The sequence below is a fragment of the Mirounga leonina genome, unplaced genomic scaffold (genome assembly GCF_011800145.1).
Source record: "Mirounga leonina isolate KUSES-001 unplaced genomic scaffold, KU_Mleo_1.0 Mir_166, whole genome shotgun sequence".
Taxonomy (NCBI): domain Eukaryota; kingdom Metazoa; phylum Chordata; class Mammalia; order Carnivora; family Phocidae; genus Mirounga; species Mirounga leonina.
In genome coordinates, this window is record NW_023270418.1 from 13789957 (window position 1) to 13861708 (window position 71752).

Genomic DNA, 71752 nt, shown 5'->3' on the forward strand with positions numbered 1-71752 from the left:
CAAATGTCCTGGTTCCTTGATCCTAGCACAGCCATCTGTTTAGGACTGAAGACTCTGGGAAACTGACCCAAAGCCTGCCGCAGCCCGAGCTTCTTCCCAGTCCTAGGCTGCACACGCCATCGTGGTGTTGTGAGGACCCAGTGAGATCATGGGTGGGAGAAGACTTCCGGTGTGGTAAAGTCCTGTGCACGGGGGAAGGGCTGAGGTGATTATAAATGGCAAGGGAGATGGCTGATTGTGACCCTGATGACTTTGTGTCTCTAGAACCTGACTCTAGAACATTTTCTTTGCCCTCTTCTTAAGGAGAACCCACTTGCTTCCCTTTTCCTGGCATTGGGCCATCCTGTTAGCATCAGGGATATAGTCAGACCTCACATAGTTGAGACCATGTTGGTTCCATGTTCTACTGACTACGGGGAGGTTGTGACACCATCTTCCCTGTGAATGCTTATTTTTAGTGGAACCATTATTATACTGTTAATAATAATAATAATAATAATAATAATAATAATAATAAACAGACTCCTGTTAATAATATAAGGAGGCACCCATTTGTCTGTGATTGAACCAGTCTTGCCTGGAGGCAGGGGAATAGACTCTTGACCTCCTGAACCTGGTCACAGCCCTCTGGTTCTATTACCACCTTGTAAACCTGAGGGTGTTCTATTTTTACCCCCTAAGGAATTGTGGTTGGAACCTGCCAGAAATTTCTCACAACACACCTCCCAACAGTCATTGCCCTTCATAATATACCTTGTCATTCAAGGCTTAAGATCTCCCAGACGGGGCGCCTGGGTGGCTCAGTTGTTAAGCATCTGCCTTCGGCTCAGGTCATGATCCCAGGGTCCTGGGATCGAGCCCCGCATCGGGCTCCCTGCTCAGCGGGAAGCCTGCTTCTCCCTCTCCCACTCCCCTTGCTTGTGTTCCCTCTCTCGCTGTGTCTCTCTCTCAAATAAAGAAATAAAATCTTTAAAAAAAAAAAAAAAGATCTCCCAGACAATGGCAAAGAGGAGCTGGCCATATGGATCAAGGCAGCAGGATTTAGGTGACACCTGCCAGGGCTGCCAAGGCTAAGTTCCATTGCTAAAGTTAGATACCTATCATCTACCATGGGGTGACAACCATATCATGCCATTCTTCATTCATTAATTATATACTTAGGGATTCCTATAACACATCAGCCACATGGTGTTAGTCCAGCCAGGGAGAGAGACAAGCAAATGAGCCATTACAATGCAGTGTGGCAAGTGCTTGAGAGACAAAGACTCAGGAAGAATGGGGGCAACAACTCAGTGGGGGAGATGGTGGAAGGTGGAGCCTATCTGAAAGGGTCTCCAGAGGAAGCTATGTTTGGGCCGAAGTCTGAAGCATGTGGAGCAGTTAGCTAGTAGAAGGGGGGAGTAAATATGCTCTGGGCAGATGGTACAGCTTATAGAATAGACTGGGAGGGGGGGAAGACAGATAGGGGGAGAGAGGGGGAGGATGGCCTCCCTGTTGAGGGTACTGAGCAGAGTCAATGTGCAGAATGCCATGTGAGAATACCTGGAGATGCTGCTGAGAAAACAAGTGGATGGCAGATCACAAGAGGCCTTGTGAATTATTCTGGGTAGGCTGGACTTTACCCCAAAGGGCATGGGGCCGCTGAAGCATGTGAAATAAGCAGGTGCTCACTATAAAAAGGCCTCTGAGATCTCTTATCCTGCTGTCGCTCTGAGGACAGACCCCTGTGGGCCTCTTGAGCAGAAGTTCATGTGACATACCTAGGATGGGAGTGGTCCCACTGCCACACTGGGGTTTAGGCTCACCCCCCATTCAGCCTCGAGCAAGATGGGGACAAATGACTCATCCCCAAACAACGGAGCAGGAGCGGGAAGGAGGTACCTGTTAGGGTCATGCTTAGCTGGTTTGCTGATGGACTACACATGTAATTATTAAACAGGATGCCAAGCATCAAACCTTTTTAATCTCTCCCCTCTACCATGCCCTTCCCCTTCCCCGCTCTCTCTGTTCTTCCCCACCCCACACCCCTCAGCTTTGTTAGCAATGCCCAGGTACTCTGGTGTTTGCCTTGTGTCAGAGGAGATCTGAGGCCAGCATCTTCTGATTTGGGCCATGGAAGGAATATTGTAGGTATCAGCTGGGAGGGCTGGGAAGGTGCCTGCTATTGGAAGTGGACAACCTGGGCTTCTGGTCCTGGCTCTACCAACCACCAGCCCTTCGCCATGCGGCAGAGCCTCTTCTCCTCTAGGAGCCTTCTTTGGAAAAATGGGGATAATCAGATGGGGATGGTGTGAGAGTCAAAGGAGATTTTGTTTGTGAAAGTGCTTGGTAAACTGCAAAGCACTGAGTAAATGTTTATTTGGGGGTGATTACGCATTCTTTGCTAGAAGATTCAACCAGAGGGATGGCAGGGAGAAAAACTGAGATCCATTGTGTTGGGATACTCTCGTCATATAGGCATAAATACAGGTAAATATACACCTGTCACAAAATTAAAACAAAGAAGCATGTGAACTTCTCCCCAACCCCACCCCCTTGCAGCCACTGTTAACTGTGTTTGTCGCATATTCTCCCATGGGTAAAAATACATGTGTTTAAACAAAAAGAATGCCATCATATTATAAGTCCTATTCTTAAGCTTGCTTTTTCACTGCTTCATGTCATAGCATATAGCTCTGTCTTCCTAATATGACTTCATGGTGTAAATGGACTGTAGTTTAAGTATCCTCCTACCAATGAACACTAATGTTACCTTCCATTTTTCATCATATATTTCTGTGGCCTTTTGTACGTATCTCTAGGGGAGAAATTCTGAGTAATAGGATTGCTGAGTCAAAGGGTATAAGCATTAAAATTCTGATAGATACCCCCAAATTTCTCTCCATAAAGATTGCACAAAAATACCCTCCCACAGTGTTCCTGCCTCCCCATGCCCGAACCAACGATGGGTGTTACCAGTTCTGCTGGGGCTTTAAAGCTGTGAAACCTTCCTCCTCCCTGCACTGGTTGTGAGCCACCAGTCAGCAGTATTCCATTCCTTCTCTGCTGTAAGTTACCCAATAAAATGGTAGTCACCAGGCCTGAGGATATCTGGAAAGCCTGCTTTTAGGGCTAAATGGAGTATCTCTGTTTCCAAACATGAAGTCTAGAAGCAAAGGGTAATCTAAGCACATAGCAAATATTACTATGGCTTTTGTTATTATAGAAAGTTCTGACTCACGGATCTTCATTGTGCTTGGCGGGATGGTAGTTAGGAGAGGGCATATATCTGGGTTGTGAGATCGAGCCCTGTGTCAGGCTCCATGCTCAGCAGGGAGTCTGCTTCTCTCCCTCTCCCTCTCCCTCTGCCCCTCCCCACACTCTCGCATGCTCTCTCTCTCTTTCTGTCTCAAATAAATAAATAAATAAATAAATAAATAAATAAATAAATAAATAAATCTTTCAGAAAAAAACGCTGTCTGTTTCTAAGTCAGGAAACCTTTCCCCTATGATGGATGGTCTTTAGGAATGGGTCTGTATATTCGACTATTGAGGACTGAAAAACAACCTGTCCAATCTGGCTTTCATTGGCATGGGTTGGTTCTATGTTCTCTCCTCAGTCTGAAGCCAGGAACAACGTAATGAGATTTTGTAAATATTTATTCGGGGTTCTGGGAAGCCCAGCAGGGTTTAGGGTAAGCCATCCTTCAGCAAGCAAGGGCTCACCTACTAATTCCCCTTCCCTCCAAGGCTGATCAGATTGCTCAGAGGCCAGTTTCCTTCTATATGCCAAGGGAGAACAGCAGTCCGCTCCTGCAGGGCCGCAGGGAGAGGCTGCTTCCTACATCTGGGCAGATGGTGGCTAGGGATCTAGGTTCTGAGCTCAGGCAGGCTTGCTTTCTGTCTGTCCTTTCCAGCAGTGTGACCTTGGGCCAGTTACTAAATCTCTCTCAGCTTCAGCTTCCTCATCCTTAAAATAGGGGATTACAATGCTATCTTGAGGTGCTTTGTAAGGATTAAGTGAGAAATTGCATGGAAATAAAGTGCTTAGTATCTGGCACATAATAAGTGCTTAAGAGAAAGAATAAGGCAGAGCTGAGTAGATTGTGGGTTTAGTTTACAGTGCTTTGCTAGCAAGTCTCTTGTTTCCCGACCACTCAGGGATACTGGTGAGACTGTCTGTTTTGGCCACAAGGTCCTTGGCACATGGATCTCCAAAAGAGATCCAGTCAGTGGGCATCAGCCATCTCATAGGTCCTTTGATTCAACTGCAGCGATTTCTTTTTACACCTGCTTTCAGTCCACCTGCAAAGGTATTCACAGCAACCATTTACGGGGCACTGGTAGCCCCCTAGACTTCTTACATCACCTCTTTAATCCCTGCGGCAGCCCTGGGGGTAGTATCATCTCCACTTGCAGACGAGAAGGTAGGCACTCAGAGATGGTGGGTAACTGCCCAAGGACACACAGCCGTTAGAGAAGAGCAGATGGGAGCACAGTCCGTGTGACATTCAGCTACGTTGACCAGCCTCCCTGGTTTGCCTGCGATCACAGGGTTTCCCGCTAAACCCGGGGAAGTCTGGGATGAGCTGGTTACTCTACCTGCAGACTCCCTGCCGAGGCTTGACAGTGGTTCTGGAAAAGAGAACAGCAGGAGCAACTCTGCACTGTTTCTGGAAAGATGTCTGGGGGAGCTCAATAGCTTCCGTGGGTTCGATTTCCATCGGGAAGTAGCGTTGTGTGTGTCTGGAGGTGTCAATCTCTGAGGTTTGAGGAGAGCAGTCACAGTGGCGGGAGATGCTCTTGGGAGCTGTGTCCCTGACCTCGGGCCTCTGCCTGCCATGTACGAACTGCATGGCCTCTGGAAAGGTGCCGAGCCCGATAGGGTCATCAGTTCAACTATCTTGTGTGTATCATACGGCCCCGGGATGTTGGGAGGATCTAAGGAGATAAATGGAGGTAACAGTTTCTAAACCACCATAGATCTACAGGGTGTGTGGCTTATATCACTGCTTCTAGACAACTGAGCCCCAACTCTGGGGTTTCAACCTCTGGGAACGGCCAATTCAATGTCCCACTCCTTGAGAGGGAGTCAGGTCAGGCCTTTCTGGGGATAGGACAATGAAAACCCTGTCTGTCTGCGTTAGGTAGGCTGGCTGGGGGAGGGGAAAAGCAGTACCCCAAAGTGGCCCCACACGACAGACTAGGAATCATGTTGACATCTTTCTTCATTAGAATCTACATTCTGTGATGGCAGGAATTGTGCCTTTTTTTTCCTTCTATGGCTGCATCCCTATTTTGCTAGCTCAGAGCCGGGTACATGGGAGAAGCTCAATGAACATTTGTTCACTGTCGGCTATTGAGTGGTCCCAAGTACAGCTCTTCCTCGATGCACAGTGGGGTTACATCCTGATAAACCCATTGTCAATTGAAAATATTGTGAAGTTGATAATGCACTTCATAGGCCTAACCTACCAAACATCCTAACTTAGCCTAGCCCACCTTAAATGTGCGTAGAACACTTACATTAGCCCACATAGGACAAAATTGTCTAGCACAAAGCCCATTTTATAATAAAGTGTGGAATATTTCATGTAATTTCTTGAATACTGTACTGAGAGTGGAAGACAGAGTGGTTGCGTGTTCACAGAAGTGTTGTGGGTGTATGGGTTGTGAGCCCCTGTGATCGTGGGGCTAATGGGGAGCTGCGGCTGCCCTGCCCAGCATCACGAGGCAGGATTGGACCACGTATCACTAGCCAGGGAAAAGATCTGAATTCGGAATTTGAATGTGGATCACTTTTGCACCATCACGAAATTGAAAAATCGTTCAGTTGAACCATGGTAAGTTGGGGGCCATCTATACAAACGAACTGTTCTGGGAGATTTCAATCCTGATGAAGCAGTTGTAGGAGACCGAAGGGAGGAAATGGGATGTGTCCCACCGGGCAAAGATGGGGAGGGGAATGGTCCAAGTGGTGGGACACGCAGGAAGCTGGGGAGCACGTGATGCATGCGCAGGAATGATGTGGGTCCACTGTACTTGGGATGCACCCCGTGAGGTGCAGTTGGGGGCCAGCGGGCTTCAGGCATTGGTGGGGACCAAGTGGGGGAAGGCCGGTAAGTGGCGTGCCCTCAGGGAGTTAGGACTGTCCATCTTGAAGCTACTGTTTCTCCAATTTTGATCACTTACATTTTATGAACACTATTTTTGCCATGTCTGTGCACTTCCCTATTTATTCACTTAATAATTTTCACATTGACTTACACTGACTCCCTTTTATACTTTACTAGGTCTGTCTTCATGTCAGAAACATAAAAAATATAATTTGCACTGAAAGTCGTCTTGCTTACTACCCTCTGTAAGGTAGACTTCTCTCTGAGGAACACCTCCAGGGAGTGTGGAGAACTGGCAAAGCTTTCTGACTGAGGGAAGGATCTCGTGGTTTTCCGAGAAGGCTGCAACCATGAAGAATGGGAGCGTGTGTATAAAACTCTGGTACAGTTGTGACAAAAATGGTAAGAAGTATTACCAAGGTGAGTTTGTGGGGCATTTTCCAGTCTGTCCATGGGCATCAGGATAAAATATGCAGGGACTGCTGTCTCCTTCCTTACTGGTCTTGCTTCACACTTTTTCCTAGCAACTCAGCCCTACGGCCTAATGCTTGCTGCCAGGAGCTCTGGAGAATGGAGCCCTGCAGTTAGAGGAATGAATGGTGCATTCTGAGTGCGGCTGTGGGCCATTCAGTGACCCGTGGTGGGTCTGGATGCCTCTTGATTGTAGCCATGTTGGCATAGTGTTGTGGCTTCCTTAGACTTGTCTTACCTGGTTGTTCAAAGAACGTTACCCCCAGCCAAGGCTCACAGAGCGTTGACCCATCCCCTAACCAGCCTATTTTCCCTAGCTGTGCATTCAGCTTCCAAGTTAAGGTGACCTGCCAAGCTGGACAGAAAAGGGATCAGCAAAAATCAGACATTTGCTAAGGGTACCCCTCCTCCACCGCAACCACACACAATTGTGAGATCTAGGGTTGGACTCCCTGAGGCTTTCTGCTCTGGTGGCTCTGGCAACCTGGAGACCCACAAACTAGTCAATTTGAGGACTGTGAGCCTTGGGCAGACCTTGAAGTCTTTTGGAAAAAGTCCATCAACACCAAACTCTGCTGTTGATGGAGAACATCCCCAGCAAGATGACTGTGACTTTCTCACACCGTCACCTTGTCAGGGGTGGCTCCAGTCCCTCACCCTCCGTGTCCCCTTCTTTCTAGCATAACAGAACTCAATGGCTTCCACGTTTTCCACTGTAAGGAAGTGGGTAGACTGTGGCTGGTCCCTTTCAAAACAGGGCTGTTCCCCCCTGACAGAGAAGTTTTCAGATGAACCAACAGTGCAGATTTTGGGTTAAGTTTGCAGAGAAGGAGTTCCTTATTTCAGTTTTACTGTACACCCACCTACACAATATTTTTTGGTTCTCAGAATTTCAGAGCCATTAACCTCAAACCTTAAATCAGGATTCTCATAAAACTTTCCTGGGGCACTGTCTTAAAAGAAACTAGGTCTCAAAATATGACTGTGTGGTATACTGTCCTTGCCCAGGAAGACAGATTGACTAATTTCAAACCCTGGGCTCACATGTAGTTGCTAAGAATGAGGGTGGGGGAGAGAGAGGGGAGAAAAATCATAGACATGCCATGATACATGAGGGAAAATTTCATCTGGACTTCCCCAACTATGGGATAATTATTCAGAAATAATTCCGAGGGCTTCTTTCTTGACATTCCACCAGGGTGCAGGTGCACATGTTTTGAATGGACTGAATGGATAATTTATTTATACAAATGAGTTTTTTGCACAGTCCTAATGGTTGTGCTTGTCAACTCTCAGATACCGTTTCCAGGAGGTGTCTAGATGCATTCTTTCCGGAGGCAAGTAAGTGGTTGTCCTACTCAGGTGGAATGGTGAGTGAGTGGTACTAGAATTCCTAATTTCTATCTGGAATGCATTTAGGGGCAGAATCTGGTTGATTAGCATTTCATGTTACCTTGAGCCACTCTCAGCTGCTTATGAAGAACGGGGATGGAAGAAACTAGGAATTGATGGCAATTTGTACCCTCAACTAGATTCCATGCAACCTTCATATTTAATGCCTTCATGATCTCATCCACTCTTTGATCTACGCCTCTGCCATTTCTGGATCCAGATGCCTACGGGCTTCTCACTGTGGTATTTAGCCTGCCCAGTGCTATTAAGCCTGGTGGGTGGTAGAGTGACATTTGTGTCAAAAGAGTCTCATGATTTCCCAGGCAAGACCAAGTCACAGCTTTTCCAATGGGTTTCCCCTCAACTCTTATTCTGAGCATTTAGCTTTTTAAGTATTTGGTACTGAAGGGCAGAGGCTGAGGACTTCCATAATAGGATCCAGACCTGTTTGCTTATTTCATACTTCTCCCATTTCAACTTTACCATCTCCTTCTTCCAAGAAATATTCACATCTCCAACTACCTTCCAGAATGGAGCTTGGTTTTCCATGCCTCAGTAAGCTATTATAGTCCAGATTTCAACAAGCTGTTAAGCTTCTCTTTTTTCGTAGAGGGTTTGTGGTTAGGAGATCTCATTTTGGAATGACATTGACTTTGGTATTAGCTCCAGCTATTGGCTTTACTCTGTGACCTTGGTCAAATTACTTCTCAGGCTTATGAGGCTTAATTTCCTCATCTGTAAAGTAAAAATGGTAATAGCACCTTTCTGATGGAATTTTATGAGGATTAAATGAGCAGATGCAAATTAAATTCTTGGTCTAGTGACCAGGACATGGTTAAAACTTCATAAATGTGAGTAGTCATTATTACTCTCTGTTCTTCCTATGACTTTTCCAGCTTCACCCCCTTCTCCTCTTTTGTCTTTTGAAACATGGAGAGTTAGTTTTCTGACCACCGTACACAACCTCATGTGTCATTAAGGGGATCACTGAAGATTAAAGCTTCATACTTAGAGGAGACAGTAAACATTTCCTGAGAGCCCACTGAGTGCCAGGCACTCTGCTAATGCTTTATACAATTTCTCACTTAACTCCCTACAGCTCACTGAGAAATCAATATTCCCAAAGAACAGATGGGGAAACTGAGACCTAAAGTTTAAGTAGATGTGACAAGGTTGTCCTGGCTCCAAAATCCATTTCCTCTCTATCACACCAGGCTGCTCCTGAGAAAGCTAAGCCATCTTGTTTGTTTAGGGTGAGAGAATAGGTTCCGAGCACCCCTAGTCTTCCAAAACGACAGGTTCTCCCAAATAATTAGGCATCTAGATGGTGATTTTACACATTTTCTCCTTGGGTTTGAGAGTCTGCTGTCTGTCGTGGTCCCTGGGTAAAAGAGACCAGGCACGGAGACCTGCACCCGAGGTCAACTCCATTAAAATGTCCTTTTAGATGGTAGGAACCCAGTCTTCTGGTTTATCATTAGTGGAATAATATGGGAGCCCACAAAATATAAACAGATCGTGATGAACAAAAAATTGATTATTGTCTTTGCTATCACTCACCCCTGCAGGTGTCGCTTTGGTGGGCGTGGGGCGAGACTCCTGAGTTGTGAAGGTGGTTCTGATGTTCCATTGGCTTAGAGCAAGGAACAGAGTGAGAAGGACGATCTAGCAGAGAAAGCTGCGTGCTGCCGGGGGACGCCAGAAAAGACAATGGATTAGGGGGGACGCTAGCTGTGTCACCCCCAATCCACACACAGCAGCATCTCTTCATTCTGTTTTCTGTTTGGGGGCTCCATGAGAGTGGGAAACGGGTTCTTAAGCTAAAACAATATAAAAAATCTGCTATAATTATAAGAAACTTCCCCAGACCCCCCCCCCCAAAAAAAGAAAAGAAAATACTGGCTGCAAGCAGGTTGCCTGGAAATGGCCAACATTTGTCTGCTCTCCCCTCCTCCTCTGAGACTGAGAAATGTGCCTTCTCGAAGACCCTGATGGGCATACTGTTTCGACACTCAAAGCAGTTTGGTTCAAGAACCAAAGTGCTTATCTTGACAGTGAAGTTGGCTCTGAGTGTAGAGCTGTTTGTGAGGAAAGATAAGGTAAGAAAGAGCACGATAACATGCAGGTGAAGGAGCAGAGCAGGGTGATTTAAGTTAGGCAAGAATGAGTGTCTTGAGAATAATTAAATTTGAAGGGGGAGTTCTGAAAACTCTGGTCCGTGCATGGCTAAGACTGGTGACTTATTCAGATGCCTGAAGGGTATCTATGTGTGTGTGCGTGCACATACATGCATGTATGAAATGGGTCATTCTTTCCAGACACGGTAAGCCACCCTCCCCCATTCCAGCCCTGGCATTGTCCCCCACCTCAGCGGTTCAGTGGTATGTGCCATTGGTGGAGGACTTGCTCAGCGTGTAGGCACAGATGTGATGGCAAAAGGCATGATCAGAGGCGCCATGCAAATCTGTTAGGACAGCTGACAGTGTCAGACCTCCCAGATCGAACTCAAGAGCTACCTTCGGAGCCCATGAAGCTTCTCCTCAGGGCATTTGAAGATCCCCAGAAGTCTAATCTAAGTCAAAATGTAAGGATTTTGGAAACATGGCTTTTAGAGGGGAGTAGGGTAAGAGGCAAGATGATATTTATGAATCCTAGCTCCTTATTTGACTCTAGTCAGGGTAACTGATGATAATGTTCTGCTCTATGTAACCTCCCCTCCACCACCAGACAGAAGTTCTCATTCCTGTCAGTCCTGCAGTGATATTCTTGTGTGGCTCTCACTAAATAGTTGTCAGGTTCTGCCCTTGAGGTAACTGCATGTCGTGAGGAGGGGATGATAGACAGAAACATACACAAACACACACTTGCTTTCAAAAATAAATACAGGGCCTCCAGTTAAAAGGTGCTGTGTAAAGTAAGCAAGCATCCTCTTTCTTGCAATGCAAGCACGTAACTCTCATTAACCTTGTAACCACAGCCTGTGTTGGTATTAAGATTCAGACCCCTTAGGGCTTCATACTTGGCTTGGAGAGATTCTCTGTCTTGGCCTTGATTGAGGAAGCAAGGTCTCCTGGGGTTCTTTGGTTCTATGTCTACTAGAAAAGGTGAGTCTTTAGTAGACAACCCAACAGAACTCAGGGTCCCAATGCTATTGCACACCATGTGGTCTGGTTTGCTCTGCCTTCCTTTTCCTCTGTGGGAACCAGCATCAGGACTTGATTCAAGTGTCTTCGTGCAGATCTGGGACAGGGATAGGGCCTTGGCCTGCAGGGAAGACCAGGAAGAGTAACTGGGTTTGTAGAGCTGGTTCCTGATCCCAGTATTATCTTGATCTTGACCTGCGGGCAATCCGCACTGTCTTTCTCTCCCGTAAGTCCATCTGTATAACTCAGGCAGTCGGCTCTGTCTCACCAGTCCGTTCACATCCCTGTGTCTTCATCATGCCCGCCCCCCCAACCCCGAGTCCTGGGAGCACAGAATGGAAGGCATCTGTGCTAAGATTGGAGGTCCGACATGATAATGAGAACCTTGCCTGATTCCTCCTCAAGAAGGTTATGACTTTTAGGAAACAAATGATGTATCCATATAAAGGTTCTGGTGCACTTGATGTTTTTGTGGTTACACTTTTAAACTTCATATCCATGAGAGACATGCTTGATGTATTTGAGACTCTTGCAACAGAAGGTCTCAACATTAAATCCAACTTGTAGCATTCTCAGTTAAAAATCAGGACTTCCATCCATTTTTTTCTCTATCTATCTATCTATCTATCTATCTATCTATCTATCTATCTATTATCTTTCTATCTATCTATCTATCTATCTATCTATCTATCTATCTATCTATCATGTATCTACCTAGCTATCACCTACCAATCAATCATCTAATTTGATGCAAGTGCTGTCTTGTTGAAGTTGACCATGTAAGACCTTAAACGCTGAAGGAATTTCTCTATGGATTCAACATGCCAAAAAAAATCTAGCCTTTTTTTTTTTTTTTTTTGAGACGGGAGGTATTGTTTTTGTCTTTCTTCTAGAAGGTTCAACTAAGACCCAGGTAAAGAAAAGAACCAGTACTTAACAAGAACCCACTAAGTACTAGACACATTGTTAGGTACTTTATATACATGAAGACTCCACAAATAAAATAGCTTGTGAGTATGAGGTGACATCTTTCCATCTCCTTCCACCTGCACCATCCCCAAATGACTCTTGTTGGGAAAGCCTTAATGGAGCAGTCCTTTGATCTAAAATAGGCAGGAGAAGAGTGGATACAGGAATGGAGATGTCACTGGAACTCTTTAGCTAGAAATGGAATGGACTATAAATTATAAGTGGTTGGGACTGGACCAGTGAGCCACACCACTTTTGGGGTTGCTTTTAAAGTGTACCATCTCTTGACCACACAACCCCTAGCTGCCACCTGCCCCGCCTTGGTCTCAGGTTAATCTCAGGCAAAATTGTAATGGCCAAGTTTACTTCCTGGAGTCACACTGGCACAAATAACAGCCCACAGCACCCCACCCCCAACACACACACACACGCATGCGTGCGCCGTGCGCACGGGCATACTCTGTAGTGGGTGGAGGTGCTACTTCAGATTGCTCCTGATTCATCTCTCAAGCAAAACGTCACCAGTCTGTTCCCTCAGGGCTCTGCTCTCAGATCTGGAGCTGATAGACTAATTGGGGCTAATATGATAATGCGCAATAATGACATTTACTGTTTTTATCAGACATTTGCATTTTAACAGGGCCCTTGGGAAATATACAGGTGGACAACAGGGAAGGGTGGAGATACTTGGTGAAGGCTTGGAGGCAAAAGGATTTTCGGGGCTGCCTAAATCACACTCCCCGAACCTTCCAAACCTCCGAGACCTGCCTGAATTCCAAGACCCTCCCCAATGCACCCCTGCTCTCCCACCAAGGTTTTCACACATTCAAAAACCTCTGCCTTCATGTTACATTAACTAGGAACACAGGCAAGAAAGGAATGTTGCTACCACTCACTCACCATTCCACCTGAGTAGGACAACCACTTACTTTTTGTTCTATTCAGTCTTTGCCCACATACACACACTTTCTTTTTTATACAAGGAACTTCTTGGTTTTGATCATAAAGGCTTTTGGCAAAGCTATCTTTGCCAAAACCCAGTTTCCCTTTTCTTTCCCACAAAGGGGAGTTCTGATGAGTTAAAAAAGTCTGCTTGGATGCTTAGCTCATGCCAGGCCAGTGTCCAGGAAGACCCAAGAGAGAAAGTTAATGGTTAGGGGATTATTTTTTCCTTGCCAGGAGCCGTCACTCACCTACATGGTGGGAAAACATTTGTGACCCAGCAAAGCAGGCCCTCGGCCCAGGGGAATGGGGGTTGCAAGGGCACTTGAAATCCATGGATCCTCTCTGGGATTCTACCTTGTTCTTGTCCACACTGTGTTGTTTTATTTTCAGTTTCAGCATCTTGGTCTTTTTCTCTCTAGCTCCTTCCTATAGGGAGTGTTGACATAAAAAAAAGACCATGTAAGTCTCAAGAAGGAATAAAGAACCTGGATAAACCACCAACCGGATAGTCAGCCCTTGCAATTGTTGAGAGTTGACTGTTCCACCTGAACAACTCAGAGTGGACCCTCCCCAGGGTGGGGGGGTGGGGGGGGGAGAGTGACTTTTCAAAGTCCATTGACATCTCCAAAGGTCACTGTCAAAGAGGCAATCATGGTGCCTGGGGAGAACCCCTTCAGTATCTGGTACCTGCACGGCCAGGTCACAGGTCTTGATGCCAAAGCCGAGTCGACTAAATACAGATTAGTACACGAGACAGGTGTTTAGGAGGGCCCCCACTCCCCGATACCACCATTCCCTCCATGTTTGAACCTCTGCTTAGCTTGGTTTTACGCGTATTTGGGGAGATGGTGTCTCTGGGGAGCTAGCATGGCGCTTTTCACCTGAAACAGTCTCTAAGCTGAAAAGAACAGTCACCACCAAATCAATTCCTCATCCATTAACAGGTCGTCTCTCTCTGTTCTTGAGACACAGGCATAACCTGGTTAGACCTGTTTTGTTTGAACACTAACGTGTGAGTTGGCCAAATGCAAATGAGCCAATGTTTGTAATCCTTTATTTTATTTTTTTAAAGAGCCCGGCAGCCAATCAGAAGAGGGGGAAGTGACTTAGGGAATTCCCGGTTGGTGGCTTATTGCTTAACATCCTACAAAATGATTTAAAATTATTGTCATATGCATTTATCTTCACTCTGATGAGGGCTCAGACGTGATAACACCCCTGGTTCCCTATCCCCGCGGGAGCTGGCTTGCAGGCTGCGGGCTGCCTCCCCTCCATTAGCCACAGCTATTGGATTTCCCACTCAGAATCTTTAGGTAAATGAGGTAAGTCCTTATTTTTAAACCTTCTTTTGAATCTGGAATTCAAACACCTGAGTGGAAGAGCAGTCTGCCTTGAATCAGACAAACGAAAATAAAAGACTCCCGGAGGCAGGGGGCAGGCTCGCCTCACCTGTGCTTACCTCACTGGGTCCGATTAGAATTTTATTCTGGAAGGCAGCTGGGCTTCTTTGGGTATTATCTGTGAATTCGCTGCATTGAGTCTGGACTTTCAACCACTGTGGATTTAAAAGCCCCCTGGTTTCCCTCTCTCTGTGTGACAAAGCCACATTTCCCTGGGTTGAATTGTGAAACCAAAAGACATTTTGTTTCACAAAATGCTGAATTTTGTGAAACAAAAGACTGCCAAAAGACTCGGCAGTCAGGTGACTCCGAGATAGCTCAATGAAACCCGGGTTGGCAGAATTGAGGTGGGGCTCAGAGCACGTGTTCTCACTTTCTAGAGATGTCTTCTACTGGTAGTTTTTCTGACTCACTGGTTGGAGAGAAAGGCAGATTTGTCTTTGGTATAATCTGTTGTTGGAAAATGGCTGGAAACAGGTGATGGCGTATGCACCCACACTGGAAAAAGTGGTCAGGCAGCCCAAGTAGGCGAGGACACTGGGGAGTGCCGCACGCCTAAAAATGGCTCTGTCCAGGAAAAAAAAAAAAAAAAGACAAAGAATTTTGCCATATCACAAGGAGACAGACTAACCCTTCGTTTGTGCCATCATGGGATACCAAGACCAGACAGGCAGATGTGAGTCAGCAGCACCAAATGCCTATCAAAACAGGGACTCTTTTCATTTTGTTTGGACACCATAGAGAAGCGTTGGCCTCAATGTGGGTAGAACTGGGAACAGTGTGGAGTTCATCTTGGGGTAAATAACAACATCGAATCAGGAAAGTAACATTTTCACTATCTGCCTTTGAGCAGATTTGACATACCCCCAGTGCTGTGGAAGCATGTTTCTAAGATGAACTGGGAGACCCTGTGTGTCTACGTTCCCAGGTGTCTCTGCTATTTATCTGTGCCGACCTTAGTCACAGGGAGAAAGTGGGGGTTTTGGATTGAGAACTTTCCGATGGGAGGACTAATTCAGGAATTGGTTCTGCAGGCGTGGGTGTGAGGATGTGTTCAGATAGAGCCTTTCAATGTGTAAAAGGGTAGGCAAGGATCACAAGTGGCCATGCGCTAATGCCATGGAGGTCAAGGGACGCGTTGATTTCCGATAGGGAAGATGAAGTTCTTAGGAAGCACTTCATGGGTAAGAAGTCTCACCAGAAAAAGGCTCTTTGAAGATTTCAAGAATAATTTTAAAAGCTGTATTTGGAGTTGGCAGAAGGCTTCACTTGTCCTCGTTTTGAGATCTAGCATTCTGAGACTCTGAAATAAGTCATCCATTCCGTGTTCTTATAATCCAGAGTTGGATAGGATCTGTCATTTCTACAACAACTGCTAATGGCTGATGTGGATGGATTTGAAAAACCATGGGAGCCTGAAATGAGGGTCACTGGGAAGTCTGTGATCACATTTGAAAGAATAACAAATATAATGGAGACAATCCTTCTCCATGTTTCCAAAGTATTTTATAGAGACCTTTTAAAAGAAAATAACTTGGAGGGCGTAACTGCTGTAGGTTCTCTTGCGTTGCTGTTCTGGATGGCAGCATTAGCCAGGCTCCTTCTAGAGTGACTGTGGGCAGGGCAAGGAATTTGATTCAGGCCTCATATGTACAGAACATCACAAATTCAATTCTATTTGTTCTTTTGTGTTAAAAAGCATCTATTTGTTAAATTCAAACAACAGCTTTTTAATATTTTTTTTCCATTTTTTAATATATTGTGGGCTCCCCCAAATGGAAATGTCTTGGGTCTTTCTGGACCTCTGAGAAGCCCTACGTTCACATTTATTGGTTCCATGCTTTTTATGCTCCCATTAAATTACCTCTTTCAATATCTTTTTGACCCCTGGAGACGCTGGGACAAAAAGGAAATTGAGAGGTTGAAATATTTACTCAACTGTATTCAATTAGCTAACTGGAAACTGGAAGGAACTCGGATCGGGTCCTAGGTCAGAATGTGAGTGCTTTGGGCCAAAGTTCACTTCTAGGAAATAGAATTTAGCTTTCTGGAATCTTGTAATGTTTTATGTTCTTTAAACAAATCATTCAAAAGCCCTTCAGTCTGTTCCCCTTTCTCTAGATGGAGGCATCTCTACCCCCTTTCCAACTGATGTGATTTTCAGAGACCTCTGGGAGACGGGGTGGGATGGATACCAAGAATGCCATGGCCAAACCTGCTAACACATTTGAGGAGTAGTGCCACAGTATTAAGAAATCAAATATGAACTTGGAACTTGATACTCGGTGACACCTTTTTGTGGGTGTTTTAGCCCATTTTCCTTGTTTGAGATCTCTTTCTGGTACAATTGAAGTGACAGTTGTTTCTGTTGTGGTGGGGCTCTCGTGGGGAGGCATGGAGTCCACTGTGGGCTCTGTGTTTAGAGAGTACGCGTTCTCACCCTGGCTTTGTTACTGGGTAATTGATGCAGTACAGAGGCTTTCAGCTTGAGTAAACTGAGTCTGTGGTAGGGGGTTGTCCTCTGAAGACAGAGGGAGGATGGCAGTCATATATTGCCAGTGTTGTCTTTTTTAACATTTTTTTTATTTTAAAGATTTTATTTTATTTATTTTAGAGAGAAAGAGAATGAGAGAGAGAGCACATGGCGGGGGGAGGGTCAGAGGGAGAAGCAGACTCCCCGCTGAGCAGGGAGCCCGACGCAGGACTCGATCCCGGGACTCCAGAATCATGACCTGAGCCGAAGGCAGTCGCTTCACCAACTGAGCCACCCAGGCACCCCGCCAGTGTTGTCTTAAATCTGTTGCTGAATAATTGAAGAGATGAGGACGATAATAAATTTTATTTAATGTTTTCTTGCCTAATTTTTAGTAATACGATTTTAAGTAATACGGTTTGTTTTAAGGTGCAGGTGACTGGGCTCTTGCTAGAAATAGGTGACTATCAGGTTTGTTTCAGTTCGACGGGGTTTCAAAGGACCAAGCTATAGGGCTGTGCAGGGAACAAAGAGTGCAGTGGGGAGAATGGTTCCCACAGCAGCTACTATTAGGAGGGGCATATGTTCAAGCCAAACGGCATTGATGTCAGGAAGCCGAGATGTGCTGGAGTAGAAATTTCCATGCATCCCTTAGAGTTATTTGATAAAACATCTATTGGGCTTCAGAGAGGAGAAAAAAGATATTTCTTCAAGAATCTTCCCTGAAGAATGTCAGACTTACGTTTTTGAATGAGGGGGGCATAGTGTGCACGAGGCAGTACACAGGACTGGCAGTCAGGAGACCTGGTTTTCTAGTCCTGGCAAAGCCGGGTGCCCAGAGCAGCACACCCCGCCTCTCTGGGCTTTAGTTTCTTCATCCAGACAAAGGCACTTGAACCTGATTATCTTTAAGATCTGTTTCCACCTTCAGATTCTGATGACCGGGAGAAAGCAGGTAAGCCTAGCGGTCAGCAGGCTCCGCTTGAGTCTGCAGCAGCTGAGAAGGGCTGGGGGATGCCCTGCTAAAGACAGGGAAGAAAATCAGTAGGAGCCCGTCAGTGGCTTCCTTAAGGTCTTCGGAACGTGGCTGAAGGGATGTACCTGGTGGAGGTACTAAGACCAGATTCCTGAAGCCTTGATTAGGGGTGTTAGCGTCTGCCGCCATGACAACTTCTCATCTTTATCAATGGGCCTCATGATTCCAAGGTGGGTGGGGGTATAGAAGTGGATGAAAGCAACTGTTTGTGGCCACAGGGCACTCTGATGCTATCTTCTGTAGAACAGCGAAGCAGCTTGCTGAAAACATTCAGGTACCCATGGAGTCTACTCCATTTGTAGGGTGCTGATCAGCTTGCTTGACTGACTCTCCAGGGATTATTGGCTAGACTGCACGGAGATGGACTCCTTTCTCCTAGAGGAATGGGAGCATAAAAACCAAGGAGTCCTTGGTTCTTTCTCCTAGAGGAAGAACCAAGATGCAATCAGACAGAGAGCATGGCTGGCCCAGACGCTGGGCAGCCCACCCAGGGCCTCGGTGTTCTCAGAGGACCTTGGCCTGAATCTGGAGCAATCAGAGCTTGCAACAGGGTCGAACAGAGTGGCCCATTTAAAGAGGCTCCAGGGGGTTTGATTGGCCTTGTTTTAAAAAAGACACCCTGTTAAATACTCCTTTGAAAATTGATTTCACTAGCACCTGAACACACTGTCTTCGGTTTGTTTTATGGGCTGGGCCCTTGTTCATTGGATTCATATTATCTCTCCTCTTCTGATCTTCCTGCACACCCTGGCCCTTAGAGCCTCCTTCCCTGCCTTTCTTAGAAGCATCTCCATCATTATTAAGAGTATTTGCCTGTTTATTTAAAAATATAGCCAGCATTGGTGCATTTAAAACATGTTTTCTGAGGAAAACAAAGCCCCAAATAAAAAGGAACCTAAATGCCTACTATAATATTTTAATAGGCCACCCCATTAACCCCATCATTTTAACATAGCCACTTATTTTTACTTTTGTATGACCTCATCTAGATGCACACTTTTTTTTGAAGTTGTGATTGTGGTGACCTTAAAATTGTGTCTTTTGTCACTCTCCCCTCACTCTATGTCATAGACACACAATAAACAATCTTGGGGGCTGGGCCCTCATTGGGCCAACTGTGGTAAGAGAAGATTCTGCCATCCTGCCAGCCCTTTCTCAGCTTGATACAAACTTCTTCTAAAAGTCTGCTGGGTCTTTCTCGGAAGATGAAGAGGGCCTTCTCCTTTTCGTATATGACAATGGAGCTTGGCTAATATGGTGGTCTTGTAGAGATTATTTTGGGATCCCTCTTAGGAACCTTTGAAAACACTCTCTTAATAGGGCCAGGGCACCTGGGTGGCTCAGATGGTTAAGCGTCTGCCTTCGGCTCAGGTCATGATCCCAGGGTCCTGGGATCAAGCCCCGCGTCGGGCTCCCTGCTTTGCGGGGAGCCTGCTTCTCCCTCTGACCCTCTCCCCTCTCCCCTCTCATGCTGTTTCTCTCTCGCTCACTCTCTAAAAAAATAAATAAAAATCTTTAATAGGGCCAATGATAGATTCTGGTGGATGAGGTTAGTGAGGTCTGGAAGGTGAAGTCTATTTTCGGCACTGTCTTCATGGTGACTACTCACAAGACGTGTTCTGTCTTTGCAGTGGGCTTTAGATTTGGCCCCAAGATCAGCCAAATGCCCACCTAGAAACTCAGACAGCACTTAGCTCACCTTTCACCCATCTTAACTCCACCAGCTTGAAGGCTGTGGGTTGAACGACGTTGATGAACAGTAGACTTTGGCCGCTTGTGTATCTGAACTGGGCAGGAGGCTGTGAGTTTTTTGTTGCCTGGAAGCAGCTGGAATGTGTTACAGAGAACACCAGGTGTAGAATCAGAGTACCTGGATTCAAATTTGACTCTGCCACCGAGTAGCTGAGTGTTTGGGTGAGTTATGTAAGCTCTAGACTATAAGTTTCCTCATCTGGAAAATGAGGTTAATAGCATCTGCACATGGCTGTTGTCAGGGTTAAATGAGACCAAAAAATCTGAAAATACCTGGACAAATGCTTGTGAGTAAATAATTAGAAATTTGTAGAATGGAGATTGAGGGTAAGTCCTCAACATGGCTGTTCTCAGAGAACCTCGATTGGGTCAGAGTGGATGAATAATTCTGGGATTTTGTTTTTCAAGGTGATCGACGTAAGTTCTGCACTGTGACCTTGGGAAAGAAATGCAATAAGGTTTTCACTAGGGAAGGCGGGCAGCAGGGACATGGGATCAACCATGTTCATGGGGGACCTCCAAATTGAGCTTGTCTTTAGCTGGCTGTACCACAGCCTGTAGGAGTTCCAAGGAAGACCTGGGGTGGGCACCCAGCATGTTCCTATCCATGTGTTTTGATGCCTGGCATGTAAGGGGCTTTCAGAAGAAACTGATTTCCCTCCAGGCAGTTCACTTGACTAACCACAACATCATATACCATTGCCCACCCCTAAAATTCTTGATAGTGTCTCCAGATGTATACTGACTACTACCCTCGGTGTTCTAGAGGCTTTGAAAAAAAATCGCCAAGACACCATGGGGTCTACCTCTTGGTAAATTGTTCAAATGACACTCATAGTGTCTTGTAGTGACTTGTAGTTACGTGGAAGTGGTTTCTAGAAGCTATGGAGTTGAACAAGCAGTCCTTGCTGTTAATAAAAGAGCAAGATTCTAACCTGGGATCCAAGAGGCTCCTGGTGTCCATGGAAAAAATTCAGGGAGTTTGTGAACTTGGATGTGTAAAAGAATGATGTTTTTATTCTTAATAATCTAACTAAAATTTAATATTTTCTTTTAATATAAATGTAGGCAAAACTCTAGAGTGGCATTAGCTGTGACCATCACTGAGAGAGATTAACAGACATTTTCATATCACATTACATCTGTTGCAGATGTCTCAAAATATCCATGTTCATCTCTATTTGATATCATGGATGTTATTCGATCTGCACTAGATATTCTTATTTAATGCGTTAATAAAGAAGCATATATATTACTATGATATCACACATTACTTTTAAAAAGTATATTGATAATTGTATTTCAATATAAACTTTCTTTCTAATCTTGTTATTTTAATTTGTCATTTAAAAGCATTATTTTGAGAAGGGCTCCATAGGTCTCACCAGACTGCAAAATGGGTCCATGTATGGAAATAAAAGTCTAGGAACCCTTAATTTATATCATTCTCTTGCACAGGGCCAATGAAATGATTTCTGAATGATGTCAGCTAATAGATGGTCTCTGTCAAAACAGGTGTATATGTTCTTCCCACTCATTGTTTTTGCCTATGGATAGCTCTGGAGTTGTGGAGGGACCTTGGAGTAATGAAGATAATGATTAATAATAATTAATGATGATAATAATAATAGTAATAACAGCTAGCATTTGTTGGGTGCCTGCTATAAGCCAGGTGTCATTACAGGCATGTTCAATGTCATATTTTGTTTAATACTACCAACTACTTCAGGAGGTCATTCATGGGGCAAAGACAAAAGATTCCCCCTCGCTCCCCATGGTGATAGAGCATTGCTGCAGGTGAAGGCAAAGGATGGGACTGACCCCCTGAACAGGGCCAGTGTCCTGGGTATGCAACCTGTGCGGTAACACAGGGCTCCACACTTAGAAAGGTCTTGGGCATGGTTTAATGCTCTGCTATTATGGTGTTGAAATTCTTAATAGCTTTTAAACATGGCACCCCGCATTTTCCTTTTGCACTGAGCCCTTTGAATTACGTAGCTTGGTCCGTCCCTGGATGTAATGAAGTTGTTGTAATGTGTGACAACTCCTGATACTGGGAAGCCAGGAATCTGCTCGGAGATCCCCCTTACTCATCTAGCTGACCTTTGGTGGAAAGCTGAGGCCTGTCAAAGAGGGATGCTGTAGTTTCTGAGTTGGTGAATTTTATGATTTTCTTGAATGTCAAAGATTTCTTTCCTCCAAAGCAGCTGGGGGAATGGCTGAATAACTGGCTGGAAGGTACCTGGTTCCTTGGAAAATCTTTCTGGTAGGGAGTTGCTTATCTTGCTATTGGGTTTTTTCATTTTTTATTTTCCAGGGGTCTTACTACATAGACAGGGAGCTAGGAGAAGCAGAGCAAAGTGTGTTCTGGAAGGGAAAATGAGACCGGGTGTGCCAAGAGTCGATCATTCTTATAGGAAGGTGATATGAATGAACTTGGCTTTCTTGCCCATTGTCAGTTAACGACTATCTGTGCAAAAAGAAGACCCTACTTCTTCTAAAGAGGAGAGCCTCTAATCTGTGAGGAAATTCAGATAGTAGTTGCTTCTCAAGTTCAAAGATGATCATGGAAAAAGCCTTATGAAGTTCTGTCTGCATTTTACAGCTATGTTTTTACAAACTGTTCCAGGGTCATGGACATGGTTTTGGGGGCGGGGATTTTCCTAGATGTATTGGTCAGAGTGATGGAATTCAGGCTCCCAAATGACACATCCAGTCTCTCACTCGTCGGTGTCATGTCTACAACACAACACAGTGGGTCTGTCATCAGGTTCCACGTGTGACAGCTCAGACGTCAGGCGCTCTTCCAAAGGAGCCATAATTTCCCCTTAACTTCTCAGCAGTTTTTTTCCCTTGTTATCATTACTGCTCTTTTATCATGGCTAATAAGTGTGAGGTGGCTTCGAGCAGCCAAGCCCAGCCCCTGAGTCAATGTGGGGCTTTCAACAAGAAGCCAGACCAAAGTTTTGACAGGTGGGTTGGAGTGGCCATGATCTGTTGCTTCTGTAGCACTGGGATGGACGGACACTAGAGGGAAGTTTTATAGTTGGGCACAAGGAGGATTGGTGTGCTCCTATTCACATGTAGGGAAAAATGATGGAAGCCATTCTGAAAGGATCTCAATTTCCAAAACAAAAGTGTGAGCTTCTAAAAGTGAGCCTCTTCCACTTCCGAAATACAAGGGTCCATTTTCAGTTACAGAGAATGATGTTGCATTTCCTGTCATTTATACCCACTCCCAACTCTCCAGTATATTTATTGTAATATATCCAGTCCATTTACTAGCTATGTCCCTGGGTAAGTCGTTTAACCTCTTGTGCCTCATCTGTAAAATGGGGATAATATTAGTACCAGTGTCCAGGGTTATGGCAAGGATTAAATGAGATCATGTATGTAAAGCCTAGCTAATTTCCTAGCACATTGGGGATGTTCAATAAATAGAAACTATCATCACTGTCATAGTTTTGGTTGTTGTTTTGTAATTAGTCTGTGAGAATCCATGTAGCGGCTATTGATCTTTCTTTGGCTGGAGAATCTTGGTTTTTTCCTGGAAAGAAACTTGAATCTCGAAATGGTCAAATCCATTGTCCCAGTCCATCTCAACCCCTCCCTGGCTCCAATCCCCACCTCCTACCTCTCTCCACCCTTCCCGCATTCCTGCACAGTTGGTCTTAATTTATTTTTCAGTCAACTGAGGATGTTGTTAAATCTTTTATTTTTCTGGCTGCCCGATTTGGTTCTGAGGCACTCCACTCCCTGCCCTGCTCATGACAAGAATGCTGGGGAATGCTCAGCCAGCCATGTCCCTCCCCTGTCGGAACACCCTGTTCTTAACGTTCCTTGAGAAGCGGCATTTCTGAGACCTCCCCTGGCTACCATGACCGCCCCCCCATTAAGCCAGTGATCTGGTGATAATGAAGACCCGATGGCTGAGAGAAAGCCAGGAGAAGGTGGCAATCTAGGGGAACATCGCACATTGCCCATGTCCTGTGCTTTCTTCTCAGGGCTTAAAAAGAAATATTGAGAGGCTTTCTCTGATTGTGTATATTGAAGGCTGGGTGATGATGCCATTGCTTAATTAGTGTTGTTGTGATCTGCATTTGAGTGATCCGTTTAGCATTTGTGGCCCTTTTTGGCTTGATCTCATCATGTGATACTGACAAACCGATGAGAAAGGGAGTACAATGATGCTTGAATTAATGCAGAAATCACACCCCGAACCCGAACATCTCAGGTCCTTTCTACCTGGGACGTGGGACCTCAAGTCACTTGGCAGAACATGAGTGAGTCTACACAGCCCACCTTCAAGGTAGGTATGGTTAGCTTCGTTTCCCTGATGGAAAAACTGGTCCAGGGACCAGAGGCTTTCAAATTATGCGTGTTGCCCAGGGCTGGACGTAGGAAGTCTGTGGGAGAGGCTGGACTGAGACTCGGCACGCTGAGTCTCTGCTTTAGGTTACCTTAGATCACACCTACTCCCTGGGCCATGTTGACTTTCGGAAGTCAACCATCGGGAAGAGTGTGGTTTGGGTTTTGATCATATCCCGGCAGCCCCTTCTCTGCTCCTGTTAACCTGATTCATGATCTTCACCTGGGCTGACTGGAGGCTGGCCATGTCAGTCTTCAGATCTTGGACACCCCTCAGTGCCCTCACAGAGCCAGCCAATGGAAAAGTACTGTGTCTTCTGGCTTCTTGGCCCTGCCAGCTCTGGCCAGTCTATTCGATACCTCCTTTCCTTCTGAGGGAGTGGGAAGGTAGCATCCAAACTGAAAGCACAGGTTTTTCTTTGGTTTTTATAGGAAAAACAAATTGGCATGAATGCTCAGTCAAACCAGCTCAGGCTGTTTGGGCAGATGCCTTTCTTTGCTTTTTTCTGTTTATTTTCCAACAAATCAATGCTTAACTGCGTTGTTATTGGAGCAGAGCAACAGGTGCAAAAAAATCACTCTGCTGCCAACTCAAATGAAAAGGTAGGGCTTACACCCTCTGGGAGGTATTCAGAAGACAACAGAAGACCCTGCCAGCAACTGAATTAACAGCTCTGTTTACGGTGGGTTTTATGTTAACAACCTGCTCCTAACTAACCCTCCCACACATAAACTTGCCATTGTCTCAGGGAGAGACCATCAACCATCCAGACAACTAACTACTTTCTTCTGTCCTGAGTGGAGATTGGTTTTGGCTGAGGCCGCTTTTTGAAACTCGGGGGCATGATCCTGTCTGCCAACTTGATGTCTCAGTTAGAGTTTCCTGTAAAGGCAAGGCCGTGGGGTTGCCGGATGGAAGAAGATCGGTCCTGCTTTTTCAACACAGTTGCAGTTCTTTCCAAGGTTGGTTGTTTCCAAATGCCAACAAGCTGCCTGGCTCCCTCTGCGCTGGCTTCCCTCTGTCCCCAACAGGAGATGGGGAATGAGCTCAGACGGCTTTGGAAAGAGCTACCATTGTTTTGGAGGCGGTGTCTTTGCTGAATAGTTACATCAGGGCAGAGTAGCATCTGTGTTTTGTTCATCATTGTGTCCCCAGCAGCTAGCAGAGTGCCCAGCATCCAGTAGACATTCAATAAATGTATATTAACTGGAGGGGATGAATGAATATTTGTATTAGCAAGACAAGCATTTCCTAATGACCCTTTCTCTCCACTGAAGGTGAAGACATCAATTTTCTTGGGTATGAGGCCTAAAATCCAGGGTGGTTAAGTCATCTTTTGAAGGTCTAAGATGGGGGTGGGGTTGGGTAAGGGGTGACTCAGCCAGCCACGAGATTCTCTGGATGGAAGTGATCGTCATAAAAATCCTCGGCAAATGCTGTGTTTTGAGGCCAGGTTTGTTTGTTCAGCATTCAGAGGCTCGTACTTGTGAGTAGCTGAGCATTGTTGAATTTCACAATTTGGTGGTACTGAGCACTAGGAACTGCTTTATTTCAAGTTGGCGAATAATACAGTAATAGAGTCTCCACAGATGGTTTGGAGTGTGTGTTTTCTGGATTGAATGTGTTGTCTCTGACTTTACAAGGATTTCCATTCGTAGATGTTTCCTTCAAGGATACTATCTCCTGGAGTCAGTTATCTTATTGTGAACATCGAGGGAAGGCAAGAAGTTGAGGTTCTCAACCATGAGAGTGCTTGAGGATTAGTTAAGGGAGGTTCTTGAAAATGAAGATTCTGATTCAGAGATTTGGGGTGGGACCCCAGGAAAACTGAAGTTTAACCCCTCCTCAGGTGATGATGATGATGATATGGGTGGTCTATAGATCAAACTTAGAGAAGCGCCTGTATGGCCTCTTCAGCCTGGATGGAAAATAAGCATCCTAGGAGTCTTGGATGCTCCAGTCTCCATATCTGTGCCTTTCCAAAGACCTATAGAGACCTATGGTTGTACTAGGAAGCGAGGCCTCTTTTTCTTCTGCTATTCATTTCCCTCTCTATTTTATCATTACTTTGTTTTAGAATAGAGAAGGTGGATTAGCAGGGAGACAGATACTGATGTGGGGAAAATGGGGAATTTGTTACTGCATTGCTAAACAGAGGTCCAGAATGGCCCTGCTGGTCGCAGCCTGGTTCCTACTCCAGCTGCCAATGGAGAGGGACAATGGGGCTTTTCCTGGTGTCACCATAGGGGAATAAGACAACACCCATGCCAAGGAAGAGGACAAGAATAAAATCTCTGAGGCTTTCTCTCATAGGTCAGAATAAACTTACGTCTCCTAACCCTAACTCCACTACAAAGTTTTCTTTAAATTTCAATCCAATGTGGGTGTAAGAGAGATTTCTTAAAGATCCATGGTGTCCATAGATCTGTAGGGGTGAATGGTCTTTAGAGATGGTCTTTAGAGGGCCTGGGGCCTACAAAATATATGCAAAGTAAGATATGTCCGAATGTGCATTTTTGGTAGGTGAGAGCCCCAGTGTCAAAAGGCTCTATGACCTTTTAAGATTCAAAGCTTGCCCTGTTTTCCTTAGTTTGCCACATATGAATGGGATTGATAAAGGCCCAGGAGGTCATGTAAGGCAATCTTGTCTTTTGATCCACTTTGGTGCCTGTCCTCTGTCAGTATCTGTATCTTGTCTGGCACCAAGAATGATAAAGATCAGCATAATATGTATATTTCCAAATGGCTTACAGTCAGTAAAGTGTATCTATAATGGATCAACACTTGGCTTCCCAATACGGCATTATCACTCATGAAAACACTTGAAAGCCCAGGAATAATACTTCAGATGTTGCCCCTGGGAACATGAAATGTCTATTTCAAAACACATTATGAGGGTATGAAATTACCTGTGATGTAATCCCGAGGGGATCAAATACATTCTCCAAACTTGATTCACATTTTGATTCATTTGGAAAACATGAATTATCGCCTGTCTTATATCCAGTCAAATTTCACATGTACGTGGATTTTCTTTTCTCTTCTCTGTGAGTAGTTCTTTTGAAATGACAGTCATATTGAAACAGGAAGTCAGGAAGCTGTTGCAATGTCCTTAGGGCAAATGCTGTGAATTCACCTGCTGCTAACTTTGATTAAGGCCTGAGAATGGTCTGGATATCGCTGTCATCACAAAAGTAATTATTTAAAATGCCTAATTGCTCCTCTGGCTTGAGGAGTAAAAATACCCACAAGGCAGCCAATTCTGTGGCAGTTCGGGGATGATGTGGCTGAATGAATAAAGGAGTCGAGAAGAAGGCAGACTGTGGGCCTGGCGACAGGGAATGCTTGAGATCTACTCTGTAACCCTGATTGCTCCCACTGTATTTTCACCCTCACCGCAAAAACCAGGCTTTCTGTCCTGAGGTCTAATTCGGATGAAGAAAATAATTATGGGCCAGTTTATTTCCAAAATACAAGATAAAATAACTTTATTGAGTCATAGGAAAAGTATTTATATTATGTATGTGTGTATGTAAGTATGGCATATGTGTTCATATGTATATGTGTGTACATGTACTATATCTATGCATAGATCTATGCCTTAATGGCTCAAGGAGTATCATGGCCCAGCTTTTAAGCCACTAACGTATTCCTACCTGCGCATATTGTGAGGTGGCAAAATGAGGGCAGCTTTCTATTCTTTCATTCTGAAGGATCTCTCTGCTACATTGCCCGGAGAGATGGCTTCAGGTTGATCTGACAAAGAGGGAAGAGGGGCTCAATCGGTGTCCCTGCATGATAAATGAACTAGCGAGTTTTATAATCTTGGAGAAGCTTGATAAAGGTGTGAGGCCCCAGGTGGCCTAGGGACAATGCTGTGACTATGTTTGGAAAGGGCATGGGGGTGAGGATGGGTTGAAGGCGACTTTGTTCTCTGGCAAAGCACCCCCTTCTCAGCAGAAAGTGACTCAGTTCCCAGGGTTTGTTGCTAGATGGTCCGAGTTTGAATTCTCTTCTAGCTCCCATTCTTGCAAAGCTGTGTGACCTTGAATAAGTTACCTGACCTCTCTGGTCCTCAGATAGGCCATCTGTTAAATGACATCATGCCTTGTAGAGCTATTGTTGGTATTGACTGAGATAATGCATGTAAAACTATCAGCACAGAGCTCACACATTTTAAATGTTCAATAAACCCTAGCTACCACAGTATAGTTATTATGTATGTATGTATGTATGTATTTTTATAGCTTATAGCATTCAGTCCTACATCTTAGGAGCACCACCACGGAGCAAAAGGCATACCTCCCGCCTGACCCAGGCTGGGTTGTGTTTGTCTCTTCTGGCAGCTTCTCTCTGTATTTTTAAGAAGAGAGAGCAATCGAGCAGTCTTTGGCCTTGTCAGGGGCCCTGAGACTGGGCAGAGCCTTCTAGGTTCTGGGGTGCACAGCTCCAGCTCCCTGCCAGAGTTCCAGGGGTGGCTCCTTCCCATGGCTTTTCTGTCCTTGTGAGCTCGAATCCCAGTTTTGCAGTGATTGAGCGCTCCTTGTGCTAAGGGAGCCTGTAAGATAGGGAAGCTCTCTGGCCACCCTCTGCCAGGAGCCCCCATTTTAGACGTGTTGCTGTCCTTTGCATCTGCAAACCAGGTGAAAGTACAACACGGAGGCCATAACACAGTACCTGTGGGGCTGTGCTCTCCCACCGCTCCTGGCAGCCCCAAGCACGGTGTGTCTGCTGAGGGGAAGGGAAGCAGGAGGGATGGCCGTTAATCCCTGAGCAGGGACCATGCCCAGAGGAACATAGCACAGCTTCTGTGAGCCGGGGCCAAGAGGGGCGGTTCATAGCTCAGCCTAATAGCATTTTCACACAGCAGCCCCAGATGGGAGGTGGGGAGGCAGGAGATCCAGCCTAGACTTGACTGTGCCAGCTAAAGCTAGAATTGCAAACCATTGTATAGAGGGTAGAAGTTCCAGGCCTTGTTTGAAATGGACTTGGCTGTCAATTTCGTCCTTGGAGAGTCAATAAAATCCTAGTAATAACACAATAAATAAATAATAATAATTATAAAAACCAACTAACATCCCAAGTCCTTACTATGTGTCAAACACTTTTCCAAAGATTTTACAGGCATCATCTCATTTTGTCTTTCAACAACCCTTTTCATATCATCTCCAGTTTATAAATGAGGAAATTAGGGCCCAGAGAAACTGAATAACTTGTCCAAACTTGCCCCCTTAGTAAACTGGCAAAGCCAGGATGTGAATCGTGTTTGTCTGGCCCCAGAGCCCGGCGTTCCCAACCATTATACTCTGCTGCCGCCGAAGGGGCTACCCTGGCCCCAAGAATGTCCTCGAAGCTAACCAACACACTTTAAAGAGAGACTCACGGGCAGACCTTCTAATAATAGCTGACACTTGGGGGGCACTCGCCACGTATGAGCTAATATGTGAGAACTTTACAAACGTTTTCACTTTCCCAACGTATCAGCTCCGTGCCCCCCCCCCCTTTTTGTCATATGGGGAAACTGAAGCTTTAGAGAAGATAGTACTTCCTCGAGGTCAACACAGCCTGCCGAGGTTCAGAATCAAGATTTCAACCCTTACCATCTGAGACATGAGCTCTTCCTCTTAAGAGCCACTCTTGAGACGCGGAGCAATGCGAGCCTAGGTCTGGAGCTCCTTCCTCACACCTTGAATATATAAGGGAGATTCATTCTGTGGCTAGGCCCCACCATCTCCCATTTGTGTGCCTGGGCAGTAGCCAAAATGTGAGACTCTTTAACTTCAGGGTCAGGCCAAGTGCTCTGCCACCCCGTCAACCCTTAGGCTCCCCCTGCCCCCGCCCGCCCACCCTGTGCGTGGTGGTCAGGCTGGTGCTAGACGGGAACTTAGCCTTTGATGGAAGCCTGGAGGAGGACTGGCCACGAGGATGGTGGCCTCCCTCTCCCCCCAGAACACGGGCTGTGGCCCCCCAGCACACTGCAGCGCTCTCTGCAGAAATGCATTTGGGATTGGCCAAACCCTAGCGGCTCATTGTGTGTAGGGGCACTGATGCCTAAGGTTGAATAGGTCCTGATGGGAAGCCTGGCATGACGTAGGCATCCATATAGTCTACTGGGCAGCATGCATGCCTCCTCCTCTTCAAATAAAGAGCAGGATTCTGTCTCCAAAAGGGTCAGCCTTAGAAACCGCTGGATAGGTAGGGGCACCTGGCTGGCTCAGTTGGAAGAGCATGCAGTTCTTGATCTTGGGGTTGTGAGTTTGAACCCCGTGTTGGGTGTAGAGATTACTTAAAAATAAAAAAAAATCTTTAAAAAGAAAGAAAGAAGAAGGAAGGAAGGAAGGAAGCAAGCAAGCAAGCAAGCAAGCAAGCAGCAAGCAAGCAAGCAAGTGAGCTGTGCAGAGGGTAACGTCCTGGGTGAATGTGGAACTCTGAACAATCACTGAGGGCGCAGAGTCAAATACCATTCTCTCTGATTGTTGCTGCTCATGAAGGGAGGGATAAGAGAATGCAGATAAAAAAAAAAAACCCTCTGGATAATCCACATTTCATTTCACTTTGGGTTTGGAATAAATGTCTGCTATATTCCCAGAATGCACAGCACCTAGGAAGAGACAAAGGTGGCCCGCGTACCCAGTGCATTTTCTTCACCCCACTTATGAGGCAATTACTCTTTATTTGTACCAAGCACTGCACTGGGGGATTTTAAAGCTCCTTGTCTTTTTTAATCCTCTAGCAAACCTCTGCGGTAGGTCCTAATTCCATGCCTGTCTCCCAGGAGAGGCATGGGCAGCTCAGAACAGCTAGGGGACAAACCAAGGTCACCACACCAGCGTGATCAAAGCCTGCGGCCTCCACAGGCTCTCTTTTAACCAGTGTTCGCCACTGGGGGTGATTTGACCCCAGGGGATGTTTCGGGGGGAGGGGCCTGGAGGGGGTTGGTTCTGGCATATAGTGTCTAGAGTCCAGGGAGGCAGCCACCGTCCTGTGATGCCCAGGACGGCCACGGACCCCTCCCAGCCCAGGACGTCAGTCTCGCAGACGCTGAGAAAGTCGGCTTCTCACCCTGAGCACGTGGCCAAGGATCATTGCCAGAATCCCCGCTTTAGCTAGAGATGAAGAGACGGGGGTTCTTTTCTCTGCTTGCTTTTGACTCAAAAGGTGGAACCATTCTTACCGAGGCTCTGAATTTACTTCTTGCAATGTTGGGAAGAAGCTAACTGTGTCAGGGAAACACCTTCAGAATTGGCATTTAAAGAAAGGGAAAGAAACTGATTTTTGATGGAGGGCATGTGTGCCGTGCTGGACTAGACATCTTTAAATCCAGTAGGTTATTCATCCTTCAAACAGGACATCGACATTCCCTTCCATGCCCCCTTGAAGGCCAGAGATGAAACTGAGTTTGGAAAGGTTATCACACTCAAGGTCACACGGCTTACGGATGGGGAGTCTGGATTCTAACCCAGACCTCAAATGTTCCAAAGTCTCTACCTGTATCTACGTGATACTTTTTCTTCAAGAAACAATAAAAGCTATGCTGATGGTAAACTGCAAAACTTACAGAGGAGCATTAAAAAAATCCCCCTACCTTGTAATTAAAAGGATTGCTTTTTATACACCATAAAGTAATCTCTATGCGCCATAGAAAGTGTACATTAGTATATGGGAGTGTGGGTGAGCTGGTTATAATAATGCTTTTTTACAATTCTCAAGGGACATTTATTATCTATTATCTCATTTGATCTCCTCAAGACGCTTGGGAGGCTGTCGGTGGGGGGCAAGTCTCCTCATTTTCCACCTGAGGAACTGGGCCTCCCAGGGAGTAGGACTGGGGGAGAGGCTCTCAGCGACGCTGGCCCCGAGCCTTCTGCACCCACCCCCGGGGCACCGGCCGTGCAGGGCCATGGCGGTTACAGACGCTGACCTTCTTTTCTCACGAGCCTAAGTGAGCTTGAGTGAACTCTGACTCAGTAAGGGTTAAGACACATAAACTCTTTTACGAGTAGTAACCATTTACTGTGTCCTGTAAAAAAAGGGCCCCTCGCTTAGCTGGCTGCTTTCTCTAGCAGAGGGGGTTCCAGAAGGGAGCAGTGCTCATGTGCACAGGCCAGTCTCTTGGGGGGCCCGGGGTGAAGGGGCAGCCGGGGCATCCTCGTCCTAAAGGCTTCTCTGTGGGTTGAGAGTAGTTCTGGACGCCTTCAGGAGATCACAGAGAGAAAAGATAACCTACCCCAAGGGAAGGGGCTTGTGGGCATTTGGTCACAAGTGGAGAACTAGGCCGTACTGTCCTGTGACATTTATTGAATTCCTTGTCATTACCTGCTGAGCTTTCCACACGCATGACCTCATTTGATTCTCTCAGCCCTTTGGGGTTGTTTGGGGTTGTTCTCACTTTATAGCTGGGGAAAGTGAGGATCAGAACGTTTTTGGGGCTACACAGGCTTGGAACTGGCTCGACGTCATGCACGGCAAGCAGGGGACCTAGGATCTGAGCCCACCTCAACCCAAATCCAAAGCCGGGTGCTTAGCCCTCATATCAAATTGCCTTCTAGGTTTTGGGGGAACAAGGGGGGGAACAGAAACCCTGGCTGAGGAGTAGCTGGGGGTTGGCCAGGGCTGGTCTTGCTCCCACTGAATGGCCACTTGGAAATAGCCCCGCAGGCAAACCCTTCCGAAAGCATTTCAGGGAAGCCTTCCCCACCCCCCAACCCCAGGCTGAAGGGCCAATCCCTCCTCTGTGCAGATGGGCTGGCCTCTGATTTCAGCTCTTTCAGGGTTAAACAGTAACCTTTCTACTTCTTGTGGTTGAGCAAATGCGGGCGAAGAACAAGCCCAGCCTTGAGCAAACAGGAGACCGGGCCATGCCCCTTCCCTCCCCCAGCCACCCCTCTGGGGACCTGCAGGGTTTCTTTTGCCCTGGAGTCCCCCATTGGATTGCTTAGCTGAGGGCAAGTGTTCTAGAAAGCTCAATGGGAAAAAGGAGAGGAAGGTTTGGCTCGGGTTGGACTTCCTTCTCTCACAGTGAGAAGCAAAGAGGTTTCTGGATGGGGAACGGAAAAATTGAAGTAGTCACCATCTTTAAATTTTTGTACGGGGAAAATGAGGCCAAGATAGTTTGTGGTTTGGGTTACCAGAGGGGGAGCGGCTCTCCTCCTCATCACACCTGCCATATACCTCACTTCGTGTGGAGCGCCCCAGGTATAGAAACTCATTTAACCTCCAACCAACGCACACAGTAGGTATGGTGACTTGCATTCTGTATGTGAGGAAGCAGGTTCAGAGATGGTAGTGACTTGTCTGAGTTAATACTAACCAGCTGGTAAGGGGTAGAGCTTGGAATCGAGCCGGCTCTTTCTGGCTTTGAAGCTCATATATGGTTCCACAACCCAGAACCCGTCTCTGCCCTCTTCCCCGCCCGTGGTCTGCTGGGGTCCTATCTTTCCTTCTCTACTTTCTATTTAGGCTGGATTCAGGCCTAATTATTAGCCAAACAACCATGATGATGTTAATAATCATCACAAATGTCCTGTTGGGCCTAGCTTGACTCCTAGTCCCTGCTCTGTCCCCGGTCCCAACAACAGTACCCAGCCCATTGTAGGGGGGGGTAAATATTTGTTGAATAAATCAATACACGAATGAATGTTTATGCCTCTTCCAGACCCCTCTTCTCCCCTCTGAAGCCCTACCTAGAACCAGAGAAATAGGAGCTAAGTTAGAGGGCGGGGTCTGGAGGCTGGATGTGCTCTGCTTGACCAATTTCAATCCTGGGGACACCCAGGGATACAAGATTTCCCCAAAGCAGGCAGAAAAATTTCCATGAGCTGCTGCTATAAGGTTACCTCCTCTCCCCATCCCAACATTTTAGAAAGAGCAAGTTATCTTTACAGGCCCCAGGGGATGCTCAATCGCCTCTTGGAAATAGGCAACTCTTCTTTTGAATGATGGAACACACTTCTAGGGCTTGAGTCTGAAAGGAGGAGGGTGGCAAGCCTCAGGGTCGGGAACAACATAAACGCTGGAGGGTGGAGGTGACTATTTCTAAAGTGTAACATTTTTACGTTGTTTCAAAAAAATCCAAACAGTCCCGTGTGAGAAAGGGTCTTCCCCCGTGTCTTTTCCTGAGAAAATGAGAGGAGAAAGTCACCTTCAGGTTGGCTTCGAAGCCTCTGGTATTCTCCGGGGCTCCGAAAGGAGAGAGAAATCTTGTCAGAATTTTTACCAGGAAGGAAGGAGAGGGGCAGGGTCTTGTCCGAGAAACCGACTGATCCCTGATGTTATCATGGAGCCAAATACTGGAGGCGCTTTAGGGACATAGGACTGAAGTCCTCTGAGATGTGGCCGTGGCCATGGACTGTGGCTGATGTCTGCACTAAGGAAGCTTGGCTAGGTGTCTGAGTGCAGGGCCACTCCGTTGTGGGGAATTGTGAACGCCTGATTTCAGATCCGAGTTCCTGCACAGATTCCGGGGGTTGGCCGCTACCGGCTTGGATTTTTATTGATTGCAATTCCACTTTACACAAAATCTCTTTGGCATTTTCACTTTTATAAAAAAGAAAAAAACAAACTCGTGGCTGCTGGCCAGACTCGCCCTGTGAGCAGGTATTGCATTTTCCTCCTGCTTCATTCCTGATCAGAGATTATTCATTTATGAATGGGTGGCTGTAAAAACTTGCCTCATGCATATGAAAGTTGAACCTGGAAATTTTTAATTGCCAGTAAGTTTTGCTTTTACTGAAAGCGCTATGGTAACACGCTTTGGAGGTAATGGATGGAAGAACAAATTCTTTTTTTTTTTTCCTTCTTTTTCTTTCCGAATTAACTCTATGATCTGTGCTCTCAAATGACATTTGTCCAGGAGGCCCTGACTGAGCGAACTGTTTGATCCCCTTACAGATCATGATTCTGGAAGGAAGTGGTGTAATGAATCTCAACCCCAGCAACAGTCTCCTCCACCAGCAGCCAGCCTGGACAGACGGCTACCCCACGTGCAATGGTAAGGGGACCAAATAGGGGTCCGTTGCCCCCCCCCCCCCCCCCCCGCCCCAGGGCTTTTCCCTCTGCTTTAACTGGGCTTCGTTTCCCAACTTCATGTTTGAAAAATACAGGTTTTATTCAGCAGATGTGTGGGGACGAGGGAAAATGGAGAGCACTTCATGCTGGAGGTCCCGACGGGCTCTTGGGGCCCCAGACAGAAGCCCTTTGGAGATTTTCCATTGTTTCTTCCCAATATTCAAGGCAGCCTGGCAGAGAAAGTGCTAGAAGATATGCCCAAAGGGAAGGCCACCTGTTGATGCTTTTAACAGCGTTTGGCTGGGATATTAAGACAGGATATCGAGAAAGGTGTGTGTGTGTGTGTGTATGTGTGTGTTGTGCAGAAGCATGGAACTTAAGGAAGACAGGCTTATAGCAGCTTATTCTTTCTGTTTCAAAGGGAGAGATTTTTTAGGAGACCATGTGCCTCCCTTAGGTGCTTTAATTTAGAGCTCTTGATCAGAAAAGGGAGGGCCTGCTGCTGGGGCTCAGTAGAGGGTTTGGGGATCAAGCCCACTGCTTACTGTAGAAGCAAACAGAATTCAGATATTGCCAAATCAGGCCCCACATCCCACCGTGAAGGCATTAGGTCTAGGCAGACTGCTGTGCATCAGACTGTGGTGGGTTTAAGGAGCTCTAGGCCTTCTCCTGCCCCATACTTGCTGCTAATCTCCTTGCAAGAGGCCAAGCTGCTCTTGCTTCTCCTGGGAAAGGAAGGTGGCTTGTCGGTAAGCAGAGTCTGCAAAGCAGGAGGTGGAGGATAATGGAAGGTTGTATTCTCCAACGAGCAAGTGCAGCTCCACCTCCTTTCAGTCTGGAACCCCAGTCAAACAAGGCTGGGAAGCATGGTCAGGTGATCTTCCCTGGTCACCTATCACAAAATTGCTGTCCTTTCTGGGCAGTGAACTTTTCTGTGGCAGGCCTTGGATTCCTTGTGAGGACCTCAAAGGAGGGTTCCAAATAGGGTAGGAAGTTTCTTCAGACTGGAAAGCCTTCGGCGTCCCCAGTCTGGGCCCTGGATCATGGCAGCATTCCTCCTGTGTGCTGGGGCAGTGTGTTTAGCAGGGAGTAGAATTTGGGTGCCACCGGTATGTTTTAACTTCCAGAGGCCCCAAAGAAGGCCCAGCTCCTGATCATGATTGATGGGGCAAGGGAGGTCACTTGATCAATAGACAAGAGCTGACCTCGTAGGATTTTCATGTCTTCTCCTAAAACTTTGGGAATCCGATGAGTCCCCCAGCAGATGGGAGAATCCCCTAGTCGACCTGAGACAAAATCCTCTGGTTCTTCCAAGTTCTCAGGATACAGTATTGGGAACTGTCCTTTAGTCTGGATCATGTGAAGTTGGGAGAGGAATTAGAGAGGCTTGTTGTTGGGGTATTGAGAGTTATGGTCTCTTGTTGGCAAACTCAGAGCTGTACTGTCATAGTTGTGTCATTATTTTGGAAAAAAAGATCAAAGCCTCAGGGAGCCACAGAAATATATTCCATCCTTAAACAGCTCTTTTTGTGAGACACCAAAAAATTGAGGGACACGGAAATATCCAGTCTAAATTCCATGTGTTTGTATATTTGGGAATATTTCTATGTAATGAAATTTTTGGACTAGATTGTTCCAATCCTTGCCCCTGTTCCCCACCACAACTGGCTTCTCCTCCAGGCCCTACGCAGAGGGTTTAGGGCTGCTTTTGTCTGGCCACGATGTATGAGGAGTGAAGCACACACTGTGAGTGGTAGTTGTGACCCATGGCACTCACCTTTGCGCCTATAATGACGTCCATCTCCTGCTGTTGGTGCTCCTGGGGTCTGGAAGCAGGGGATGGATTCAGAGGGGGTGAGCACAAGTGGGACTGGGTTGGAAACATTCCCCTTTCAGCCTCTCTGGGGGTGTTGAGGCTAGGTAAGAGCCATTATGGGACTCAAACCTTTGGAGCTCTTTAGCTCCTTGCCATTCAAACTGTATTCATGGACCATCATCATCATCATCATCATCATGTGGAAGCTTGTCAGGAATGCAGAAACTCAGGCCTCACCCCAGATCTATGGAATTTGAATCTGCATTTGAACAACATTCCCTGGTGATTGACAATCACATTAGAGTTTGAGAAGTACTGATCTAACATGACCTCGAAGAAAAAAAAATAGGGACAGTTTTCTTGCACTCTGTTTTCTCCTGTTGGTCCATTATTCAGTTTGTGGAAATATCGGTATGTCATGTTCAGTTGGATTTCCCTGCTTCAGCTTGCTGGGCTTCAGTCATGTCTTCCCCTTGTCCCTGCCCCTCATCTTTCCTGGATGAGAGTTCCTCCCTTTGACCTCTGTTTTCAAGGGGACTGTAAGATCTCAGCCCCATTACCATGTCCCCAGAGGATGGCTCTCTCGTCTCCATCTCCTCCCAGGACTTTGGGCTGACTTTGTGATGTTCTCTGAAGTGAGCACAGGAGAGTCACATACGTAGAAGTTCAGCCCATCCAGTTCAGCAATATTTATTGGCTTGGGTGAACTTGACTTCTTCACTGATATTTAATTTAACCATCTTGTGAATGTACCTCAAACTCTTCTAGATTGCTACATTATCTCTTCTTCAGGAACAAATTCCACCAAAGAAATATACAGAGAGTACCTGCGATGGCATAGTGTCTGAGGTCATTTTTGTAGGAGATGCAAAGATGACTATGGCTCCATGACCTTGAGTTTACAATTTAAAAAGGAGAATAAGACAGAACCTAGAGATGTGTAAAGTAAAGCAGAACATGACAAAAGCCATTAGGAGAAGTACCAAACACGTCTGTTGGAGATTCAGGGGACATCAAGCCCTGAATAATAATATTTTTGGGGGGGTGGTCTGTGATGGCTTTGTGGGGTGGCCAGAGTCTGCAAGCTGGGTAAGTATTCAACAGGGAATGACTGGCAGGATACAAACCAGACTGAAAGAACACCAGAGAAAAAAGGCAGAAGTGATGGGGTCACTTGGATAATAGTTACTGAAGAGCCTCAATGCCTGGCTTGGCGATTCTGTAGCTAATTTCAGTGAATAATGGGAAGCTCCTGAAGGTAGCTGAGTAGGGAAATGAGTCATAGCAGCTGTAATAACCAGTGTGGGGCTGGGGTAGATCAGCACAGTTAGCAGGCAGCTAAGCTGGACCACTCTGGAGAGGAGAAAAGACATCATAGAGAAAAAGAATCTTACCCTCATGCCTCAGTTTTGGTTGAAAATGGTCTGAATTTGGGCTTATGTATGTGTGTGTGTGTGTGTGTGTGTGTGTGTGTGTGTGTGTGTAAGAGAGAGTTAAAAATGGGAGAGAGAAAAGAGAGGAAGGGAACTGTGTGGGAGTGGACAATAGGCTAATAAGTTGATGACACATAGTGATGCGTTAGCCTTCATGGTACTTTGCAGGAGGCGGGGATGCGCTCATGATCTCAGAGCATTTCAGGTCTGTGTCCTCATGAAGCGCCCAGGGATAAGTACTGTTCTAAGGAGGACGTGAAGAGGCAGGGAGGCACATTTCTGAGCCTCCTCTCTAGAGCCTGTCTCATACTCCAACCCCCACGCTGACATCCACCGGCTGCAATTGTTCCGACACCTGGCAGCTGAGCGGTGCCTCCCATGTCTGAGATAATGTCCCGGAAGAACCACAGGTCGCTCATGGGACATGGGTCCCTCCTGTTTTTCAGTTTCCAGCGGGTTTTTTGGAGGCCAGTGGCATGAAATCCATCCTCAGTACTGGACCAAGTACCAGGTGTGGGAGTGGCTCCAGCACCTCCTGGACACCAACCAGCTGGACGCCAGCTGCATCCCTTTCCAGGAGTTCGATGTCAATGGCGAGCACCTCTGCAGCATGAGTCTGCAGGAGTTCACACGGGCGGCGGGGACGGCGGGTCAGCTTCTCTACAGCAACCTGCAGCATCTCAAGTGGAATGGTGATTATTTCTCTCTACCCTGCTGGGAGGTTCCTTGTCTGGGACTTCCAAGGGGGGGGGGTCTCACCTCCAAATTACTGTTTCCCGAGGGAGGGAAGGAGAGAGGAGGCGAGAGAACAGGCACGAGTCTGGGGTTCCAGGCGTGTCCAATCCTACAGGAACCCAAGGTAATTGCATTTCTCCTTCTGGTTAATTTTTAAGGAGACAAAGGCTCGCTGGGTATTCACAGAAGACTTGCTCTCAGAAAACCTTTTCTTCTCCCCTCTCCACCCCCGCAAACATGTTGGGATAGCCTAACTCCCGATCACTTGCTTATTAAGATCAGCATGGGTCCTTTTTCTTTTCTTTAAACTTCTAGACCGAGGTTCTTAAGATGGGCCCTACACGTGGCGTGGTAAGAAGTGATGGAGAATTAATTAGGTCTATGTTTGTTTTGGGGAAGAGAAGGCTCCCAATATTTCAACAGATTCTTGAGAAGTCAAGAACTCAAAAAGAGAGAGAGAGAGAAAGGGTTAGAACTAATGGTCTGGACACGTGTGGGATGTTTCTGCAGTGATTTCTGGAATTAGTGCTGCCCTAGGGCCCCGAATGTGTCTCTCTTGAGGCCTCACCTAGAGCAGAGGCAAGCTCTCCATCGGTGAGTCTCTTCACGCACGTTCCCTCCTGGCTTCTAAGACACGATAGGGCAAACAACCTGGCTTGCAGAATGTCTTTGACACTGACCTAAGGTTCTCCTGACAATGCTGGTAAAAAAAGTTCTTCTGGGAGCTGCGGGCATCTTGGGAGACAGTAATATTACATAGGGATAGTGAGCTGGCCTGTCCACGTCAGAATGGGCATGTCTGTCTCAGCAGAACCAGTGTTTGGGCAGGTGGCTGGAGCTTCGGGAAGCAGGAGGTCCTGGTCTATGAACCAGATTCAGACCCTGACAGCTGCATCAACGCTGAGGAGGACCCAGGGTCTGGCCTGAAGCTGGCGGCTGGGGTGGCCATTTTGGATGACCTCATTCAGCTCCCAGGCACTCCCCTCTTCCCATCCGCCTCACAGAGATGGTTGCTCATTTTTCTTTACTAGAACCAAACCAAACAAAGCTCTATAAATAACCCCCAGGAGTCTTCAGAAGGAGCAGACTTACACTTGAAGATGTAAATATATTTACCTCCCTACCTGCAATTAGATCCACTCCTTTAAAGCTTTGCTCTGATTGAAGCCTGAGGCAGAAAGGCTTGGGAGGCAGAGAGCAAAGGGGTGGTGGCCATCTTTGACCTTCCGTCTTTGACCTTTTGTAACTTCTTTGGCCCTAATGCATGCTGTCGGTGACTCTGAGTGCCTAATGACCAGATTTCTCTCCTTTGTTTCATTGTTTGCCTTTTTGTAGACGTTCTATTAGCTTATATTCACTGAGTGTTTATTTATACTGGACACTGTAAGTAAATTGATTCATTTAATGACCTTATGAAAAAATAAACATGTACCCATTTTACAGATGGGAAACCTGAAGGTCAGAGAGGTTAAAGGTACGACCTCTGCTCCTGAGATATTTATAACCTGGCTGGGGAGGAAAAACATACTAAACGCATTCATATGTGTATGTGTGTATATATGCTTTTATATTTGATATATAAATATCATATATATATGTGTATATATATACACACACACACATATATATATAATCAAGAGAGGAGTTGCAAGGCATAAAAAAAGAGGAGAATTATTCCATTTATCTGGATGTATCTCAGATTGGATCTAATCAAAATGGGTCTGATTACATTTAAGATCAAAGAAGAATCAAACTGGTGAAAATGGTTTCTCCGGGATTTTCGTTTTCGTCCTATATCCTAAGTCAGTAAGGGAAAGCAGTTTAGAGGCCATTGACTGACTTTATCTGGTTTAATCCCCTCCATTTACAGACGAGTTAACCAAGAGCTGGAAAGGCCAGGCATCAGTGGGAAAACTGGCCTTCTGACTTCTTAAGTTCTATTTCCACCATCCTGGGATGGCTTCCCTCTATAAGGCCAAACCATTGCATTGGATGTAGATGCCCCAGCTCCTGCTTTCCCGGGCCAGGGACTCCAGGCCCCAGTTTGTAGACACTGAGAGGGAAGCCCCCTGGCCTAAACACTCAGAGGTGGACAGACGGCAGGATGGGCAGAAGCTCTCCCTAGAAGTCAGCTCCGTCCTGGTTGAAGCTTTCAGGACTTGTTTAAGTTCTGGCTCCATGTGGGCTGGCTCTGACTTCCCCAATCTGTCCTCCACAGGCCAGTGCAGCAGCGACCTGTTCCAGTCCACACACAATGTCATTGTCAAGACAGAACAAACTGGTGAGGAGCAGCAGAAAAAGGGAGCCAACTTGGGAGTCCAAGCCCGGGGGAGGACAATTGGGAGGGCGTCAGGAGAGTGTGGGAGCAGGACGAATCCAGTGCTCTGGCACGAAGCCAAGGGACGCCTCTTCCCTGGCTGTCTCCAATGGACCACCCCACCGTGAGTCTTGTTCCTTGCCTTGGGGACCAGGGACTGCCAACTATTTCCAATCTAGATTGAAGCTGTCCACACTTCTGTGCCTCTCGCTGCTGGTTAGGGCATCATCCAGGCTCAGGTCCAGGAGCTGGGGAAAATGCAGAGTCTGGGTGGGCCTCCTTCTCACACGAAGAGAGTCAGGGCCTTGGGCTGGGCCAAGTTAGGAGAAGCAAGGGGAGAGAAGAGAAAGGTTCAGTGTCTCCTCCCTGCTCGTCCCTCAGGGGGAGTGCATTTCACAAAAAGGAGGAAGCTACAGACTCGCTGTTGTAGTTATTGTAGCTTCTGGAGGGCTTGGGGGACATCCAAAAGCAGCTGTGGAACCCACTCCCTGCCTCAAGTGCACTTTTAGACAAATGACACTATTCTGGGCTCTGAGTAGGGTCTGCAGTCTCATAGGATCTACGTTTATTTTTTGTTCTCCTTCCCTGGTCCAATGAGTCCTCCTTTCTCTGTCCCAAATCTTTCTCCTGGGGACCCGGTGGACTTGTGCGGTGGGGCGGGGGGGGGGGCGGGAGGCAGGCAGTAACTGCCTGGAGAAATGTACCCCAGGGTCTCACACCCATCAGAGCTCCTTGTATATTGACCTTTGGCCTATGACCTCTCAGTCCAGGGAGAGCTATGCAAGTCCCCCAGAGTCCCCTGGCCTTGAGAAAACCAGGCAGCCAACGCTGCTCCAGGGTCACTCCCCACATCCACAGCAGTGAGATTGTGAGCCACGTGGGATGGCCGAGGTTGCCACGGGCCTCCCTGAGGCTTGCGTGCCAGTCACCAAGGACAGAATTTGACCCAGGGTGATTTGTGAGTTGCTAGGGGCTGAAATTGGCCCCATGCAGTTATTTACTCTTTTATAAGGGGCTAGTCACCATTATTAAAGAAAAAGCAATAGCTGCTAAGCATGTTAACTCGGTCTTCCTAGCCTTGCCCTTCCCTCCAACCCCACAGAGGCCAGGGGTTGCCCGGATGGGCCTGTGTCTCTGGGCCTGACTGCCCTAGAGGCAGACACAGGACTTGGCCCAGAGGCTGGGGCTCCACCCCCACTCCCACCAGGACCTGACAAATAGCCCCACTGGAGGAGCCAGCTGGTATTGGAGAGGGCCCAAATAACTCGGTAATTCCTCCTTGACCATCCAGACATTCTCGTGTTGCCAGTTCCGAAAAGCTGAGCCAAGGGGTGGAGAAGTAGGTCCACCCTAGGAGGAGGGGAGAAGAGGCTCTTAGAGGGGCCAACACCCCCCAAACCTTTTTGGTTCAGTTTGTTTTCAGAGACAACAACAGGTGTATGAGGTGACCCAACGAGGAGAGAGGGTGTAACCCCAAGAGATTGGGCTTGGGGTGCCCAAACACGTAGCTATTAGTTAAAATACCAGCTAAATCCCTATGTCGCAAACAGGAGGACTTAGCCAGTGAGTCAGGTTTTATACTATTTATGCTATAAAAACAAAATGAAACTCGGCCATTGGCTTACCTCGCTGACCCTGAAATTCAGAACGCAGACAGGGGGGGAGCTGAGGGCAGCCTCCATCTGTGAGGAGGGGGAAAGGCAGGAAGTTCCCGGTGGGGACGAGGTGAGAGCTCCTGCCAGGTCTCACAGCTCTTGGCCGGGAAAGAAAATGCTTCTGTTGGAGGTCAGCCCAGACGTGGGGGTTGTGTAGGAGTGGGGCTTTGTTTGGGGTAGGTGGACGGCAGTTTCCTCTGAATCTGACATCCGAAGAGTCAGACATGCTTACCCAGCCCGCTGCAGGGGTGGGGTGGGGGGCAGAGGGAGCGCACTTCTTCTCAGAGATGAGGCAATGGGACCTCACTCTGAAAAGTTGTTTGCTTGATTTGGTGACACTCTCTTCTCCTTCTCCTCTGTTTTATTTTGAGAATTTTGTGTCACCCCTTACATTAATTGGAGAAATCCTGAAGGGAGGGGGCTGTCACCCAACTGGAAGGGGAGCTTCTGGAATTTTAGCCATGAAGACACCGTGATAAAGAATGACTAGACTTTCCTGAAAGAAACATTAATTCTCCCGGGAAGATATTTTTAGGAAACGAGACTCATTAATTAGGAATTATTTGTCCTTAACAATTTCTTTTTCCAATGTAAAAATATTCTGGTGATTATACAGTAGCATGCAAGACGATGCCAGGCTCCTGAGCCCACCCCCTGCTATGGGAATATTCCCAGAAAGCCAAAGCATGGGCCTAGGACAGGGTCTCACTATAGTATTCCCTCACTGCCCTAAAGAGGAAGCAGGTGTAGAACACACAGAGTTGGGGCCATAACAAAGCCCATTTCCGTTAGGACGCTGGAAGAAAAAGGAGTTAACATTCTTATAAAGTAGCATGTGGTAGAAGTCCAATCTTATCCTTTCTCTCTGAGGACCACCCACGAGGCCCAGTACCTCTCTGATGGGCAGTGAGTTAGAAAGGGCAAACTCATCACCCAGGGAAAGATGATTGCTGACCATCCCCATTTTCTGTCTTTTGTAGACCCTTCCATCATGAACACATGGAAAGAAGAAAACTATTTATATGGCACCAACTATGGTAGCACAGTAGGTAACTAACTCCCCAACACTTACGGGCCTTTGACATTCTGCTTATTCTGTCTTCTAACAGCCACAAAGTTATGTTGTAAGGAAGGGGCTCTTAATGTCATTTATCATTTCATTGCTGCAGATCTGTTGGACAGCAAGACGTTCTGTCGGGCCCAGATCTCCATGACAAGCACGGGTCACCTTCCTGTCGGTAAGTTGTCCTGATATCGGGGCTGAGGGTGCCTCCTGCAAGTGCTTACTGAGAATTAATGAGAATTACAACACCCTGCGTTTCTACTTTGCTGGAGTCTTTCTTGTTGAAAGACTGGGAAAGGAAGGGAGTTACTCTTTTTAAAAGGTCTGCTTTTGAGCTAGTATTTGTACATTGAAAATGACCAGCAAGGAAGCCTCTGGGAAAACTGTTGGTCTCTTGGGAAACCAAGTCACTCTCTTGTGACAACAAAAACTCCTTTCAGCAGAAGCTTGCTTTTAGGAAATTATCTGATAAAACTGTTTTGACTTGGGTATACTTATGGGGGAAGAAGCTGTATTTAATTTTCAACAAACTACGTCTGACTTTAGGGAAAGAATATCTAAAAGTGACCTTCAGAGGTCAGTGAACCTGCAGTGATGATCTCTGGGTAGTGGGGTAGCTGTCGGAAATTTCTAGAACCCTGGCCATCACAGATCAGCTTTTAAGCCTGACCCTGATGGCTCATTGGGACTCTCTGATTAGTCAGACCACCTGTACTGGATGAATTATGCTCACGTTAGTTGTGTTCGGTTAAAATTGGATGCAACCGGAGGGGAGGCTATCCTTGACTCCAAGTCAAGGTTCCCCTGAGAGGGGTGGTCCACTGGGAGTCCAGAGAGGGGCTTTCAGATGATAATTTCCCCTCCCCTCACAAAGAGGCATTTTGGCACGTGTCCTGTGAGCGTGAGTGCACTGGGGGGGTGAAGAGAGGGTTTCGACCTGGGTGAGAATTTGTAAAACTGCTTGGGTCTATGAAATTTGGAGCTTAGACTTGTCATGAGGCAATTGCTCTTTTCCTGGAATTGAAGTTGGGGCATCTTCAGAATTGGGATTTAAATGTGTGCTTGTGAAAGAACTTGGAATCACACAGCTTCTCCTCCCCCAAAACCTCCCCTTGTTTTTTATTTTGTTCAGTGTGTTTTTAAGAACCGAAATAATGAGGTTTGAGGTTTTGTTCGGGTCAAACCCCTTGAATGAAGCAGGGCTGGTAGCCAGTGTCAGTGCTTCTGGAATTGAGGTTAAGAATGGAGGCCAATTCATTTCTTGACTTCCCCCTCCCCCAATGGGCACAGCATTATGTGTCACTCTCAGTATTTGTTCAGCTTAGGAAACAGATCAGATACTGGAAAGGCTCTGCAGTGGGTTTGCCCTTCTGGGGGAACTGAGCCAATCAGGGGAACATTTCTGTAGCAATCATTGCCACCCAGTCAAGACCGAGGGTTTCAGAGCCGAGGAAACCACACGGTCACACTCTGACTTCCTCACACCTTGTAAGGTGATGCCTCCCATGTTCTTCCAGTTGGGTCTCTGGATTATGGCAGAAGATTGCAGCTGAGAATAAACTAGCACCCATCACTTCCTGAGCCTCGGGGGTCCTGAAGCACCTGGAAAACATAAAAGCCATTGTCCCAGCTCTCCTGCCCTCACAGCCTGGCTGCCCTTCTCTCTTCTGTATCCTGACTTACCTTCTAGAATCTCACAATCCATAGGGGCCAGTTCTGCTTTCATATTTGCAGCAATAGGGAACTCACTGTCCCCTTATTCCATTTTTGAATAATTCTTAAAACGGGCTTTACAGATCTGCACTCCTTTACCTCCCTTGATCCTAGATTCCTTTGTCGCCCATTCTGATCCTTTGCTTGGAACACGGTGAAGCAATCCAGGACCTCTACCGGAATTATTACTGATAGAATCCACTCAGCATCTGGGACTGGCAGCTTCTCTGGAGTAATTAACTATCCCCCAGCCTTCCAGAGGGACAGTTAATTACAGCCTTGCCTGGGTCCATTCCTTCCGGAGAGGTTTAATCTCTACTGGATGGGACCAGAACACCACCCCCCTAAAAAAGGACCTTCGTCATTTATCCGAGTCTTTAGATTTCAAGTTCCCATGAAACTGAGTGCAGTTAAATGTCTTTCTATGTTTTAATGCAAGTTACAAGCCAAGCGAAGGCGAGGCTCCACATAAACTGATGCCCTCTGTGATAAACCCAGGTGGGGAAGCGGGCTTTGTTTTGATTCCTCTGTCATCTGCCCATTTCACAAAGTGGCTGCTGCGAGTGTTCCTGATCTGCCCGATAGTCCTCGAGCCAGTCACGCCAACTCGGGCCTGATGTGTTTATTCACTGACTTGTCAAGCCTAGAGCTAGGGTGGCATGGTCTATTATAACACTGATATTTGTATATCCCGTAAAGAAATGGCTCACAGCTGAATCACATGCAAATGCTTCTAATCTTCGCTTCTTGCGAAGCAGCTTAGCTGAAGTCACGCTCTGGAACTTGCGTCATAAACCTGTGGCTCAGTGCTCCCCTTGCCCAGACTGGACCTTGGCCTGAGGTGCCTGGGAGCAGAGCGAGAGAAAGCCGAGCCGGACGACTTCCCCAGAGCGAGCCATTATTTTACAAGAATGAATCACTTAACCACATGGCTAACTTCAAAGGTTTTGACTTTTATTTTAGGGTGAGGGGAAGACACAAGGGGAGAGGCCATCATATTAAAGTGAGGTTTCAGATCAAAAGACTTTAGTGCGAAGGCAGGTCCGTGGTTCCACAGCTTGCCCACACACACTGGGGACGGGAAGAGGAGGCTGGAAGATATTCGAGTTTTCTTTTGCCTTTGGCTGCATATTCCTTCATATTATGATGGAAACATTTTTATTGGGGGATTTATTTTGTTCTCTGTTTTTGGTTTTTCTTTGAAGCTGGATGGAAGTCCAGGCTGGGTAAAGGGCTGACATCTCACAGAGGACATTCCCTCATGGTCTGTCTGGTCTGGGGTCTTTAAGTCTATAGAGTCCATGGACTCATCAAGTGAGCCTAAACCCCTGAAGCTGTTTACAAATTCTCATGAGTGTACACATACGTGCATGTTTCTGGGGAGAGGGTCCAAGGTTTCCGTCTTATTCACAAAGGTAGCTTAGCCCCCAAAGTAACTAATTCTATATCAGCTCGGAACCCTTAAACGGTGATGGAGGCCAATAAGCCGAGAAACCCGTGGGTTTTTCTGAACTCAACCCTGGCTCTGAAATAATGGCCCTGCATCCCTCCTGGATGCCATTGGAAAATGAGCTTTGCTTGTGGCCTACTGGGTAAATGCCACTCTTTGTCTGCAGAACAACGCGGCCCTGTCAGAGTGATGTATCACTTGGAAACCGGGGTGAGTGCCAGACCTGTCGCAATATTGTCACATCCTGATGGGATGTTGCAACCTCACCCTGAAACCTACAAGGTGGGAGAGTGGAGTCTCCTTGCATTTCCTGCGAATTTGCCCTTCCAGATTTCAGAGAAACCCCAGTCAGGTGCAGGCCCTCCTGCTGACAATACCAAGGGAGATTCTTGGCCCGAAGAAGAGGTTTCTCAGCTAACCAGAGCTTATGAAATCCCTGTCCTCCTTCTACCTTGGCTCGTGGAGAAACCACCGGGAATGCTGAGTCGTGACGAGCTGGGTGCTCTTATAGGTGACAGTGTATGTGTCCACGCATGCTGGGAAATCCAGAATCGTTGAGCTGGAATTACTTTTTCCCACTAACTTGAGCATTAGAGACCTGAGCCTGATTCTTGGCAGGGAAGACTTCTGTGAAATCTCTTATGTGTCGTTGTCTCTAGAATTGGCACCGAGTGGTGGTTGTGACTGAAGCCTCTGGATTCAAATTGTGTGTGTTCACATCGTGGCTCCACTTTCAGGCTGTGTGACTTCAGACAAGTCACCTGAACTCTCTGTGTCTCAGCTCCTGCACAGATCTTTGGATCATCTAGTAGCCACCTCAGAAGGTTGTTGAGTAAAGTGAATAGGCCATTCATGCATAAAGCAGAGCACAGTGCATGGTACATAGTAAGTGCTCAATAAACAGTATTAACCAGTTTGTTTAGGAGCTAATGGCTATTCTAACTTTTTTGAATCATGAACCACTCTTGACAATGGAAATGAATGCCTTGGGTGCTCCCCATTTGCATGCAGTTTCAGTCCATCCGTAATGTCCTTGAAGGCCACACAGGGATCGGTGGGTGAACCCTAGCTTAGGAAGCCCGGATGTACTGTGCACTGAGAAATGCATCTTACTGGCCCAGTTTCTTAACAGGATTGGCTTGCATTTAGAGACTACTCTGTATTCAGATTGCTGGGTTACTGATTGAGAGATTTTTTGGTAAGTTCTGCCTGGTCTTCCTGACACCTGAAGCGCCCATTCACACACACACACACACGCGCACACACACACACACACGTGCGCGCGCACTGCTAGACCATTTATTTTTCTTTTTAAGAAGTTTCATTTCACCAGATCTGCCTCTGTCATCTTGTCTTTGGTGATACTCACAAGGGTTACCATAATGAGTCATTTGTTAAACTAATCTGTGTTTCTATAGTCCCCTGGTGGCCCTCTGTACTGAGCGCAGGCCAGTCAATGGCCCCTTTGTCAGACTGATTAAAATGTAACTTTGCTTGCCAAAAAAGGGCACTCCTCTGGCTTAAAAGCCATTTTTCTTTGTTATAAGTGTTTACATTTTGTATTATGTAAAAAGAAAACCCACACACATGCACACACACACACCTTCTTTCAGTGACCTATTTCCTTCAATGGCTTCCTATCTCTCTCAGAATAAAAGCTAAAATCCAAAAAGAGTCCCATGAAGCCTTACTGATCTCAACCTCTGCCTCTTGTTCACAGTCACGCTGGCTTCCTTCTATTCTGTGAATGTACCAAACACATCCTGACCTCAGGGCCTTTGCATTTACTATTCTTATTCATAGATGGTTCTTCTGCAAGCTCTCTGCATGGCTGGCTGTCTCCCTCACATCCTCTGGTCCCCTTCTCTGAGAGGTCTTCTGTGACCGCCTTATATTTAATTGCAAATTATTCCCACCTTCACATTTCTATCCCCATTTCTTACCCTGCAAGATTTTTCTTCATAGTATTTCTCATCTCTGTTTTATTTTGCTCATATACCACACACACAAACAGTGCCAGGCATGTAATAGGTGCTCAATAAATACTGGTTAAATGAGTGGATGAATGAATGGCAATGATGACTGTAGGAAATGGGTAAATTAAGCAGCTCTCATTGTTCCTTTTAGCAGAGTCACCTGAGATGAAAAAAGAGCAAGACCACCCTGCAAAGTCCCACACCAAAAAGCACAGTAAGTTGCCTGGCTTTCAGATGGCTGTTGTCCCTTCCCTTCAGGGCGGGTGTAACTGGAGGCCACTAGGTTTTAGACAAATATTGCCTCTGCCTGTCACCTCCACTTCTTTACCTCAGCCTGTTTAGGGTGAGACAGTGGGGGCATCACTTGCTGGCAAAGTAAGCCCCTCTGCAGTTTCTCAAAGTGGAGATCCACTGGAATTTCCTCTTTGTGCTGTGCTGTTTGTTCTAAAATTGAGATACCCAGTGAATGAGACCTGATAGGCACGAGGTTAGCAATTTCCCTCTCTCCAGAAAAATGGATGAGAAAAGAAGATGGGAAGTAAAAACGGAGATGTATTCTTTTTTTCTTTTGTTGGCTGTTGGCTTTCCTACCTTTGTCGAGTGATTGTTCCAAGAAAGGACTGTTTACTTTTAATATTCAACAGTGCTCCTTGGAAGTTGTCTTTCCCCCAGTAATAAGACTTTTTGAAAATATAGGAACTCTCAGAGACATGGAGGGGAGAGCTCAGAAAGAAATCATTTGGACATTGTTACATGTCGTTCTGCAGAATTGAACGAACATAGCACAGTAAGTGGTGAGGAGGTGTGGTGTAGCGCAGGTCTTGTGGGGGTCAAGTAGGATTTGGTTGCTAATCTTATTACAGTAGTTGCTTCATTGTCAAATTGGCCCCCTCAACTCCTACCAGACCCTGACCCAATACATTCTAGGAGTTAAAGTTCTAGAGCCCTGTTGATGTGCATTTGACTGAACCACAGTCGCTGGGTGAGAGTGCTATACTCGGGCTGAGGTTCTAGACAAAAGTGGTTGAAATTTGCTCTTCGGGGAAATGACAGATGACAAGGAATCCTGAGCAATTCATCAATAGTAATTAAAAGAGATTCCCCCTTGGGGCGCCTGGGTGGCTCAGTTGGTTAAGCGACTGCCTTCGGCTCAGGTCATGATCCTGGAGTCCCGGGATCGAGTCCCACATCAGGCTCCCTGCTCATCAGGGAGTCTGCTTCTCCCTCTGACCCTCCTCCCTCTCATGCTCTCTGTTTCTCATTCTCTCTCTCACAAATAAATAAAATCTTAAAAAAATTTTAAAAGAGATTCCCCCTGGCATAGGAGGTCTAAGACTTATTCCTTGGTCTTAGCTTTACCACTAGCTAATTGGGTGATCTTGGTCAAGTCACTTGAATTCTCTGTGTCTCAGTTTCCTGATATATAAACTGAAAAATTGTGCTAGTTCATTCTCAAATGCCTTTTTTTTAAAGATAAAATATTTGGTGATTCTGTGATCTGACTGTGCTGGTGGATAGGGGAAAATTGAGTATGTCCTCCCTGATGGACGATGTTGCAACTCTATGCTTCCTCTCCTCCTTCTTGGCTGTGACTTAGGCCACTGATAAACTCCTTTTCCAACTTGTCCTCAGATCCACGAGGGACTCACTTATGGGAATTCATTCGTGATATCCTCCTGAACCCAGACAAGAACCCAGGGTTAATCAAGTGGGAAGACCGATCTGAGGGCATCTTCAGGTTCTTGAAATCAGAGGCTGTGGCCCAGCTATGGGGCAAAAAGAAGAACAACAGCAGCATGACCTATGAAAAACTCAGCCGAGCGATGAGGTGAGGAGTTTCCAGTCCTGACCATGACCACTTAATTCCCTGGCAGTCTTGGTCTGACTGGCCACCTTATGCAATGTCCTTTGTTACAGATATTACTACAAAAGAGAAATTCTGGAACGTGTAGACGGACGAAGGCTGGTATATAAATTTGGGAAGAACGCACGTGGATGGCGAGAAAATGAAAACTGAACCTGCCAACACTTTGAACACAAACCCAAACATTCCCCAAATGATAGCAAGCCAAGAGCTCCTGGACATAAGTATTCCAAAGACTACTTTTCTCTGATATTTATGTACCTTGAGGGGGAAAAACATCCACTTCTAATCGGAAGAAGGAACACTACAGTTGATAAAATTATTTTGTTACTTTGAAGTATGTCCTATATGGGGAACAAACGTACACAGTTTTCTGTGAAATATGATGCTGTATGTGGTCGTGATTTGTTTTTGCCGCTATTGTGAAGTTCCTTTCCACTGCAAGAAGAGCAGGATTTGTAGCCTTGTGCTTCTTGCTAAGAGAAAGAAAAAAAATTAGAGGGCATTAAATGTTTTTATATGCAAAATGATTAGGAGAAGGTGATGTGTCCTCTGCACATGAGCATCCACGTGGCCTCATCAGGAGAGGCGGGTGGGGTTGCTAGGATGAACTCCAAGGTCTCAGGTTGACAGGATGAACCCAAGGATGCTGGGAAGTTTAACTTGACCTTTAGGAGCCAGTGAGTGGAGCATGAAGACTTCCAAAATCCAAGTGGACTATAATCACTGAGTAATCACATGACTTGCAATGCTTAAATCAGCAAGAATAATGGTGAAGGCTTTCTACTCATTCAAGAATGATTTACCTGATGCCAACGCTGTCTCTCTCCCACCCTCTTCGATGACTGGGGAAAAAATCTTCAAATGCCATCTCTGCTCACTTCTAGGTATTTAAGAGAGGCTCTAACCTTGCTTGTTTTTAATCCCAATTGTTCGAAAATAAATGGGAAAAAGGAGGTGGTGATGAGTTTGCTTTTGTATTCCTATAGCCCATCAATTCTCGATTAGCAAAATGGACATTTTGGGCTGAGTAATTCTTTGTTGTGCATTATTTGGCTGTCTTGTGCATTGTGGGATGTTTAGCAGTATCTGTGACCTTTACCCACTGGAGGCCAGTTGCACTCTTATCCCTAAAGTTGTGACATTTTCAGACATTGCCAGATTTCCCTTGAGGGGCAAAATTGTCCTTGATTGAGAACCACTGATGTAGTCTGCCGAGATGAAGATGGTGATTTACTCTCAGAACAAAAATATGCATAGATCTTTCATTCCCTAGAGTGAAGTAAAAGCAAGACTCCAAAGTCAACCAATTTTTAAGTTCTAAAATATTAGGGACAATGGGAATATTAGAAATGGGAAATCTAGAGGTTCCAAACCCCAGATGAGAGCCAAAGTCAGATAAATTAAACACAGTAATAGCAAGAATTATAATAGAAGACATTTCACTAGAATGACAAAGCAGAGTAAAAATTACATTGCAAAAGGAAATGCTGAGAGAAGAATTGGGTGGGGGGAGTGGAGAGAGAGAGAGAGAGAGAGATCCAGGGAAAATCTTTCCTCTTTTGGATAATCTCTTTCCCGTCTTATCTGGACTCCTCCCAAAGTGAATGGTGTGTTGCCTAGATTTGTGTCTACAGGATTTTTTTTTTTTTTTTTTAAAGACAGAGAAAAGAAAGGTAGATGGAAGAGAAACAGAAAGCCCAGCTCAGGAGCTACGGTCAGTAAGACGTTGGGGATTTCTTCAGTGGAATTGTTCTGGGGTGTTCTGGTGTCACTGGGGCCTGAAGCCTGGGAGGAGCATGAGCCTGTAGACACTTTGAAAATGGGTTAGAACACCTAGATCCCTTTTGCACCTTTTCTTTCTGGCTCCCCATGTCCTTGGCTTTCTCCTCCCTTTTGCCTCTCTATCTGGAGCCATAATATTGGAAGGGAGACAGCTAATCTCATCAACGAATGGAGCACCTACCACTGTGTCTTACCCAACGAAGGTGAGCAATTCATAGTCAGAGGTTGCAAAGTATTTGTAATGTATTCAGAAGGTTGGAAGTAAGAATTAAGAATTTGTCCTGATTATAATGAGAGCCATTATGGATGGTAACCTTGGAATGGCAGCTTAGTGAGATGATCTTCTGAAGGTACAACCAAGTCCATTTGTATTTCTGCCTGGCTTGGTCACCTCCACAGAGGTGTTATTTGGTGTTGTCAAGTAACAGTTACTGAGGGAACTGAGAGAAATAACAATGAGCAACACAGACCTAAAGCATGCTGCATAAAAAGACACACCTTGCTTTCCCAGCATTTTACTATGTTTCACTCAGAACAAATTAAACATCCAAATATCTGAATTGGTGTAAACGCATGAATGTTTGTGTGTCTGTGAGCATCTGAATCGTGTGGAGTTATTAGGGACGTCTGCTAATTCGCTCTCTGCTCTTTCTTCCCTGGCTTTGCCTGTTCATCACCCAGGGGGGCTAGATCCTTCCCTGAGCTCACCCTTCTTAAACCTGCAAGTTTCTCACATTCCTCCAATTTGGCCTTGGCTCTTTCTGCACCCTCCCCATCGATGAGCAATTTCTACTAGGTAGTAAGTAAATCTGGGGAGTACCGATTGGAACAGTTCTGCAGATAATTAACAGATTGTGCTATTTGTTGAAAGTGACGGTTTCTTGGCACCCAGTTCCTGCTTAAATAGGCTGGAGTATTAAGTTCTCAGCATATCTCTCTATTGTCTTGGCTTGAGTTGATGCATTTTCTATGTGCTGTTCGTGACTTGGAGAACTCAAGGTAATTGAGCCATGCCAACTTGGGGTGTGAACAGAATACTTCCCACCACAGTGTTGCAAGGGAGAGCAAAATCCCAGAGATAAGCCAGCATCAGGTGAAGCGTCCCCCCTGCCCCCCGCCCCGCCCCACCCAGTCTCTTGGGGACTCACAGCTTCTCACTCAAGAAGCTTATCTGTGTTGGATGCTCACAATGTCCCTAAACCTGGTCTCCTTGAGCTCTCAAGGCTTAGGCTCTAATTTGCCATTTTCATGGGAATCTGAGGCAGGAAATGTGTTGCTAAGACTTCACCAGATGCACATAATCTGAGTCTCCTGGATATGTGACTTGATGAAATTTGAGCAAGGTCCTGGATCCCAGAGACATACATCCACAGCTTCTTGAACTTGCCTTCTGAACAGGGCAGACCCACGTGATGAGTTTTCCTTTGAACATGCTGGTCCTTCCTCAAAGTTCTTGCCTTGCTAGACTGTAAGCTCTTGGAGGGCAGGGACTATATCTTATCCATATTGTTTCCCAGCACCTAGCATGGGCTAGGTCCTTGATAAATATGTGTTGACTTAATGAATGAATGTCTTCTGGAAGACTTCTCCATATCCATAATCGGGATGTGAATCATTTCTTCACCAGAATAAGAGCACAATGGCCAAAACTTCAAGAACATATTATGGGTTAGATGAACATTCTACTGCGAGACTTTTTACTTTGCCTTCCTACTTGTCCTAAAATGAAACCAAACAGACAGGTTGTTTGGTTCCACAAGTCAAGATATGTTGGATGAGAATTCTGTTGCCTTATTAGGAGCTGTGAGACTTATCTGGTACGAGAAGCCAGTAATGGACCTTTAAACTGTTTCAACCAATGAAGATTATGAATGTGTTTATATGATGTACATTGCTATTTAAGTGTAAAGCAGTTCTAAGTTTTAGTATGTGGGCGTTGGTTTATATATATATTTTTGTCTTTTTGAAAAAAGGGATCTTTTGATAAGGTTAGTCATGCATGTTAGATCTTAATTTTGCAAGTGTGTTGTCTTTCAAATCTATAAAATAGAGGAAAAGGTAAAATAGTAAGAGGGAAAGGCAATTATCTTATTCTTTTATTGTTAAAAAAAGCATTTTTTTCATGGAGCCATCTATGTGAGGAGCTTCTTTAATTCTACAGAATGTAAGAGATGTTCCACATGACCCTATTGCATGGATACATGCGGTGTGAAAGAAGGAACAGCACAGCAATCACAATATCAGAGCTGAATTAACTTCAGCATTGGTTCTCAGGATGCCTTTTCTGGAATAGGAGATAGAGCACTTAATAAAAACCCATCAAGACTGTGCCTTATGAACCACTGAAATGTATAAGCCCTCACAAGTTTAGCTTAATTGGGATTAATCTTTCTGTAGCAATCTGCATAATTCTTGCTTTTCTCCCCATTTGGCTTCTGGGTTGACAATTTGTGGGAAACAATCCTACTGCCGCTATTTTTTTTTTTTAAATCAGAAATCTTGCCCTTTAAACTATGTGAAATTCAAACTGAGTATTTTTATTTTATGAAAGAATTATATTTTTCAAAGTATGGGTTTTTTGTTGTTGTTGTTGTTTGATGGGTCCCAGAAAACACTAATAAAAACCAGAGACCAGCCTGTAATTGTATGTTTCATGCTTCAACAAACTACCCAAAACTGGGCTCAGAGGAAATGTGGTTGGTCTACAGCAACAAAATGCATGCAATTCTTGCATAAAATTATTCCATAAGCATTTATTGAACATCTATCATGTGCCAGGCACTTTCCTAGACACTAAACTATGGTAGAAAAATGAAAGAGATAAAAAAAAAACCCTCTACTCTCATGAAGTTCATATTTCATTGGATGGAAACAGACAAAAAAACAAAAACTAACAAGCAAATATCAGATATATAGTAAGGAAATATGGAGCAAAGAGGAGTGGAGAGTGCTGGGGTGTGTAGGGACGTATGCAAATTTCACCAGGGATAAGGAGGAAACATTTCAGCGAAGACCCGAAAGATGTAAGGAAAGGAGCCATGCAGATAAGAGGGAATGATACCTTACTGAAGGGACCAGCAAGTGCAAAGGTCCTGAGGTTCCTGACACGTGTTCCTGACATGTCCAAGGAGCAGTGAGGAAGTCTATTTACCAGAGCAGAATAAGCAATAGTGGGAAATGATGTAAACGAGGCGCTAGATGACATAGAACACGGAGAACATTATGAAGGCTCCAGGTTTTCTTTTGAGTGAGGTGGGGAGCCACAGAGAAGTGACACGCTCTCACTTCTGCTTTAAAACAACCCCTCTGGCTGTTGTGTTGAGAATGAATTGCAGGGAGACATTCAATGCCAAACAAACATTCTTACTGAAGGATGAATAAAAGGAGGAAGAAAAGCTCACACTCACATCCCGGCTTCCCATATGATACTTAGCAAATATTTCAAGGCAGTAAGTGAGCTCTACCTGTTCATAACATATTTCTCCTGGGGCCCAGAAAGTCTCAGTCAGTTCTTAACTTCATAACCAATAATATGAAAATAATAATAGGTGAGCATTTGAGGAAGATCCACTGGTGCCAGGTACTGTGATATGTGTTTTACATACATTATTACATTTAATCTGATATATAGATATGATCTCCAATTTTCCAATGAAGGAAACAAAGGTCAGAAAGGTTAAATGACTTTCTTAAGGTCACACACACAGCTAGAAATAAGTAGTAAAGCTGTCTTTGTGCACCCAGACCTCAGTTCCCCAAAGCCTATCTTCCTAATCCTGATAATCTCTAGTTCATTGGGATGCTAATGTCCAGTGAGAGGGAAAGCAAGAAGTAAACAACACACATGCACACACGGTTTCATGGTTAAATATATTGGAGTAATACTGAGTTAAGCAAAGTCTTACGGAGTTATTCTGTAGGAATTCTTAGAGCCTTTATGATGATGGTGTGCACTGTGAATCTATAAGAGAGGGAAAAGTGTTCCCAACTTTCCAAACGTATGTAATATGGACCTTTTTCATCAAAGGCAGGCTTGATGAAAGCGAGACCCTTTAGATGCCCAGGAAAATGATGATATGTAGAGATTACTTCTCTGACTTAGGAAAAGCAGTATTTTCATGTTTGGGCCAAATTAATATGTTGATAATATTCATGCACGTCACACTTGGCCAACTTTGAATATATTCTGTATCTTTCTCATTGAGAAGAAATTCCCTTGCTGCCCTGGGCGTTATTTATTTGCATCGATGCATTTCTCAGCAATCACAATGGACTTGCCAAGTGACTCCTCTTGGGGAACTGTGAACCCTCCTGAATTTTAACTCTTTAGAACTATCTGTCCCAAACTATAGGCACTAGCCACATGTGGCTATTTAAGTTTCAATGAGCTCAAATTATATACGTTAAAAATCGTGTTCCTTAATCACACCATCTGCATTCCAAGAGCTGTCCAGCCACGTATGGCTATTGGCTCCAGGACCGGCTGGTGTCCCCATAGAACATTTTCATAATCAGAGAAAATTGGTGGGACAGCAGTGCTCTAGAATCTGACTGGGAGGAGGGAGTAAGGGTGAAAAGGGTAGTGAGTAAAACTAACCCAGGCTGAAATAAGATCCAGGGAGCCTTAGAAACCAAAGGTGACCCTGAATTGTAGAGAACAATGAAAATAAAGATCCAAAGCAAATATCTCTATGTTTGTTGGAATGGTGACAGTATCTGCGAGTGCAAACAAGTTTGACGCTGTCAGTGGAGACTTGGAGTGGGAGGATTTTATTATTCTTATCTCCAAACCCCACACATACCCTACAGTCATTAATATGAGTGTTCCAAGGATGTGGCTTTCTGGTCGGGAATATTGGCATTGAGGGAAGATCATTGAAATGGGCAGGCAAATGAAAGGTTCTTAAGCAGGATGGCTGGTTACTTCCACAGTCTGCCACAAACAACACGAATGCCATTTTCGTCCTTTTTTTTCAAGACTCACTTCTTGAATCATTCATTTACCCATTGGCTATTTCCTTACAAGTCAGTTCTTGTCTATTAACTAGCGTGATCTGGCCTCTGTTTACATCAAGTCACTGAAAATGCTCTGTTGAAGGTCACAGCCAAACTCATTGCTGCCTCGGGGACTTTGCTTTAGCTCTTCCCTTTGCCTAGCATGCACCTTTGAGTGTCATGGGGCTGGCTACTTCCAGTCATGTGGACTTCAGTTCAAAAAGTCGCCTTTCCTAATCACACTGAGAGCTGGAAGATTGTTTGGTGCAAACACCTGTCCTAAGAGCACAGAGAGCTTAATGCATAGACCCAAAGTCACACAGGCTTTTAGCTAGGAGGGGAGGCCAGTTTCCCTGTTTTCCTTTCATGAATCCTTACAAGTACAGGTTATGGGTTCTCATAATCACAGGGATCTTCTGTTCCCCAACATGGGGACATCCTCAAGGAAGCTCCTTTTCCTCTGTCTCCGTGGTGACGCCATGCAACTTTCTTATGCTGATTCTTTGAATCCAGTCAACATCATTTCCCCTCTGGAGCCCAGCCAGGTCTGGGAAGAAAAATCACACTTCCTCGATGTTAGTGGAAGAGCAGATGAGACCAAGAGCTGCTCAGAAGCCATAAATGCAAAGGTCCCTGGCACTGCTGAGGAGGGAGCATGGGAGTGTACAGAATCTAGTAAAAGATCCGATGAATCATCAGCTTTCTGACTTCTCTCCTCAGCTTCAGTCTGTGTGTGTGTGTGTGTGTGCACTCACGCCTTCCTTGCTCTTACTCTATGTCTCTTTCAGAGTTCTCATTTCTTTCCCATACCTTTCCTTCCTCTTGCTCACCAGTCCCTTTCAGATTCCTTCTCGCTCCAAACCTGTCTTTCTAGGTTGCTGAAAGATGGAGGGATGACAAGAGGACAGTCCTGGACCAGGAATGGTGTCACCTCCCTGAAAGCCTCAGTGGTGACAATAACAAATGGTATTTACCTAAGAGTTATTAACACATCAACTGTTCTCCCCTTGACTGTTTAGTCATGTCATTCAGCATTAATGGACTTTTCCAATGGCAAACAGAAAGAGAAGAAGGAAAACAGTGTATTCACACTTGATGGAGTCAGTGATCCCTGCCAAAGTCGTGAAAACAGAGGTGATCTCTTAAGTTTGACCTGAGGACACGTCTCACCTGAATGGGGATACATAGGATTCCGGGTCCATGTTGGACTTTCCACTGAGCTTCCCGGTGAGAGGGAAAGCAAGAAGTAAAGGATGTGGCAGCATGGCACAGAGGAAAAAGTACTTCACTTGTTTCCAACTACATAATGATTACAGCCAAGGTGCCAGGCACTGTACCAGGTGCTGCCCCAGAGCACAAGACAGACTCAAGGCAAGATCAAGTGACTGGTCCTGCTTCACACCACAGATTAGTGTGAGAGCCCATGTCACTTCCAGTTCTACTCTACTCTGCTGTCTCCATCAATGTCCATGTTTTCTTTAGGAAGGAGATATCCTTAGCTCACTAGAACTGGAAAACAGGCTAACAGAGTAAAAAGCATAGGCTTTTTTTGTGTGTGTGTGGTTTTAAATTTTATTATATTATGTCAGTCACCATACAATACATCATTAGTTTTTGATGTAGTGATCCACGATCCATTGTTTTCGTATAACACCCAGTGCTCCATGCAGTACGTGCCCTCCTTAATACCCATCACCGGGCTAACCAATCACCCCTCCCCCCTCCCCTCTAGAACCCTGTTTGTTTCTCAGAGTCCATAGTCTCTCATGGTTCATCTCTCCCTCCAATTCCCCCCACCCATTTTTCCCTTCCTTCTCCTAATGTCCTCCATGCTATTCCTTATGTTCCACAAATAAGTGAAACCATATGATAATTGACTTTCTCTACTTGACTTATTTTGCTTAGCATAATCTCCTCCAGTCCCATCCGTGTTGATGTAAAAGTTGGGTATTCATCTTTTCTGATGGCTGAGTAATATTCCATTGTATATATGGACCACATCTTCTTTATCCATTCATCTGTTGAAGGACATCTCGGCTCTTTCCACAGTTTGGCTATTGAGGACATTGCTGCTATGAACATTGGGGTGCATATGGCCCTTCTTTTCACTACATCTGTGTCTTTGGGGTAAATACCCAGTAGTGCAATTGCTGGGTCATAGGGTAGCTCTATTTTTAAATTTTTGAGGAACCTCCACACTGTTTTCCAAAGTGGCTGTACCAACTTGCATTCCCACCAACAGTGTAAGAGGGTTCCCCTTTCTCCACAACCTCTCCAACATTTGTTGTTTCTTTCCCTGTCCATTTTGGCCATTCTAACTGGTGTAAGGTGGTGTCTCAGTGTGGTTTTGATTTGGATTTCCCTGATGGCTAATGATGATGAACATTTTTTCATGTGTCTGTTAGCCATTTGTATGTCTTCTTCAGAGAAGTGTCTGTTCATCTCTTCTGCCCACTTTTTGACTTGATTATTTGTTTTCTGGGTGTTGAGTTTGAGAAGTTCTTTATAGATTTTGGATACCAGCCCTTTATCTGTAGTGTCATTTGCAAATATCTTCTCCTATTCTGTGGGTTGCCTCTTTGTTTTGCTGACTGTTTCCTTTGCTGTGCAGAAGTTTTTATCTTGATGAAGTCCCAAAAGTTCATTTTTGCTTTTGTTTCACTAGCTTTTGGAGATGTATCTTGAAAGAAGTTGCTGTGGCCGATGTCAAAGAGGTTACTGCCTATGTTCTCCTCTAGGATTTTGATGGATTCCTGTCTCACATTGAGGTCTCTCATCCACTTTGAGTTTATCTTTGTGAGTGGTGTTAGAGAATGGTCGAGTTTCATCCTTCTGCATGTGGCTGTCCAATTTTCCCAGCACTATTTATTGAAGAGACTGTCTTTTTTCCATTGCATGTTTTTTCCTGCTTTGTCAAAGATTATTTGACCATAGAGTTGATGGTCCATATCTGGGTTCTCTATTCTGTTCCATTGGTCTGTATATCTGTTTTTGTGCCAGTACCATGCTGTCTTGGTGATCACTGATTTGTAATATAGCTTGAAATGGGGCAACGTGATGCCCCCAGCTTTGTTTTTCTTTTTCAACATCTCCTTGGTGATTCGGGGTCTTTTCTGATTCCATACAAATTTGAGGATTGTTTGTTCCAGCACTTTGAAAAATGTCATTGGAATTTTGATCGGGATGGCATTGAAGGTATAGATTGCTCTGGGTAGCATAGACATTTTAACAATGTTTATTCTTCCGATCCATGAGCATGGAATATTTTTCCATCTTTTTGTGTCTTCTTCAATTTCTTTCATGAGTGTTTTGTAGTTCCTAGAGTATAGATCCTTTACCTCTTTGGTTAGGTTTATTCCGAGGTATATTATGGTTTTTGGTGCTATTGTAAATGGAATCGTTTCTTTAATTTCTCTTTCTACAGTTGCATTGTTAGTGTATAAGAAAGCAACTGATTTCTGTGCATTGATTTTGTATCCTGCCACATTACTGAATTGCTGGATGGGTTCTAGTAATTTGGGGGTGGAGTCTTTTGGGTTTTCCACATAAAGTATCATGTTGTCTGCGAAAAGAGAGAGTTTGACTTCTTCTTTGCCAATTTGAATACCTTTTATTTCTTTTTGTTGTCTGATTGCTGTTGCTAGGACTTCTAGTACTATGTTGAACAACAGTGGTGAGAGTGGGCACCCTTGACGTGTTCCTGATCTTAAGGGAAAGGCTCTCAGCTTTTCCCCATTGAGGATGATATTCACTGTGGGTTTTTCACAGATGGATTTTATGAGCTTGAGGAATGTTCCCTCTATCCCTATACTCTGGAGAGTTTTAATCAGGAAAGGATGTTGTATTTTGTCAAATGCTTTTTCTGCATCAATTGAGAAGACCATATGGTTCTTCTCCCTCCTCTTATTAATGTGTTCTATCACATTGATTGATTTGCAAATGTTGAACCACCCTTGCATCCCGAGGATAAATCCCACTTGGTCGTGGTGGATGATCCTTTTAATGTATTGTTGGATCCTATTAACTAGGATTTTGTTGAGGACTTTGGAATCCATATTCATCAGGGATATCGGTCTGAAATTCTCCTTTTTGATTGGGGTCTTTGCCTGGTTTGGGGCTTAAGGTAATGCTGGCCTCATAGAATGAGTCTGGAAGCTTTCCTTCTGTTTCTATTTTTTGAAACAGCTTCAGGAGAATAAGTATTATTTCTTCTTTGAATGGTTGGTAGAATTCCCCAGGGAATCCATCAGGCCCTGGACTCTTGTTTTTTGGGAGGTTTTTGATCACTGCTTCAATCTCGTCACTGGTTATTGGCCTATTCAGGTTGTCAATTTCTTCCTGTTTCAGTCTTGGCAGCTTATAGGTTTCCAGGAAGGCCTCCATTTCATCCAGATTGCTCAGTTTATTGGCATATAGTTGTGGATAATAATTTCTAATAATTGTTTCTATTTCCTTGGTGTTAGTCGTGAGCTTTCCCCTTTCATTCATAATTTTATTAATTTGGGTCCTTTCTCTCTTCTTTTGGATAAGTCTGGCCAGTGGTTTATCAATCTTATTAATTCTTTCAAAGAACCAACTTCTAGTTTCGTTGATCTGATCTACTGTGTTTCTGGTTTCTAATTCATTGATTTCTTTTTTTTTTTAAAGATTTTATTTATTTATTTGAGAGAGAGAATGAGAGAGAGAGAGCACATGAGAGGGGGGAGGGTCAGAGGGAGAAGCAGACTCCCTGCTGAGCAGGGAGCCCAATGCGGGACTCGATCCCAGGACTCCAGGATCATGACCTGAGCTGAAGGCAGTCGCTTAACCAACTGAGCCACCCAGGTGCCCTAATTCATTGATTTCTGCTCTAATTTTAATTATTTCTCTTCTAATGCATGGCTTAGGCGTCATTTGTTGCTTTTTCTCTAGTTCTTTAAGGCATAGAGTTAGTTGGTGAATTCGGGATTTTTCTTTTTTTTTTTTTTTTTTTGAGTGAGGCTTGGATGGCTATGTATTTCCCCCTTAGGACCGCCTTTGCAGTATCCCATAGGTTTTGGACCAATGTGTTTTCATTCTCATTGATTTCCATGAACTGTTTAAGTTTTTCTTTGATTTCTTGGTTGACCCAAACATTCTTGAGCAGAGTGGTCTTTAGCTTCCAAGTGTTTGAATTTCTGCCAAATTTTTTCTTGTGATTGAGTTCCAGTTTTAGAGCATTGTGGTCTGAGAATATGCAGGGAATAATCTCAATCTTTTGGTATCAGTTGAGACCTGATTTGTGACCCAGTATATGGCCTATTCTGGAGAAAGTTCCATGTGCGCTCGAGAAGAAGGAGTATTCTGTTGTTTTAGGGTGGAATGTTCTGTAAATATCTATGAGGTCCATCTGGTCCAATGTATCATTCAAAGCTCTTGTTTCCTTGTTGATTTTCTGCTTAGATGATCTGTCCATTGCTGAGAGTGGAGTATTGAGGTCTCCTACAATTAACGTATTGTTATCAATATGACTCTTTATTTTGGTTAACAGTTGGCTTATGTAGATGGCTGCTCCCATGTTGGGGGCATAGATATTTACAATTGTTAGATCTTCTTGTTGGATAGACCCTTTAAGAATGATATAGTGTCCTCTGTGTCTCTTATTACAGACTTTAGTTTAAAATCTAATTTGTCTGATATAAGAATTGCTACCCCAGCTTTCTTTTGAGGTCCGCTGGCATGGAAGATAGATCTCCATCCCTTCACTTTCAGTCTGGATGTATCTTTAGGTTCAAAATGAGTCTCTTGTAGACAGCATATGGATGGGTCCTGTCTTTTTATCCAATCTGCAACCCTGTGACGTTTTATGGGAGCGTTTAGGCCATTCACATTGAGAGTGATTATTGAAAGATATGAATTAATTGTCATCATGTTGCCTGTGAAGACGTTGTTTTTATAGATTGTCCCTGTACATTTCTGTTGTAGATCACTCCTGGGGTCTTTCTCCTCTTATAGAACCCCCCTTAATATTTCTTGCAGGGCCGGCTTAGTGGTCACATATTCTTTCAACTTCTGCCGGTCATGGAAGCTCTGCATCTCTCCATCCATTCTAAATGAAAGCCTTGCTGGATAAAGTATTCTTGCCTGCATGTTCTTCTCATTTAGTACCCTGAATATGTCTTGCCAGGCCTTTCTGGCTTGCCAGGTCTCTGTGGATAGGTCTGACATTATTCTAATGTTCCTCCCTCTGTACGTAAGGAATCTTTTCCCCCTAACTGCCCTTAAGATGGTTTCCTTGGTTCTAAGATTTGCAAGTTTTACTATAACAGGCCGGGGTGTTGGCCTGTTTTCCTTGATCTTAGGAGGGGTCCTCTCTGCCTCTAGGGCTCGAATGTTTGTTTCATTCCCCAGATTAGGGAAGTTCTCAGCTACAATTTGCTCAAATACATCTTCTAGCCCTCAATCTCTCTCCACTCCCTCCGGGATTCCAATTATTCTGACATTGGAATGCCTCATGGTGTTACTTATTTCTCTGATTCTATTTTCATGGATTCTGAGTTGTTTTTCCTTGGACTCCTCTTTTCCCTTTTTATCTATTATATTGTCTTGAGGTCGCTTATTCGTTCTTCTGCCTCAGTTACCCTAGCTGTTAGATTATCTAGATTGGATTGGATCTCAATGATAGCATTTTTAAGTTCTGCCAATTCAGCTTTCATTTCTGCCCTTTGAGACTCTATGTTGTCATTAATTGATTTCTCCATTCTAGCCATTATCTTCACAATTGCTAGCCTGAATTCCATCTCTGACATCTTGGTTATGTCTGCATCCATTTGTAAATCTGCAGCATAAGTCACAATCTCTGAGTCTTTTCTGTTTTGGGGGCTCCTCCTCCTAGTCATTCTGTTGATGGGTGTTTGAGGGAATGTGTAGAGTCGAAATTATTGACCAGAACCCAAGCAAGATGCATCTGTTTTCTTGGGACCTTAGGGTTGCTGGCCTCTTGTTTTCCCAGCCTGTCTTCTGTGGGAGGGGCCTGCTGCACTGTTACTCAGGCAACCCTGTTCGGGCGGAGTTGCCCTGTGCCCCTGTGATGGGGGATGGGCTCAGTGGGAATCAGTCTTTGGGGCTTTTGTTCTCTGGCGCCTTTCCCTGGTGGCTTTCTGCGAGTCAGAGCAGAAGAGACCGTTTCCAACCCTCTGCCTCCGAGCAGAGAGACCGCAGTCTGTTCTTCAGTGAGCTCTCCAGGCCACACTGTCTCCGTTTCTGTCCGAGCTGCTATAAACTGCAGCGGCCTGGGTTGTGCGCCCCTCCGAGCGCTCCCAGTCCTGCCTCCAGGTCGGGGCACGTCTCTGCCCTTTGTGCTTCTAAAACCGCCAGCTGCTCCCAGTTCGCGCGCTCGACTCCCGTTTGGGGTTTCCATCCCGGGGGTTGCAGTTCACCGGCGCGACCCCGGTGCACCGGGTTTCCCTCTCGGAGGTTGCAGTTCGCGTGGGCGCGACCCCGCTGGTCTGGTTTTCCACCCCGGGGGCTGCCCTAAAGTCCTTTCCTGACGCTACTGGTCTGCGAGTCTGTGCCCGGCCCGCAGCGCGCGAGGCTGTCACTCACCGGCGGTGTAGGATCCCCATGTCCAGGCGGCCTCCCGCTGCCGTTTATCCTCCGGTATCTGCCCGCAGAATCACGGCTCTCCGCTTTGTACCTCAAAACCAACTGCCTGCGATATTCTGTTTGTAGAGATCCAGATCTTCTTATATCTCAGGCTGGTGCTCAGAGTGGTCTGGTCGATATCCAGCTCAATTCCGGGGACCAGTTGAAATAGGGTCCTCTACTCCTCCGCCATCTTTCCCCTCTCCAAAAGCATAGGCTTTTGAGTTGTAACAATTCCAGCTCCAAATCTCATTCCTTCTCCTATAAGCTGGGCAACTTCGGCCAATTGACTTAAACTCTCTCTTTAAAGCTCCCTCATAAACAAGCAGGAGTTCCTAAGCTGGAGCTTATGCTTTATGGGGGAGACAGCCAAATAATTAGGTATTACATTGCAGTGTGATCAATGATAGGAAAATGCAGGAAGGGATCTGGTCATGGCTCCATCACCAACTAGCCATGGCCCTTTGGAAAGTTTCTTAAAGCCTCTTGCTTTGGTTTATTCATTTGTAAATTGGCAGTTTCGACTAGATCATCTCCAGAGTCGTTCCAGGAATTTATGAAAGTAAGTTTGAGTCTAGTCCAAATATAATTTAAATGTTTATCATTCTGCCCCAGGGTGGGTTGGGTTGCTAAAGTGAACATGGAGGTGTCTCTGGTGGTTTTATAGGACTGTGGAAGTGGGAGAGGAGTGGAGACAAAGCAGCAGAGTCTGGATCCCTGGACATATGTAGCCAGTTTCAGCAGAAGCCATCCTTCCAGATCTAAGAACCGTGTCTCCCCCTGGTGAGGCTGCTCCCTGGGGAAATGGCTCATCAGTGACAGTGATGGCTAATATTTATTTTGTGCTTACTGTGTCAAGCAAAGTACCATGCGCTTTACTTATATGATCTCATTTAATCTTATGAGGTAGGTAATATTATTACCATCTTTCCCTTCAGTTGAGGATACTGAGGACCAGAAGGTTTAGACCATTTGCCAAGTGGCAGAATTAGGACTTGAACCTAGCTCCCAAGCAATGATGTTTTTATTGCACGAATTCCTAAGCTACTAAAGGAAGAACTACCTGAGGTTTCAACAGCTGAATGAAGTCCCTTCTTTGACAGGTTTTCTTAGAAACAGAAAGTAGAATTTTGCCGAAAGTGCAAGAAATAAACAGGTCCCTGAGGCATTGAGAACAATTTGAAATTCAAAACTCACGAAAGGTATCACCTTTTCTTGAGTCTGATCAATCCCACTAATGCTAATGGTGGAACCACAGATTGGACTCCCAGGGAAGCATGCATCCCATGTTCACAAACAGCGTTAGTTTCAGAGAATATGTGTGTCCTGTGTGAGTGGTGCTGAGTAAGGGATACAGGGTAATGGAGAAGAGAGGTAATTTCTGGTCCCGACCACCTTCAAAGCCTTCACAAGAGTGGGATTTAATTGGGCAGAGAGGGCACCTGGGTGGCTCAGTTGGTTGAGCGTCTGCCTTCGGCTCAGGTCATGATCCTGGAGTCCCTGGATCGAGTCCCGCATCGGGCTCCCTGCTCGGCGGGGAGTCTGCTTCTGCCTCTGACCCTCCTCCCTCTCATGCTCTCTGTCTCTCATTCTCTCTCTCTCAAATAAATAAATAAAAAATCTTAAAAAAAAATAATTGGGCAGAGAAAGTATTTTCATTTTTAATATAACTTTAAAAAATGTTTAATCATATATATACATACTATATATATATATATATAGTCAGAAAGTTAAAAAAAAAAACCCTCAAATTCCAACACTCAAAATAGCCAGTGTACACATTTGGTAGACACCATTCCATTCTGGGTCTCTAGAATAATAAAAAGGTAGATGGACTGAGAGCTGGAACTAGGAGGGTGGAGGGTATGGGTGAAAACAAAACTTTTCACTGTAAAACTTTATATTTAAACCATATTAATGTATTAGTTACTCAATTAAAAAATAGGTGTGTAGATAGAATTTTATAAAAATGTTATCTTAAACATTATTTAACAATAAAAAATCATTCAATTTGACTTGAACTCAATTTGAAGAAAAAGAAATAGAAAGGATCTCTGAATTCAAATAAATGTTTCTTTAATATGAAATATATTTAGTTCAAAAAGATACTTCTAAGTTCATGACAATAAAGTAAGAATATTGACCTTGGAGTGATTATGCTTTCTAAAGATACATGTTTCCATTTTAGATGGGATTGATTGACTCCTTATTCTGAAAGATGATAAAATTAACATGTGTTGTCCCTCATATTTCCCTTCCCCCACTTACTGATTCAAGTTAGTATTTTTTCATTTTCCTATTGCTGAGGATTGAATACTTTTATTCTTTTTGATAAAATCAAAACCCAGATTCCACAGTTGTTTAGTCTTAGATCTAAATTTAAGTGTGTTAAATATTTGCCACCAGTCCTTCTATCTTGGTTACCCTTTTGTATTTATTTCTTTATTTGGATTCACCTCTCAGATGTCTGGATTTCATAATGTAATGGATTCCTACGAATCTGTCTTGTGTATATATTCTTCTCTCTTTCTGATAGTTCTTGGTTTCCACTGGGGATCCACGTTGTTCTGAGGAAACTAGCTTTTCCTTGAGCTCCAGGTATGGAGCCCATGACCCAGGCTGAGCAAATCAGAGTATTCTGTATCCTCGATGAGGGTTATCTCTATGACCTAAGCTAGTGCACTCAGTGAGTTTCAGGAGATTTTTCTGGGAAAGTGGGGATTAGAACTCTCTTCCTCAGGATTGTGTGATATGAGGATATGAATCATAGAACTACAGCAACTATTTTTTTCCTTCCATAAGGGAAGTTAGCCTGAGGACAAAGTCACTACAGTGAGGAGGGGCAGAACAAACCAAATTTCGGAGAACTGATACTGAACCCCTGACCATATCATGGACTCTGGATTGGGCTGCACCTGAAGCCCTCCTACCGTTGGACTTCAGTTATGGGAGCATAAGTTCTTCTTTTAGATTTCTGACTTTTCTGTTATTGCAAAATGAAGAGTACTAGTTAATGCAATTGTGAAGATAGCTGGTGACAACAACTAATGGAAAGAGCATTCCTTTAAAGGAAAAGGCACGAACAAACCTTCAGAGGCCAGAGAACAGACAGCATGTGGTTTAGTCTTTGGGAGCTTAGTTTTTCTCAAGTTACAAGGGACCTTATTCTTGTTAAAGAGGAGTAGAACCTTGGACTGAAGACTTGCCTATCACAGTATATTTCCTTATAGGAAGATCTTTTTTTAAAAAAAGATTGATGTATTTATTTTAGTGAGAGAGAGAGAGCATGTGAGTGCAAGTGGGGGCAGGGGCAAAGGGAGAGGGAGAGAGAATCCTTAAGCAGACTCCCCACTTAGCATGGAGCCTGACATAAAGCTGGATCCCAGGATCCTGAGATAATGACCTGAGGTGAAAGCAAGAGTCAGACCCTTAACTGACTGAGCCACCCAGGCGCCCCTCCTTATAGGAAGATCTTACCTGGTGCTGGGAAAATGTAAAGGAGCCAAGAAGAACCTGGTGGGGGAGTGGGGAAATGAATTCTCCTGGCAAATAGATGAAGCTCATTTCATTCTCTTGTGGAATGTTATTAGGCATTGGTTACAGTTCAGTCCTGGGACAAAGAGAAACATTTGCTCCTGAGTAAGAGCAACCTTAACTCATACTAACGAAGGTGACAACTTTTTATCAGAAATTCTGATTGCAGTTTGTCTATCTACAGGACAAAGTCCTGTTTTGTAACCTCCTGAAAGAGTACAACTTTGGAGGCACTGATCTCTAATCTGGTTGGAACTATGAGCCAGGACAACTGCAGGATGTGGGTGACTGTGCAAGATCCCTATTGCCACTAAACTGCCCTGCATAATTGGGGAAGATTGCCTTTGGAAATATTTGACTTGGGGAATTTCAACAACAATCTCTGATTCTTAGAGAGGCAGTATATTGTAGTACTTAAACACTAGGCTCCAAGGTCAGATTGCTTGAGTTTGAATCCTGGCTCAAGCATGATCCTAAAATCCCATTTAACCTATAAAATAACTCTATGTGGTATTAGTATTCTCATTGTACAGATTAAAAAGTGAGGTTTGAAAATTTTGTGGTTACCAAATTCATACAATTAGTTAGTGGCAGAGATAGGATGTAAACCAGGGTCAATCTGGCTTCACAGTCCTTATTTTTACCCCTCAACTACCTTTTATCACTTCCGTTAGGAGATGCCACCCATAAGCTCACTGTTGCAGGGAGAATACCTTTTTCTGATTTTTCTAGAGAAAGGAATGGGAGCCTGAAAGGTTGGGTCATTTCTCAAGCAGATAAGAGTTGGGGAAACAATTACCAGTTTCTCCACTTTCTGCGTCTCTCACCTCTATTCTATTCCATACACCACTACCAGGAAACTCTATGTAATACGCAGCTCCAGTCATGCAATCACTGGGCATTAACATCTCCAAAATCTTATCATTATTGGGGCACCTGGGTGGCTCAGTTGGTTAGGCATCTGCCGTCAGCTCAGATCATGATCCCAGGGTCCTGGGATCGAGCCCCATGTCTGAGCTCCCTACTATGTGGGGAGCCTGCTTCTGCTTCTCCCTCTCCCTTTTCCCCTCCCTACCCCTGCCTGCTTGTGCTCTCTCTCTCTCAAATAAATAAATAAGATCTTTTAAAAAAATCTTCCCATTATCTACAAATCAAACTCTGACTGCATATTTCCATTCTTTCCCTCCATAAAAATAAAATAAAATTATGGTCCAACTCTTCAAATTTTAAATAACACTACAGACTTCTACTTTCAACTATAATACAGTAGATCACAGCAGAAGGACTAGAAAGGTTGGAAGACATTGAGAGCTCCTAAGGCAACCAGGATTTGAGGAGACAAAGTCCCAAGGAAGATGGAATCATGCGAGGTCAGTTGACATTTTGAGGACTTTCTAATCTCAGGTTGTTTTTCAATTTTGGATTTGAGACAAAAAGCCCAGGTGGGAGGCATCTACCAAGAGGCAGAGAAACCGTAGAAGTTTTGATAGTCTTGTAGGGCTGGTGAGACAAAAAGCCGATGCTTAAAGAACTAAGAAAACAATGAGAAGAGACGGCTGGAGAACTAATCCCAACACTCCATCAGATCCCCCACCCCTCACAATTTGCCAAATTCTGAAACTGCTTATGGTAAGAGATGAATAAACCTAGGCTCTGAAAAGCAGAATGGAATGTTGTTAGTGTCATAATGCTAAAGGGCAAAGGATTAGGATTCAGGACCAAGCAGGTAGAAAAATACTCAATAAACATCTGAAGCCTTTTTTTTTTTTTAAGATTTTATTTATTCATTCATGAGAGACAGAGAGAGAGAGAGAGAGGCAGAGGGAGAAGCAGGCTCCCTGCTGAGCACAGAGCCCGATGTGGGACTCGATCCCAGGACCCTGGGATCATGACCTGAGCCGAAGGCAGATGCTTAACCATCTGAGCCACCCAGGTGCCCCATCTGAAGCCTTTATTGGGAATTCCAGAAGGTGGAATTTACCCAAAATGGTGAATTCTTGCCATAATTGCAAATCTACTTCAAATCAGCTAAGTACTTGATTGGTGGAAGTTGATAGCCCCTCATCTGTCTGACTCACAAAGGAAAGAGTGAAGCTTTTCAAGAGGAAGAGAACATTATTCAATGTCTTGACAGTTTTTCATACACACTTCAATAAAACATTACTAGGACCAAATGACAAAAACCTCGAAAAAAACTAGACAATAGAAAATATGTATGGAGGCAGTAAATAGGTCTAAAAACTGTATAATTGGAGTGCCAGAATGAGAGAAGAGAGAATGAACCAAAGCAACACTGAAGAGGTAATGGGCAAGAATTTTCCAAAATGGATGAAACCCACAGTTTCAGTGATTCCTGCAAATTCTGAGAAGAAAGAATCAGAAGAAAACCACACCTAGGCTTTCACTGTTACACTCTGAAAAACAAAAAACAAAGGCAAGAGACAAAGAGAAAATCTTAAAAGTAAGCAGAGAAAAAAATTAGTTCCATGGCTTTTCTTAAGAAATAATGGAAGCCAGAGACTTTGGAATGGAATAGCTTCTATAAAGCTCTGAAAAAGTCTTCCAAATTAAAATTCTGTACCCATCAAAAATATCCTTCAAATGTTAAGGCCAAATAATGACTTTCCAAACAAACAAAAATAACTAGAATGAGCTACTAACAGACCTACGGTAAAATTAATACTAAAAGGAGTTCTTTGGGAAGAAGAAAAACTATCCTAGTTTGGAAAGGACCTTAAAAGACTATCTGGACCTTTCCTCTG

General features: G+C 45.1%; 1 protein-coding gene across 1 annotated transcript; it reads left to right on the top strand.

Moving 5' to 3' along the window:
• The first annotated feature begins 14132 nt into the window (after positions 1 to 14132).
• On the top strand, positions 14133 to 52246 carry EHF (ETS homologous factor). The gene is made up of 9 exons (XM_035012306.1): positions 14133 to 14337; positions 34936 to 35035; positions 38748 to 38993; positions 41255 to 41317; positions 43989 to 44057; positions 44178 to 44246; positions 49362 to 49424; positions 50843 to 51038; positions 51128 to 52246. The coding sequence occupies exons 2-9, from the start codon at positions 34939 to 34941 to the stop codon at positions 51225 to 51227; spliced, it is 903 nt and encodes a 300-aa protein (XP_034868197.1). The 5' UTR covers positions 14133 to 14337; positions 34936 to 34938; the 3' UTR covers positions 51228 to 52246.
• Positions 52247 to 71752: the final 19506 nt, after the last annotated feature.

Bases quoted from the DNA above. Each gene is read 5' to 3' on its own strand.
- EHF (XM_035012306.1), top strand. From the start codon at position 34,939: ATGATTCTGGAAGGAAGTGGTGTAATGAATCTCAACCCCAGCAACAGT. The intron at 35,036-38,747 runs GTAAGGGGACCA...CCTGTTTTTCAG, and splicing joins CGGCTACCCCACGTGCAATG to TTTCCAGCGGGTTTTTTGGA. The intron at 49,425-50,842 runs GTAAGTTGCCTG...ACTTGTCCTCAG, and splicing joins GTCCCACACCAAAAAGCACA to ATCCACGAGGGACTCACTTA.